Genomic DNA, 72089 nt, shown 5'->3' on the forward strand with positions numbered 1-72089 from the left:
CATAGGGAGTCTCTGAGTGATAAATCTATCCCTCCAGCACGTCCTATTTATATTCGTGCTAAGGTTTAAGTCGCTTGCTCTAGTGGTTTTGGTGGAGTTGGATTTTTTGAGGTGGAGCATGTCCATTAATTCCGGGTTGGACATGGCCTTGTATGTCAGGCACATGTCACCTCTGAGCAGACGGTATGCGACTGAATAGAGCTGGAGTTTCTTCAATCTGGCAGCATATGACAGATTTTGGAGTCCCTTTATCCTTTTGGTGAGGAACTTTTGGGGTCTCTCCAATTGCTGCAGATGCCGGGTGAGATACATCCCGAATGGGGCATTGTACTCGATCATTGGTCTGATAAGTGAAGAGTACAGGGGAACAATGACCTCACTAGATCTGGATGTGAATCCCTTCATGATCAGGTGGGCAATGTAGAAGGTCTTTCTAACCACTTTAGCAACGTGAGTGTCAAAAGAAAGGCCACTGTCAACCTGGGTCCCCAGGTCCCTGATAACCTCTTCTGCGCTTAGTGGATTGCCACCTATATGGTAGCTTGGGGTTACCTTGTTTTTCCCGAAGGGTATGACTATACATTTTTTGGCGTTTAACTTCAGGCCATGGCTCTGGCACCAGCTATCTGTTTCCGTGAGTCCCTTCTGAAGGATATCCGTGTCCGATGCACTTTCCACTATGGCTCCCAGTTTGCAGTCATCTGCAAACTTTGTCAGCCAAAGTCCTCCCATGTTGGCCTGTACTTCTGAGACGTAGATGCCAAACAATAGGGGGCCAAGGACCGAGCCCTGTGGGACACCACTTGTGACCGGCTTGGAGTCTGACATAGCGCCAGCAACTCTAACCCTGTGGGTTCTGTCCTTAAGCCAGTTTGCAACCCATCTTGTGACATATGGGTTTACATTTAAGCTGGTAAGTTTTTCTACAATACCCGAGTGGGGTATTGTGTCGAAAGCCTTTGCAAGGTCAAGGTAGGCTGTGGACTGCCTTTCCCTCATCAATGGCCTTGGTGACTGTTTCGAAGAAGTCAACCAAGTTCAAAAGGCATGATCCTCCCTTGACAAAGCCAAACTGGGTCGGGTCCAATGTCTGCAAGTCCCCTATATCTTTGTTTATGAGCTCCATTATGATCCTCTCCATAGCTTTGCAGACTAGACTTGTTAAGCTTATGGGGCGGTAATTACCAGGGTCTGTAGAGGCGCCGCCTTTGTGGAGTGGGACCACAGTTGCCGTACGCCACTCCTTGGGCACGTATCCTGTGGTAAGGCTGAGATTAAACAGCTGCCTTATGTGCGGGTTTAATTCCTCATTTAGCTCGTGAAGCACACAGCCGGGGACACCATCCGGTCTCATTGATGCTGTGTTTTTAGCTTTAGAGAGAGCAGCTTTCACCTGCGCATTTGAGATGTCCGGGAGGCTACACTCGGCTGGGATAGTTATCTCTCCTTAGGGGGGGGAGAGGGGGGTGAAGTTTGCACTGAACCTGTCTGCCAGTATGTTGGCAATGTCTGTGGGTTCAGTGATTTTTGTATCATTTTGGACTAATTCTGAGCATATCTGGGAGTTTCCACCCAGGTTCCTAACATAGCTGAAAAAGGCCTTATGATTGTCCTTTGAATCCATGGCAATTTTTCTCTCAAAATTGGCCTTAGTTGATTTTATGAGTGCTCGTATTTTTTTACTAATAATGATCAGGGGTGACTTCCTTTATGGATTTTGTTCTATCATGTAATAGCTTTCTCCTCTTATTATAAAGTTTGTTAATGGCTGGGGTCCACCAGACTGGACGTTTGCCCTTTGTGGAAAGAGTCTTGGTTTTATTTGGGATTGCCTGATCCATGCAGTCCTGGAGGTGTTCATAGAAGGCATTTGTAAGGGCTTCCGCAGCTTGGGTTGTGGTTTCCACTGGCTCAGGGGCCTTGAAGGATACCACACCAGTCTTGAGTAGTGTGAAGTTTGCTTTAGAGAAGTTCTTCACTATGGTCTTTTTGTTTGGGGTGGCGGCGGGATGTGGATTTCCAGTGAGATTAGTTTATGCTCAGATCTCACCAATGAGGGATATACTTCCGGTGTGGAGCATTTTGTCCCCATGTTTGTGACAATGAGATCTAGTATATTTTCTCCTCTCGTGGGAACAGTGACTAGCTGTTCCATGGCATTTGAATTTATGAACTCCAGGAACCATTGGGCTAGAAAGTTAGGGCTTGAGTAATGTTCCCAGTCTATATTCGGGTAGTTGAAGTCACCCAATATGATGGTGTTTGGAGATAAATTTATACCCTCCAGTGTCTTCAGCAAGGCTGTGTGGGGTTCCTGAGTTTGAGAGGGTGGCCTGTAGCATGCTACAATTTGTAGAGCAGTTTTGCCTATGGTTAGTTGCACCTGGATGGTTTCGAAGCTTCGCGTTGCCACCAACCTGAAGGTGTGGGTATCCTTTATGAATATGGATACACCCCCTCCTTTTGTGGTGTGGTCCGGGTTTTGGGGCCGGAACGCATGATATGAGGTAAAACCTAATAGTGCCGGGGTGCTCTCAGGAGCCTTGAACCAGGTTTCAGTTACAGCACAGACATCGACGTTCTCCATACTGAGAAGGGCCTCGAGTGCGTGCATTTTGAGATTTAGACTTCTGGCATTGAGCAGCATTACCCTCAGTTTCTTCCCATTTTTGTTTTCTAGGGTGGTAGGTTTAGAATTTGAGCCTTGCCTAAAAAAGGCACTATTTGTCAATAAGTATTCCTATGACAACTTTTCCTATATATCCTTGTGTCTAATTTACCCCCTAGGTCTTTCAGTATTTTAACACCTAAAAAATCTATTTCATAACAGGAGCTACTAATGGTGAATTTTAGAAAAGTGGTTGTATTGTTCATGTAGTCATGAAATTCTGCAAGAGCTGTCCCATCCCCATTCCACAACACAAATAAATTTTCTACTAATCTACAGTAGAATAACAGTTGCACCTGGAACATAGTACTCAAAAGATGTTTTATTTTCCCATTTGGCCATAACAAGGTTGGAGTAGCTGTTGGCACAAGAAGTGCCCTTAGCTACGCTATCCTTCTGCCAATATATAAGATGTTCAAAAATAAATACGTTTTTCTCTAGGACCAGTTCCATCAGGAGGCATACGAGGTCCACAAACTTAGAATCATACTGTCTATCCTCAATAAGGTAGTCCTTTAACATATTTACCCCTATGTTGTTCAGTATCATTGTGAAGAGAGATTGCATATCAAAAGTAACAAGGCCACATCCTCTGAGATCCTCATGTTCCTTACTGAACTGAAAGAGGTCACTCAGAAAATGTTTTGTATCGCTAAGAATAAATTTATTCCTATCTAGGACTGGTCTCAAATGCTTTTCCACAAATACCGATAGTGGCTTGGTACACCATCCTCTTCCTGCAACTGTAGGTCTCATGGGGGAAAAATGGTTCTTATGAATTTTTACAACCCCTGGATTATAGGTATCATAGGCTCATCATATTGTCTGATATCTGGTTATTTTTCTGGTGGACCATTTATCTATGCTGCCTTGCTTATTTGTTGTGATATACTTCTTTCCTACGGGCAGAGTGTAACCATGGCTGAAGGGAATAATGCAGTACTTGAATTGGATTATGTTCCCAAAATTAATGTGGCTTCGAAGAAATGCCATAATAGATTCAGAAATTTTGTTGAACAAGATGAGAACCCCCTTGTACAAACAGAGGTATTTATTAATACACCTGAGATAATGAAATACTGTGATTTAACCATGCTTAGAAAAGAGCTGTTGAAAATGGAGAATGATTTATATAAACTGAAAAGGTTACTGAAAAGGGTTGGGAGGGTGGCCTAATAGTTAAGGTGTTTGCCTTACAAACACAAGGTGCAGTGTTTGAGTCTCACAAGGGATAATTGGCTAGGCTTAAAAAATGGCTACCAAGGGCAGTTAGCCTAGTACTAACCTATGAACCATAACCAGGCAAAATTGTGGAACTGGATGGTTTTTCATTGGGGTGGGGGTTGGCATAATGGTTAAGGTGGTTACCTTACAAACACAAGGTGCAGGGTTTGATTCTCAAATGGGGTAATTGGCTAGGCTTAAAATGGCCCACAAGGGCAATTAGCCTAGTACGAACCTATGAACAAGCACAGAGGTATCAATTTGAAGCTTGCCTGAAGATGCGTGTTATACCTTGTGGGCTTTGTGTATTGAAAATGCCTACACACGGAGATATGTACAAGGAACTTTTAGCTAAATGGCAGCAACTCAATGTATATCTCAGGTTTGACTACATAAAATTACTTATTGATTTTTTTAAACCTGAATAGTATAGGTTAATCTCTGCTATACATAATGCTCAAATGGAACTGTAAAATAAATATCCTAATGATATCTTGGTTGAAAAATTAGATCACATTATTGACTCTATTTCCCTTTATAAGAAAAAAACTACTGAACCAGAAACATAAACTTGAAAGGGACTCCAATGACTTCTCTTTGGGGCACAGTTTTGCCTGGCTGAGGCATAATGAATTGAGTGGCAGTGTTATTGAGTTATACAATTCTACAGTCCCTTTAAGAAAAGGGAATCTCATGCTCCAGCAATTTCAAAAGTTACAAATAGCAGTGGTTGTGTTGCAGAGAGCATGTCCTCTTGTTCCAGCCAAGAAGTAGGCGGAGCATGTAAGAAGCACCTCAATAGTTCCACTGAGGTTAATTTTACTGCTGCGAGCAACTCAGCATCTGTTCCTGTTAATAATTCATCAAAGAATGATATTTCTCTTCCTTTTCCTATCTATATGACTGGGATATGCTGATGCCTGAGCAATCAAGGCAGGACGAAGAGGAAAGTCACACCAGAAGAAGGCCACATCAGGACATTGAAGAAAATGTGGCAACCAATACAAAATCTTTAGTTTGGAACATTTCTTCAAGTGCTTTAACTACCCATGAACAACAATTGCTTTCCAAAGGTATGACGTTTATACCAGCTGAAATGACTAATTTAGCGGGCAGCATCATTGAATTAGAAATGTTTACACGCAATTTAATGTTAAAATTGCAGTATGGTAATACAGTACATAATTCAAGTAAGGTTAGTACCTTTCTTAAAAAAAGTACGTATGTACTGCCCAATAACTCTATAGTCGATATGTTTCAGAAAGTTTGTGAGGTGGAAATAATTGAGCTTTTCGATAAACGTGCTCATGGTAGATGTTTTAAGAATTTAAATCAGGATGAGAGTCTAGCTTTACAAACATTGCAAAATGATACCACCATTTCTATAAGACCTGCTGATAAAGGAGGACCTGTGGTTTTCATGGAACATCAATATTACAATAATACTATGTTAGAAATGCTGAATGATGCTGATGTATATAATATAGCAACCAGGGAATTTGTTGATAATATGATTAGGAAGGTTTATGACACTTTTCATAGGTGTCTTTTATGCCGTACCATTAATATTGAACTTTTTGAATTTTTTTTGTAGTAGATGAGCCTATGATGCCTATAATCCAGGGGCTCCCTAACCAGTTCCCCTCCCCCATGAGACCTATAGTTGCAGGAAGAAGATGGTATACCGAGCCACTATTGGTATTTGTGGAAAAACATTTGAGACCAGTCCCACATAGGAATAAATTTATTCTTAGAGATAAAAAATATTTTCTGAGTGACCTCTTTCAGTTCAGTAAGGAACTGCTAGACAGGGGTCCAGGGACATAAATATTGTGGGAAGAAATAGCCAGGGAATTGTTATGGCTAGGCTTGTATATGCCTTAGGGCCGATGGCCTAGTACCAACCTATGAACCTATGAACATGGGAATCTCAAAAGATGTCACCTTGTTACTTTTGATATGCAATCTCTTTTCACAGTGGTACCAAACAACATAGGGGTAAATATGTTAAGGGACTACCTTATTGAGGATGGACATTATGTGCTAAGTTTGTTGACCTCCTATGCCTCCTGGTGGAACTGGTCCTAGAGAATAATGCATTCATTTTTGAACTTCTTATTTATAGGCAGAAGGATGGTGTAGCTATGGACACTTCTGGTGCCAACAGCTACACCAACCTTGTTATGGCCAAATGGGAAAATAAAACATCTTTTGACTACTAGGTTCCAGGGCCAACTGTTATTCTACCGTATATTAGTAGATGATTTATTTGTGAATGGGGATGGGACATCTCTTGTGGAATTTCATGACTACATGAACAATACAACCACTTTTCTAAAATTCACCATTAGTAACTCCTGTTATGAAATAGATTTTTTAGATGGTAAAATATTGAAAGAGCTAGAGGGTAAATTAGACAATAGGATATATAGGGAAAAGTTGTTATAGGAATACTTTATTTATAAAGGCAGAGCATGCACCCCACCCATATGTTTAAGAATACTACAAAAGGACAATGCCTATGAATCTCTAGACTCAATGCTAGTGAGGAGAGTTTTTTAGAAGAATTGGAGGTTTTGAAAAGCAATTTTAAAGAAAGGGGATATAAACAGAAGGAAGTAGAAAGTATATTGTCGAATATACCATCCTTAAGATATGATAAAGGGAAGCCCTACTTTTCTGATTCTATGCCATCAGGTAATAAGTAATGTTAGTAGAAGTACTATGAAAGTACCTGTAACGTTTTCGAGCAATGTTAAGATGATACAAAATGTTATAAATAAGAATTGGCACATCTTCTGTACAGCTCTATAGATCATGTCTGTGGCTGGATCTATCCTCAGTTTCTCTATTAAAAATTAAAAGTCACTCAAGAGATTATTATAGCAATAACCCACGCCTGGGTGTGGGTAATGCGGGATTTACCCACGGTTGGCGTCGCCCTCGGGACCAAACAAAGACAACCGTGGGTAAATCCCGCATTACCCACACCCAGAAGTGGGTTATTGCTATTATACTATGACATTATTTAAGAAAAGAAATAATTACTTTTCTTAAATAATGGCATTGTATAATGCCTCTTTGTTGCCCTTCCGCAGCTGTCTGGTATCTGCAGCAGTTCTGATATACTGTGCATGCCTACGCAGTACATCAGAGCTGTGGCCAAAAGCAACGAAGAAAGCAAGATCTCCGTTGCTTTTTACTGTTTCGCTATGTTAAATGGGTTTAACATAGCGAGACAGCTTTAAAATAAGCAACGGAGCCGTTGCTTATTTTAAAGCTGTCTCGCTATGTTAAACCCATTTAACATAGCGAACAGTAAACGGAGATCTTGCTTTCTCCGTTGCTTTTTTTTTTTAAACCTGTCTTGCTATGTTAAATGGGTTTAACATAGCGAGACAACTTTAACAAAAAAAACAGCGGAGAAAGCAAGATCTCCGTTGCTTTTTACACACTGTGTCGCTATATTAAAGGAGTTTAACATAGCGAGACAGCTTTAAAAAAAGCAACAGAGATCTCCATTGCTTTTTATAAACCTGTGTCGCTATGTTAAACTTTTTTAATATAGCGAGACAGTGTTTTAAAAGAGACTTATACTAATGGAAAAAGTCCGGGCGACCTGACCTTTTTCCATTAGTATAAGTCGATTTACAATGTGCATGCTGGCCAATCAGCGTGCACGTTTTGGAATATTAATGGGGGGTCATGGTATAATATGTTATCCTAGAACTGGAGATGTGGTTAATGAAGATGCACATATCAGAGGAACCTTCTCTTGTAATCAGTGTAGTTTTTGTATGTTCCTAGATAGTATTAGTAGATTTAAACATCCTGATACTGGTAAGGACTTTGTATTTAAAGTTCATGCTAACTGCAACTCTACTTATATTGTTTATTTTGCCTATTGCAAGATCTGTCTGAAGACTAAGGGACCGTATTAGGGAGCATGTATACCATATCACCAAGGGCAAAGAAAACAATGCGCTTGCTAAATACATATTTCAGAATGGCTCCATACATGAGTTTAAGTTTATGGTAATCGAAACTATTCATTTAAATGAATGTGGTGGAAATATAAGAAATAGAATAGAACCTGCGGAGTTAAAATGGATTATTAGAATGTGAGCTATAAAAGGAAAAGGTCTTAATGATAAAGTTTCTGTTAAACCCATATTACAGGGCAGAAATGTTAGAGGATACTTTTTAAAGTAACATTTCATTATACTTTTCATGTTATGTTTCAGAGCTTTGTTTTTTTATATGTATTATTAATGTGTGGACAGTTATTATTATGTTATAAAGTGTTTTTTGAAATGTTTTTAACAAGTTGTTTTAGTAAGTATGTTAATTAGTTAATTAGGAATGTCCTTCTATTGGTTATGTGCTTTTTGAAATATGCTGGATTTTTTTTGTCAGTTGTCTGATGAAGAGGCTTTATTAGCTGCGAAAGTGCTCACAACCACATTAAATTTATGATTTTATCCTGCTGTGCTGTAGTTTGATCCTTCAGCTTTCTTTTTTGTCTGATATCTGGTTGTTTTTCAGGTGGACCATTTATCTACGCTACCTTGCTTATTTGTTGACTTATCTCTTAGAAGCTGACACTTATCTCTTAGAAACTTGCCTGGAACTGGAAACCATAAAACTGTTAAACACTTTTATATCTGAAACCTGCAATTACCTCTGTTTCCAGACAACAGGAAAGCCTACAACTCCAGACATTGTGTCTGCTTTGAGCTGAAACAGAGATAATAGAGTCATAAACAATTTCAACTTATTTTTTTAGAGTTTGCAAGTTAACTCTGTATATTCCACCCTTTACCATCAACACATACATTTACATAGGCATGCAGTTTATACACATTTCTGCTCTTTTCCAGCAGGGTGCAGTCTGGTTACAATCTTGAAGCTCAGTGCAGAACATATAGTTTTCTTGCATTTCTAAGGCAAGCATACAAATCATATTACTATTCACAAATGACATAGAATTATTTACAAAATTCTATCTGGCTGTGCTGGCAGCCTTCACAATTCTCCTCCCATGAAAACTCAAGCTAGTTTTTGAAGTGACCCTTGAGAAATGTTGCTTGAGAGGATTGACTGGGAATACCTTACCCCATTCCGTGTCTTGACAGCCCATCTGCATTGGCATTGCTAATCCCACTGTGGTGCTGCACTGACATCATATGCTTGCAACCCTAGGCTCCAGCATAGCAGCTTGGCATTTTGCTGGCTGGCTCGATGTAACCATGTTAGGGGACTGTGATCTGTAACTACAATTAATTTTGTTCCATACAGATAAGGCTGAAGTTTCTGCAGTGCCCACACTATGACTAGACATTCCTTTTCTACAGCTGCATAACATTCCTCCCTGGGTTGCCTATGACTGAGATAAATCAATGGGTGGTCTTCTTCTGCAGTCTGGTTACAATCTTGAAACTTAGTGCAGAACATATAGTTTTCTTGCATTTCTAAGGCAAGCATACAAATCATATTACTATTCACAAATGACACAGAATTATTTACAAACTTCTAGCTGGCTGGACTGGCAGCCTTCACACTAGATGTACGGCATCAGGGGGCTATATTACCATAAGAACAAGATATCTGATTAAGGTGAGAGAAAAAAATGCAAGAAATGGAAGATAGGTTGAACTACAGCTTTGTAAACTGAAACAAACAAGCTGGACAAACAGATTAAGCATAGTGTGATCAAGAACATTTTGAAGAAAATTTATATAAAGATATTGAGCATAATAGGAAATATTTTTATAGTCACAGAAGATGTGAAAGGAGTAAAGACACACAAATTGATAAACTGTGTGCAGATTCTAAAATTTACTCTCAAACACAACAGATTATAGATACATTTACAAAATCTTATGCAAAATAGTTTAGCTCCAAAAAAGGGGTGATATGCTATCCTAGTGACATCCAGGTAACCCCAGATACTGGAATCAAATTAGATTATATTGAAAAAGAACTGTGCAAACTGGATCCAAACAAAGCACAGGGAGGAGATGGAATTAGTAACAATAACCTAAGAACACATCAGTAAGAACTTGTGGTACCATTGCATCTATTATTCACTAGGTCATATAAATATGGGGAGATTCCTTAAGATTAGAGAAGTGATTATTAAACCTGCCTTTAAGAGAAAGGGGAGTAGGACAAATCCAGAGTTATACAGACCTTTACACAACCTATAGTTCTATAACTATCATTAACCAATATGCAGACAACCTGAAATTGGGTAAATTGATTACATGTGTTACAGATAAGGCATGTCAGCAAAACAACTTGACTAAATTGACCATTTGGGCACAGGATAATAATATGCTGATAAATACATCAAAAACTAAGCATATGAGATTTGGGAGACATAAACTGAAAGGTGAATATTTAATACAGCACACAGTGATTGAAACTGTAGACTCATTTAAGGACCTGGGTATATGGGTAGATTCAGCTAAGAGTAGGGTTACCACCTGTCCCACTTTGCGAGGGACAGTCCCTCTTTGGGCAGTTGTGTCCTGACAAAAAAATTTAAAAAATGGCAAATGTCCTGAGATTTTAGGACAAAATTATTTCCTATATTTTATGTAATAGTTGTACAAAACAGTTATTCTGTATCTAAAATACCTAAATGTTATAAGAAACAGAATAAACAACTAAAATGCTACAAGAATAAGCTTTTATTTAGGAAAAAAAGTTAAGTTCTAACCTTTGTACTGATCATGGTTATGTGTCGGCCTGTAAAATCTGATGTTTGTACCAACAATGTCCCACTTTGGCCATTTGAAAAGGTGACAACCCTAGCTATGAGTTTTTCTAATAATATCAACCAATTGGTTAATGATAGTTATAGAACTATAGGTTGTGTAAAAAAATTCTAAAGTCTAGGAAATTAAAATTGATGAAGTCATTGTTAGTTATATTAAACCCAAACTTGAGTATGAAATAACAATATAGAAACCCTATAAGAAAACAAGCATGAGTAAACTGGAAAGAGCTCAGCGGAAATATACCAAGAGCATCCATGGAAGTGAAAATGTAAGTTATTATGAAAGACTAAAATATCTAAACTTGTACAGTGTCTCTTACAGATATCTAACAGGAGACCTTATTCAGGTATATAGGGCATTTAGAGACAACAACCTCTGGGAATGGTGTGGGTTATCAAAAAGTACTAGAGAATCATCAGACAACCTATGTAGTAGATTATATAGGAATGAGAAGTGTACTAATTGTTTCTCTGACAGAATAGCTTATGTATATAACAGGCTGCCAAATTACATTAAAACAAGTACTAGTTTAGATATTTTAAAGAACAGCCTGGACACTTATTATGAGAATAAGTGTTTTGGTATATCGGTAAGGTAGAAGGGCATTAATGCCTGTGCTTGAAATATCTGTATATATGTATGTATCTAAGACAGACCCTACACCTGAAACCGGGGCTGGCGAGGTGACTATTGCAGGGAGGTTGCTACCCTGTAGCAGTGAACCTGAAGGTGAGCCACAGCTGCTGGTAGGTACTGATTTTATCTTGGAAAGGGTGACTGCAAGGGCAGAGGTAAGTGGCAATACCCAGGCTGACAGTAAAGCATTACTGTTAGATGATACCAAGCTTCCTGTGGAAGGGGAGCTGGGAAGGGACCAAAAATACAGTTGAGACAGGCTCAGCTCTCAGACACTACACTAAGAGGCTTGAGGGAGGTAAGGAGGCATCTTATTCTCAAGGAAAAGGGGAGTCTGTATACTGGAACAATGGATTACTGTATAGAGAGTGGACCCCAGAGGGAAGGCTAGAGGGTGAGGTAATACAGCAGTTGGTAGTGTCCAGAGCATACCTTCTGTTCTAACCATAGCTCATGACATTGCTATTGCAGGTCATATGGGCATAACGTGTATCAAGAGACGTATTATGCAGAATTTTGATTGGCTTGGGATTACAAGGGATGTAACAGGGTAGTGCAGGATCTGTGAGCAGTGCCAAAAAATAGACAAGGCAGGAGACAGCCTTTACCTGTGATTAAGGAGCCATTTCAGAGGGCAGCTATGGATATTGTGGAGCCCCTGGGTTCCCCCAAGTTCCACAGGGAAGAAGTATATCCTGGTGGTAATAGATTATGCTACTAGATACCCTGAGGTGGTGGCTCTGTCCTCCATTGAGGCAGAGAATGTTGCAAATACTTTGTTTTTCAGCAGGGTAGGTTGCCTGAGAGAAATACTGACTGGCGTAGGTGAAAATTTCATGTCAGACCTGCTGCCTTGTTTGTGGGAGCACTGTGGGGTGAAGTACTTAAAGACAGCCCCCTACCATCCCCAGACTAATGGTCCTGTTGGGAGTTTAAACTCTAGACTAAAGACCACGCTACAGGCATTTGCAGACCAGTTTAAAAGAGAGTGGGACAAATATTTGCCCCATCTATTGTTTGCATACAGAGACGTACTCCAGGAATCCACAGGTTTTTCACCCTTTGAGTTGTTTTAATGGTATAGTGTGAGTGGGGCTTTAGATTTGATTAGGGATGAGTGGGAGGATGAGTGTGAATCCCACAAGGAGTCTGTTGTGGCATATGTCCTAAACCTCAGGACAAGACTTAGGGAACTTTTGGGTGTGGTTCAGGAGAATTCGGCAGGGGTCCAATAGCAGAAAAATGTCTGGTATGACAGGAATGCTCAAGCCTGAGGGTATGATGTAGAACAGCAGGTTATAGTGCTCATTTCTGTCAGACACAATAAGATGCAGGCAGCATGGAGGGACCCTTTAAAGTGGTAAGGAAGGTCAGTGATGTTAACTACGTAGTAAACCTGCTAATAGGAGGCAGGAGAACAAATTGTACCTTGTTAACATGATGAAACCTTACCATGATAGGGAAGCCCTTTTGCTGAGTACTTGCAGTGAATGACAGGAGGAGTCTGAGGGGGATATGTTGACTGATTTCCTCAGTGAGGCTCAGACTGACACCTCAGTGGAAGAGGAAGCAATGTCCCGGCAGCTCTCACCTACCCAGGTTCAAGAAATCCAAGCAGTGTTACAGGAGTTTGGGGACATGTCCACTAGAACACCTGAGTGCACTCACCTGGTGCAGAGGACCATGTGGATACAAGACCCCAAAGGCTTATCAAGTAGGCCCCTTACAACATGCCTGAATGAGTCAGACAGACTCTGAGGGTGGATATACAGGAAATGTTGGAAATTGGGGTAATCCAAGAGTTCTGCAATCCCTGGGCCTTTCCAGTGGTGCTGGTACCAAGGAAAGATGGCAGCACCAAACTCTGTATTTACTACAGAAAACTAAATAGTCACACACAGTGAGATGCTTGCCACATGCCTAAAACAGATGAACCAAGTGCTACTGGCAGGTGTTCTTGACTCCCACCACTAGAGAGAGGTCAGCCTCTGTGACTCCTTTTGGATTATTTGAGTTCATAAAGATGCCCCTTGGGATGAAAAATGTGCCAGCAATCTTCCAAAGGCTGGTAGATTGTATCCTAACAGGAGAAGGAGATCAAAGGCATAATCACCTGGATGATATTGCCATCTACATCCATTCCAGGCATGAGTACCTTCAGCATTTCAGGGAGGTACTGGACAGACTGCAAGGGGCAGAGTTGACCATTAAGCCCAGTAAGTGTTTGGTAGGTATGGCAGAGGTCTCCTACCTGGGAAATAGAGTGGGAGTGGTATGATCATACCAGAAACTGCCAAAGTGGAAGCTATTCAGGTGTGGCCTGCCCCTTTACTAAAAGGCAGGAGAGGGCATTCTTGGGAACAGTGGGGTACTATAGAAAGTTTGTTCACAATTATTGTACAATAGCTGCTCCCCTCACAGGCCTGATGAGGAAAAACAGGCCACATAAGGTAGTGTGGACCCTGCCCTGTGAGCAAGCATTCCAAAAAGTTTAAGAGGCTTTGTGAGGCCCCACTGTGTTAGCCAGTTCAGATTGCAGCAAAGAATTTGTTGTGCAGGTGGATGCTTCAAACCATGGGGTTGGGGCTGTACTCAGCCAAGTTTTCTCAGAAGTAGAACAACAGCCAGTTTTATATCTCAGCCATAGACTCCAACCTAGGGAGGAATGATATGCAGCAGTAGAAAAAGAATGTCTAGCCATAGTATGGGCACTGCAGAATCTTCAACCCTATCTGTATGGAAGGAAATTCACTGTAGTTACAAACCACAATCCCTTAACATGGCTACATTGAGCCAGCCAGCAAAATGCCAGTTATTAAGGTGGAACCTAGGGTTGTAGCCATATGATATTACAGTGCAGCACCATACTGGTGTCAGTGGTGCTAATGCAAATGGGTTATCAAGACAGGATATGGGTTAATGTGTTCCCAGACAGGCTTATGTCCCTCAAACCTGGTCACTTAAAATACTAGCTTGAGTCTTCAAAGGGGGAGAGATGTGATCAAGTGAGTTATTGCTAGCTATGGCAGGAGAAGTAGAGCAGCGAGTGTGTGATATAAGCCAGCATAGCTAGCTGGAGTTTTGTAAAGAATTATATATCCTTTGTATATCAAACTGGTTTGTACAGGGGCTTGTATTGAAAATATATTTGTAAAGCTGGTTGTGTTAAAATGTACCAACAGTTGGTCCTGCTGGACAGAAAATAAATATACTTGTATGTCAGACTATATTGTAACTGTTTAAATGAATATATTGTAAGAGAGGATACTGGAAGAGAAGAAGTTATTCTCAGTCCAGCTAACTTTGAGAAATATTCTGAAATTAAATTACCTGGTTTAGGCCATAAAGATTGTATCTTACAGTTCTGACTGCAGCCAGATATGAAATGTCTGTGAAAACCAGGACTAGGAATCCTATTGTATTGTTCTTAGGGGTGAACTAATTGCTACCCTGGAAGGCTGAAAGTTTTAAAATGGTTTTATAGCTTCCAGATGCTATAACACATCTTAGAAAACCTCTATCTGTGTGTATTATGACACATAGTTGCTAGATTCTGGTTCAGGTTTTAGGAAAGGGGGTAGTATGGGAACCAGGATCAGATGACCAGATGTATGTGATGTCATTCTGTATGCCAGCACTGAAATGATGTTTTAATACTAAACAACAAAATCCAAAAGGAAAAGGTATGCAGAAGCACAAACCAACTAAAACTGATAAAAAGGTACCCAGGAGGAACAACCAACACTCAAGGATGATAAAAATGTATTTATTAATCCAACAACTGCCAAGTCCATAGAAAACAAAAAAAGTACATAAATGCTCAATATTTCACCTCATTTTTGTCTTGAAAAAGACCATCAGATGTACCCCATCAAAAGGAACATATTATTTATATGAATACATACAAATGGCTATGTCCCTGCTCCACACCATACTAACCCCAGTACCACTCCTATACTAATGCAACTCTTGGCTTAAACAATAGTCTCTTGTTTCACCTGCAGAAAATTGTACACCACAACTAAAGAATGATGGTAATTTTGTGTTAGATGGCACACTTTATTGTTGTTTATAAACCTATTGATAACTGTATCTGTCTATGGCTTAAAACATATGTGTTCTCAGCTAGACACCCTTAGTAGACCTAGTTGAAATATGTATCTAATAATTGTCTTTATGTCTTGTAAGTATCTAATAATTGTCATTATGTCTTGTAAATTTGTTTCCTTTGAGCTTTTCTCCCCGGGACTCCACTGAAAATGGAAATGTATCCAGTTGGACTATCCTGGTTAACAAATGTAAAATAAATAAAATAAATAATAAAAATTTAAATGCCATAATTACTTAATAAAATATCCACCAATGGGAAACAGCAACAAATAAACAAATAAACTAATAATAAAATGAGTATCAAGCCAGTCAAAATATTAATATCTATACACCTAAACCACTGGGAAAAATACATAAATAACATAAAAACATAGAAACATAGAATATGTGAATAGATAGAGCATTTATGTAGTTTTTTGTTTTCTACGGATTTGGCAGTTGGACTAATAAATATGTTTTTATCATTCTCAAATGCTGGTCATCCTTCCTGGGTGCCTTTTTATCAGTATTGGATGTTTTAATACTAGATGAGGCAGAAGTCTCAGGGCAGTCTGTTTTTGAAACCTGGCAAAGAAGGAAGACCAATCACCCACTTCATCTTGTCTTGCATTAGTAAATAACCAGGGAATAGTAATTCTTTAAATCAGTCAGGACAATATAATGATTAATTAAGTACTGTTTTTCTGCATCTGTATGAATCTATCCATCTGTGTTATTTTTAATATTCCCTGTGATTCAAACACTGGTGTCTCTTGTAAATAGATTTTAGTACTTCCATGTTCTTTTATTATTTTTCATTAAATATATTTAAAACATTCATTGTGACTGGTCTTTCAGAGAACATTTTCACCCTTGAGAGTACTTATATCTATTTGCTGACAGTGGAGCCACTCCACTGCTGAAAGCCTTGCTGCTTTGGTCAAGCACTGCCACTTGTATTAGTGTTAATTTTACTCAGTATAATTGGGTATCCTTGTAAGAGCCTTAGGCTTTGGAGTGTTCTGGTGGTGGTGGATCTACCTTATAGTCATTGCATAACTAATACATGTGTGCCAGCCTTTCCCAGGTGTGTGTGTGTGTGTGTGTGTGTGTGTGTGTGTGTGTGTGTGTGTGTGTGTGTGTGTAAAATCAAATCTCAAAGAGTGTGTGTGTCCCCTACTTGGGGCAGGGATACACAGCATTGGATTCACAGAGAGGGTGGTGGAGAATTTGGCATGGAACATTTAGCTGAGGACTCAAATCTACAGCTGTGTCAGTGGGGAGACTTACTGGGGGCCTGTACAGAGAGAGAGAGAAATCCAGCCCCCAGACTGAGTGATTTCCCTGTGTGCTCTTATGGAAACTGTGCTTGGTGCAGAGAATTGCATCTGAAAATACTGTGTGTATCTATTTCTCTTCCAAGTGAACATCCCTCACCTGTGTCAGTGTAAGATTGAGGCTCCTTGATTACTGGCCCAGAAGAGGAGTGTCACAAGTGGTATGAAGTAAACATTAATCTAAAGACATTTCATATTCCTCCATCACTATACCTCATTAACTTCTCTGTGTCAGTTGTGAACATAATGAAACAAATTTGCCTAGCTATCTCTTTCTTCCTAAATAGAGGCATCACACAAATCTTGCAGTATTCACAGTGATTTCTGATGTATAATACCCTGTCTTGGATTTTGCCTTGCATTTCATTATTTATTATTTATTATTTAATATTTAATATTTGCATTTTAATACTGACTCTTGCATTTAGACAGAAAAAAATATTTAGCTGAAAGCTAATAACTGCATAGTGGATTTCTGCCACATTGAATAAATCAGGTATTATCTTGAATAATTCAGAAAAAAATAGCCTGAATGGGCATGTTGAGATGAGGTTTTATATATGTTTGCAATGCATTGTTTTGAAGTCTGTATGTTAGTGAATGATTCATCTAAATATGTATGTGCTATTCTGAAGCACAGAGGATCATACCTATTACTTTCTATTATTTTAAAATGCACAACTAACTGGAAAGTGACACAAGTAACTATAGCAATATTATAATTTATTTTGCCTTTATGTATTCATAAATCCAATAACTTAGCCCACTATAACCATCTTGTCATTCAAAACAAACTGATCATCATAGAGATAGGTTTTGATAAGTTTATAGTGTTACCACAAATGCATAAACCCATTAATATCAACAACTTAATGATTAAAGAGAATGATCTTCTTTTGCCAAATCATAAAACCCATGGTTTGGGCTTGCTATTTTTAAATAGTATATGATAGCTAAATACTTGGATACATTATCTCACCACAAGTGCTGCAAAATATAGCCATATCTACCATCATACATTTCAGCTTCTTGAATTATCTATAAAAGAATGTTAAACAACCTTTGCTGGAAAAATTTGGGAGCTTATTTGGTCAGTGACCTAACTTTTGACTAACTTGTCCATTGTGTAAGAAGTGCTTCTATACTGCACAGCTTATGAAGAAAAGGATTGTGTCTAGATCTAGGGATAGCATTGTTCCCTTCTACTCAACCCTCATTAGGCCAAACATTGAAGATAATGCAACCCTTTGACATGTATCTGTCCAGACACGTGCAACAACTAGAACATCCACACTGATACCTTACTAAAAGTATACATAGCCTAAACAGCATGTCATATATAGACCAACTCATAGCCTTGTCAGTATACTCAGTATCCTACAGAACGGTAGCAGGTGACCTACGTCTGGCATACAAGGCATCATCTGACTCATTACTGATGGAATTACTGCACATCAGAAAAGTCAAACTTCATCAGAAATACTCAGTCTTGGGATCTAAACTTCTTCTGCAACATCAACATAATGGTTTGGAGGGACAGGTGTATCTCACAGAGGAAACTGCTGCTCTGGAATAGACTCCCCATCCACATAAAACAAAGTTCATCCCTGTCAAGTGCAAGACAGTCAGTCTAGAAGACCACTGGCAACCTAGCTCCTGCAATTCTCATTACATTTTTCACAAACTATAAGTGACTGGGGGCAAGAACATGGCTGAATTTATGGGTCTATGTCATATAATCAATCCAAATAGTGGATAGCTGCACCAAAAATTAACCAAAATAAACTTGAAGGAGCAAAATGAGAGCACAGGAAGAACTTAGACACAAAGTTTTATTTGACAAAGTTGCAGTTCCAAAAACGTCAAAAATTATAAAACCATTAACGCCTTAAATATATAGCACAGCATTTTCGTCTTATTACATAGACTTCCTCAGATGCCTAACATTTCAAAGGACCACCTGTATATATATCTAAAACAATTAAGTAATTAAATAATTAACTAGAAAATTAAATCAGTGATGTAATATCTTAAAGAACCACAGACATAAAAAACTGGAAAAGGGACGTTGTATTGTGAATATATTGTTCCCATGTTTTAAAAATGTAAATTATTGTATTAAAATTCTTTCTTCTTAAAAAAATATATAAAAGAGAAGAATAAACTTTATTATATCTATGTGAGGACTTATAAATTTCCAAATTTAAAATTCTTGCATTAAAATATTATTTTATATATTATTATATAAAAAAACAGGTTTTTTCCTAATATTTATAAACATATGCCATCTGGTGGCCATTTATATTATTGTTATTATTTTTTCAGTCTTTAAAGTTTGGCTGACCTAAGTTTTAATAATGGTTTGATGGAAATAAAATCATTCAAACCCGGGGGGTGGTCTGCTTGAAGAGTTATCTGCCACCTTAATTCCTTAAACTCAATCAACTCCTCCCAGGGACCCCCCCCTAATGTTAAACTTAATTTGTTCTAAAACCATGAAACCATAAGTGACCCCCTTGCATTCTTTACTATGTTTAAATAGTGCATTTGTTTCTTTCCCTACTGAAATTTCATAATTATGCTCATAAATTCTTCTTTTGAGCATCCTCTCAGACTTACTTACATAAAATGACCCACAAATTTTACAGATGGCCAAATATACTATCCCTTTGGTTTCACAGTTGTAATGCTCTATGTTACAAATCCACCTGTTCCTACTCAACAAAAAATACCTCTCCACATTAAGAATACATGAACATTGACTACATCAGCCACATTTGTAGGTACCTATCCCACCCTTATTAGTTGTATCTCCCATCTTATTTTCTAAAATAGCCTTAATACTGTTAGAATTTTTATAAATTATTTTGTGTGAAATGTCAGCAAGATTCTCTAAGTCAGAAATAGAAACAAATTTTTGCCACTCTTTCAAAAATATCTTTTTGACATGATTGTTCACCCCATTATATTCTAAAATTAATGCTTGTTCAATTTTTTCTCTCTGGTCTTCCTTATTGACTTTATTAAAGTTGTCCCTGCTATTCTTTATAGGTTTAAACTTACTTAACCTTCCTTTGACCACTTCTTCCCTTATTTGGGTTACAAAATTCAGTGGGTACCCCCTCTCCAAGAACATCTTTTGAAGTAACTCACATTCCTTGAAGAAATCATCCTCTGCACTGGTCATTCTACTACCCCTCACAAATTGTCCTTTGACAATATTTTTCTTACAGTGCATGGGGTGTGCACTTTCATAATGTAGGAAGGAGTTACAAAAAGTCGGTTTTCTGTAAATTTTGCTTTCAAAATGTGTACCTCTTTTGTATATTTCAATATCCAAATAAAACAAGTTGTTTTCAGATATATTATGTGTGAACTTTAAAAATTCAGTTGAATTATTAATGTAGGTCATAAATTCATTCAGTTTGTCTTTTCCTGCAGTCCAAAAAATTACTATGTCATCAAGAAACCTGCGATATAAACACCAACAATCTTTAAATTCTGTGTTGAATATAAATTTCTCCTCCCATTTAATAAGAATTAAATTGGCGTAGGTGGGAGCACAAGCTGCTCCCATAGCTACTCCCTGAATTTGTTTATAAAATTCACCGTTAAAATATTTAAAATTATTTTTTAAAATTAAATCCATTAACCATGTACAAACCAATTTAACATTTTGTGTTAAAATTTTATCTTTATATACAATCTCTTGTAACAACTCCGTCCCCTCCTTGTAGGGTATGTATGAAAAAAGGCCAATTATATCAATAGTCACAAATAAGAGATTGTCATGATATAATCCAGCAGAGATTTCCTTAAGTAAATCCCAAGATTCTCTTAGTACTGTATTTTTATTAAGCCACAGGTCCTTTAGTTTTAAATCAACATATTTAGCCAATGCATTAGTTTTGAAACCTTCTGCCGATACAATTGGTCTAAGTGGGGGATCTTGTTCACATTTGTGAGTCTTGGGTATGCCAAATATAGTGGGCGTTTTGGGTTTGTCCACCTTCAAATACAAGATGGTGTTGTAATCTAACAGTAGTAATCTTGTAGTAATTCATTTAAATTAAGGTCTATTTTATTATATGCAATATTGACCTCATTTAATGAGACGTTCATATATCTTGTGTTGTCCCATAATAAACTATGCATTTGCTTTCATAAAATATATTTTCCATGAATACTACCCCACCCCCTTTATCCGGTTTCATAACCCTGGGATTTCTATCTCCTTTCAATTCGTACAATAATTATTTTTCTACTTTTGTCAAATTCCCCTAAAACTAATTGTGTTCTGCTCTTTCCTTATTTCTAGTTCCAAAACCCTTTCCAAATTTTTCAGTTGAGGGTGCAGAGGGGAATTGAATGTACTTTTGCACCTTAATACCCCTGTCCCAAAATCCTGTTTCCTTGGTAACATTATATTTAAGTTTACCTTTCTCAAAAACATCTTAATGTCAAGTAGGCTCTTAGCTGTATCACCTTTTTTATAAGGGATAAATTTAAACCCTTTTGAAAATAATAAAAAATGCTCCTTTCTTATTAATGTATTGCTAAAATTGTATATTGTAAAATTATTATATGTATATTTGTTACCTTCAACCAGAATTTCATTTGTGTTAACGGAGGGGTGGACTGGGTGTTGGTACCTTAGTACTTCCCCCTCCCCTTTCTCCCTCCCCTCATTTGAAAATTTATATCCTGTTGACCCTTTTTATTATTCAATCTCTCTGATCTACGCAAAGGAGGGTAATCCCTATCATATTCCTGACAATCATCGTAACACATACTACCATTCCCATCATTTTCCTCGGGGGATGTTACATTATTGTATCCATTTGACCTATTATAAATATACAGAGGTTTAGGATAACTTGTTTTATTATTATAATCTGTTATGTCCCTTTCCAGTTTGTTCATTTTCCTGTTTACCAGTTCATCACATTTCTTATCAAATTCTTTTCTTAAGCCAAAATATTTAGCTTTTTCCTCTTCAATACTAAACATTAGGTCAGTCTTAATTAGCTGATCAATTTCCTCTATTTCCTTTTGCAATAATTCCTGACATCTTACATTTTCTCTAATCATTCATTTCAACATGTCCAGACCACATTTGTTAAACAATTCAATAAGCTCAAAATAAAAATCAGAATCACATTGTACATTGTTAGGCATTTTATATATTCTAAGACCTTTGGGAACAATTTCCCTTAAAATACATTCATTCAGATACTCGTTTTCTATGGCAAGTGTTCTATATTTATACATCTTTTTGTGCAAATCGTCCAGTTTAAAATGATTGGAAACACCAGTCCCATTGACAAAATTAGTCTTGGTTTTAAAAGAATATTTGACTTGAAGCCAGTCTTTTGTTTCTTTAAAAATATTAGAAAACACAGTACCTGTAGAATTGGCTCTAGCATCTGTTTTTTTGGTTCCCTTTTCAGGGCGAGCGTCTTTAGGTTGATTAAATCCATTAATGCCAGTCTGAAGAACTTTAGGGGTGTTAACAGGGTCAAAAGTAGGACTATAAAACTCCTTAGGATCGCCGATGTCCTGTATAATGCCTATAAGCTCCCTTGGTTGTTCGTCCTGTCTTGCTTGACCTCCAGTTCCTGGAACATGATGCTGAGCCGGTTTACCATGCATCAAAAGCAAAGATTGGCTGAGGGGAGTCAACAAGTCAATCAGTTCAGTAAGTTGCCCTATGAGCTTGCGAGTTTGACCTGTTTCGTCCACCCCCCTAACTTCAGGTGCTGGAAGCGTATCCATCTCTCAACCAAAAAGACACTTCCAAACAATCCAAATAGTGGATAGTTGCACCAAAAATTAACCAAAATAAACTCGAAGGTGCAAAATGAGAGCACAGGAAGAACTTCCACACAAAGTTTTATTTGACTTGTTTTATTTGGATATTGAAATATACAAAAGATGTACACATTTTGAAAGCAGAATTTACAGAAAACCAACTTTTTGTAACTCCTTCCTACATTATGAAAGTGCACACCCCATGAACTGTAAAAAAATATTGTCAAAGGACAATTTGTGAGGGGTAGTAGAATGACCAGTGCAGAAGATGATTTCTTCAAGGAATGTGAGTTATTTCAAAAGATGTTCTTGGAGAGGGGGTACCCACTGAATTTTGTAACCCAAATAAGGGAAGAAGTGGTCAAAGGAAGGTTAAGTAAGTTTAAACCTATAAAGAATAGCAGGGACAACTTTAATAAAGTCAATAAGGAAGACCAGAGAGAAAAAAATGAACAAGCATTAATTTTGGAATATAATGGGGTGAACAATCATGTCAAAAAAATATTTTTGAAAGAGTGGCAAAAATTTGTTTCTATTTCTGACTTAGAGAATCTTGCTGACATTTCACACAAAATAATTTATAAAAATTCTGACAGTATTAAGGCTATTTTAGAAAATAAGATGGGAGATACAACTAACAAGGGTAGGATAGGTACCTACAAATGTGGCCGATGTAGCCAATGTTCATGTATTCTTAATGTGGAGAGGTATTTTTTGTTGAGTAGGAACAGGTGGATTTGTAACACAGAGCATTACAACTGTGAAACCAAAGGGATAGTATATTTGGCCATCTGTAAAATTTGTGGGTCATTTTATGTAGGTAAGTCTGAGAGGATGCTCAAAAGAAGAATTTATGAGCATAATTATGAAATTTCAGTAGGGAAAGAAACAAATGCACTATTTAAACATAGTAAAGAATGCAAGGGGGCCACTTCTAGTTTCATGGTTTTAGAACAAATTAAGTTTAACATTGGGGGGGGTCCCTGGGAGGAGTTGATTGAGTTTAAGGAATTATGGTGGTAGATAACTCTTCAAGCAGACCACCCCCCGGGTTTGAATGATTTTATTTCCATCAAACCATTATTAAAACTTAGGTCAGCCAAACTTTAAAGGCTGAAAAAATAATAACAATAATAGAAATGGCCACCAGATGGCATATATTTATAAATATTAGGAAAAAAACTGTTTGTTTTTTTATAATAATATATAAAATAATATTTTTAACGCAAGAATTTTAAATTTGGAAATTTATAAGTCCTCACATGGATATAATAAAGTTTCTTCTTCTCTTTTATACATTTTTTAAGAAGAAAGAATTTTAATACAATAATTTACATTTTTAAAACATGGGAACAATATATTCACAATACAACGTCCCTTTTCCAGTTTTTTATGTCTGTGGTTCTTTAAGATATTACATCACTGATTTCATTTACTATTTAATTATTTAATTACTTAATTGTTTTAGGTATATATACAGGTGGTCTTTTGAAATGTTAGGCATCTGAGGAAGTCTATGTAATAAGACGAAAACGGTGTGCTATATATTTAAGGCGTTAATGGTTTTATAATTTTTTATGTTTTTGGAACTGCAACTTTGTCAAATAAAACTTTGTGTGGAAGTTCTTCCTGTGCTCTCATTTTGCACCTTTGAGTTTATTTATGTCATATAATCAAACTTCCAAAATTTCGAACACCATATGTTCAAATTTGGAAGTTCGAAATATGACAACAACGAAACCTCAGAACAGCAACTTTTTTCCCAGGGAAAAAATTTGCTGTTCCGAAAAACATACACACAACACAAGCACACCAAAAACCTAAAAAACCTGCACTACACCTTACATACACAACTATCTATGTACTAACCTTAACCCAAGCCCTAACACTAAGGTCCATCACTATCGCACACTTACCTTACCAGCACCCTAACCCTAAAGTCTGTCACTATCGCACACATACCTTACCCGCGCCCTAACCCTAAAGTCCATCACTATCGCACATTTACCTTACCCGCACCCTAGCCCTAATGTCCGTCACTATCGCACACTTACCTTACCCGCACCCTAACCCTAAAGTCTGTCACTATCGCACACTTACCTTACCCGCACCCTAACCCTAATGTCCGTCCTTTCGCACACTTACCTTACCCGCACCCTAACCCCAACGTCCATCACACTCACACACTTACCTTAATCCAATCCGTAACTTTTGCACCACAGTACAGAAAATGTCGAATGCACGGAAACAACCAACCAAATTCTTTCCCTGGGAAAGAATTTGAATTTCCACAGCTTGGATATTTCTATTTTTTTAACTTCCCAGTTCGAGCTTCCAATACTCAACATTTAGGACGGTTGATTAAATAATAGGTACCCGAATTTACAGATCCCCATGCACTTGTTGATGTTACCTTTGAAAAGAGTTTGGGAGCTGCTTTGTTTTACATGATGAGGACATCTAGTCCATAGATAAGTGATTTTCTGAAAGAGATGTCACTCATGCCAATGAAGTCTTTTCATGCTCTAATGTGGCTTCATATAGAGATCAAGCAGAACAGGGCCATTTGCTCCCTTTGATCCAGACAAAGATCACCACGCCAAAGTCTGTAAGAGACAGAGTAGATGGATAGGGCCTTTAATATGTTTGAGTAGTTTAGTGAGCTTACGGTTGACATTTTCTGTGTAAGGAAACATTGTGTATTTTTTAATTCAGTGATATGCCCAGATAGGTACCTGCAAAAAGGAATATTATATTTGCATACATACCTAAGGAGCGAAAAGCAAAAAGGGACAATGACTGTTTTTGGTCTGGAGAAAGTCTCTTTAATAATTAGTTGGGTTGAATAGAAAATATTTTCTAATGATAACCAGGCTGCAGTGATCAAAGGAGAATTTGTTTTCTACAGAAATGTAGCCGTCACAAGTGTTGTGTGCCAGTACCACAAACTAGCACCCTATCCCCTCAACAATTCAAGTGATGAACAGCAACAATTTGCTTGCTACAATTGTAACAAGCAGTTGCTTCAGTTTATACCCTGCACTGAGTACTACAGGGCTCGGGTTTTAGATGAAAAAAAAAAATTTCTCTTTTAAACTGTAGCAAACTGCTTGCCACGGATGTAGCAAGCAGTTGTTGCAGTTTATACTCTGCACAGAGTGCTACAGTGTTCAGGTTTCAGTAAAAAAAAAGTTTTACTTATAAATAGTCGCAAACTTCTTGCTACAATTTATCAATCAGATGCTACAGATTAGACAACACAAGGAACGTTTCAGTAGTTAGGTTTTACTGCAATGAAATATTGGCTTTTAAAAGCCAATATGCATTAAAAAGTGATTGGGATTGGCCAATTGCACCCCACAACATTTTTGCTCCTGGGACAGTAGCTCCCTTTGCCCCACCTTAGCTACTCTTCTGATTGTCTACATTTATACACAGATCACTAATGATGACATATTTTTTGTTATCTAACAGATGAAGAAGTGAACCTGCTTCCTGAGATGTTTGAAGTAACAACATTGCATTATTTGTATTTAGTTTTATCTTATGAAACTGTCAATATGATTTAAAGAGGGCCATATTATTTTGGACAATGTTACATGCTTAATTTGCAAAGCCATGGAATATATTGTAACTGATCTCATAAACTACAATATCAAGATTTTGATTAAACCATACCTTCAACAATTTTGCTATATGAAGAGTTGATCCTGTTTAATGAATTTGGTAAACTTCTTTGAAAGTGTTACTGAGGATGTAACCAGTGCCATGTAGTATATACTGTGTATCATGATATGGCCAAGTATTTTACACCATTCCCCATGATGGCATGATATGGAAGCTAAATGTTATCAAAATTGATCTTTATGTGGTACATTTAATAGAAAACTGTCTGAATAACCTAATCCACACAGTGTGAGTTGCAGGCGCCTCATCATTAAAAAAGAAAATGACAAGAGGTACTCCTCAGTGCTCATGTTAGAACTTATTTTTAACATTTACTTCTCTGATTTCTACACAGATAGCCAAGGCTACTGGCTAAGAAAATTTGCAGATGACAGCAACTCTAGCTAATAAAATGTGCAGATGATTGTGAAATGGGTGTTGTTTGCTCATCCTCTGACGCCCAAACATTCCTGAATGAATTCTCTGTAGTAAACTTTTGGTGTACTAAAAACATGTTCTGAGTAAGTGTTAAAATGTATAGCACCATCGCTCTTGGTAGAGCACCCTCTTCCCTTATAATATTGTATAGACAACATACTATTAATAATGAAAATATATTCAGGGATCTAAGAACTTGAGTCAAATACTCCTTTTCCTTTCACCATCATGTGAGAATGGTTTTCTGGATATTATCAAGATCTAAAGAGGTAATCACTACCACTTACTTAGTGCAATGCCCCCTTTGGGGTTTGTCTCCCTAAAAATACCAAACAATTAGAAAGACCCAAAGGTTTCTAACTAAAGAAGATCACAGGCTTAAAGTCCCTAAGCTACCAGTGGAAGCTGGAAGGGCTTTTCCTTTTTTATGTCTTAAGGACTTTTGAAGAGAGATCTCTGCTTCACTCACCATGCAATTAGAGTCAATAGTCCTGGACCTGCTGTATCTCCAAAAGATCAATATCTCCACCAATACTAGAATTAAGGATCTAACTTTTCACCCACATATAAATAAAACATGGACATCCAGTTTTATAACCCAACGTCTCCCAAACTTCTGGAACAACTATACATATCCTCAATGTATTTAAGTCCTTTCTCAAAGGATTTTTCGGTGACTCATGTCTATGCTTATGTACCTCACCTGTATGATCTACATCAACAAATACTTTGCATTCATACTAGATGCCCATCATATTAGCTATCTGTACCTTTCAACACCTACCCTCTTCCCATTCTTAGGGGGTAACTGCATCTTTTTTTTTATTTAATAGCATATCAGACTGTACATCTAATACTTTTGAACATACTGTTTGTCATATTTGTTATTTTTTTCCTTTTATTATTATATTACTGGAGTCTCTCCATGCTTTATTGTATTCTATGTATTCCACTGTCAAATTGTATGTATATATGTTTTTAATTACATCTATAGTACTGTTTTATTTGATGTTATTTAACTCTCTAGAGCTTTTCTCCCAGGGCCTCCACTGAAAATGGATATTTAGCACCCATTTGGACTATACTGGTAAACAAATGTCAGTAAATAAATAAATAAATGTTCTCTGCATATTAAATAGCATGACTTACTATCTTCCTTTAAACACTTCCTAGATGACTGGATGTGTCAACACAAGTGTACTCCAGGATTGACTGCAATGACCTTCTTGGAGAAAGGAAGTACACCATGAGGAGGAGGGTATTTTCTAGCTTTGTTTATATGCTTGTTGTTTGTTTGCTTGTTATTTCCCTGGAAGCTAATTCCACCTAATACGCAACTTCTCAGCGCTTCTGTGGATCACTAGTGATATCTGCATTGCTTACTGTACTTACTTCCTTGTTTCACTTGAAAGAAAGTTACTGTTTGTCGTTTTTGCATTTAGTTACTTGTAACACATTGCACTCAAGTTACCTGGCACTTGCTCACTAAAGCAATTATATAAGTCAGCACTAAAAATTAAAAGCACTACACCCTCACTCCCCACTGGCCCTTGTTTTCAATTAAGGATTTCCCAATATTATTCTAGCATGTCCAAAGGTCAGTTGTCAATCTCCTCTTCGGTCCAGCTGGTGAATCTGGGAATCTTGAGGCAATGTTATAACTGCCTCATGTACACAGACAACCCTCTCCTCCTCCCACATAACACAAATACTTGCGAGAGATGCAGCTATTTAGCCAAACTGGAGGCTGAGCTCTCTCAACTCAGGACTGGCAAGACCAGACAGGAGGAGAAAGCAACTACACACACCACAAAACCAGCCTCACATAATGCTACCACTCCACTGAATCAAACACATAAACACACAAAGACATACTCGGAGGCTCTGAGTAAAAATTTACCTAAACAGCAGAAGCCTCCAAAGCAGACACCCAAACAACTGCTACCTCAAGACACCCCACAAGCAACACATAAACCACAAAAGCAGTGTGCAAAGCAGTCACAGCCCTTAAGGCCAAATACAACACCAAACATACTTGTCATAGGTGACTCCATAGTCAGACACACTGATGTCCCACTCACCAGGCTGAACAAGGAGAGGGTCACAGTAAGCTGCCTATCGGGCGGTAGAATCCGCCACATAACACAAGCACTCAGGTCACTCCACGGCAAGTACAAATATGACACAGTCATTGTCCATGCTGGTGTGAACGACCTGAGATGTACCTCCCTGGACTACATGAAAAGAGACATAGAGGAGCTCTCTGTTTATGTAGCCCAGGCAGGTATGACCCTAACCCTGAGCAGTATCCTTCCTTCACCAAGAATGATGCCACAATATAGAGACAAGATGATCAGCTTTAACAATTGGCTTAATGTCTGGTGTCATTCAAAGGGGATCCAGCGTCTGTCTGCCTGGGATGACATGCTTGACAAGCCACACTGCTTCGCAAGGGATGGCTTGCACCTGTCACCCCTGGGATTCCGGATATTGGCTAAGGCTCTTGCCACCCCCATAGTGCCTTTTTTAGGCAAGGCTCAAATTCTAAACCTATCACCCTAGAAAACAAAAATGGGAAGAAACTGAGGGTAATGCTGCTCAATGCCAGAAGTTTAAATCTCAAAATGCACGCACTCGAGGCCCTTCTCAGTATGGAGAACATCGATGTCTGTGCTGTAACTGAAACCTGGTTCAAAGCTCCTAAGAGCACCCCGGCACTATTAGGTTTTACCTCATATCATGTGTTCCGGCCCCAAAACCCGGACCACACCACAAAAGGAGGGTGTATCCATATTCATAAAGGATACCCACACCTCCAGGTTGGTGGCAACGCACAAAGCTTCGAAACCATCCAGGTGCAACTAACCATAGGCAAAACTGCTCTACAAATTGTAGCATGCTACAGGCCACCCTCTCAAACTCAGGAACCCCACACAGCCTTCCTGAAGACACTGGAGGGTATAAATGTATCTCCAAACACCATCATATTGGGTGACTTCAACTACCCGAATATAGACTGGGAACATTACTCAAGCCCTAACTTTCTAGCCCAACGGTTCCTGGAGTTCATAAATTCAAATGCCATGGAACAGCTAGTCACTGTTCCCACGAGAGGAGAAAATATACTAGATCTCATTGTCACAAACATGGGGACAAAATGCTCCACACCGGAAGTATATCCCTCATTGGTGAGATCTGATCATAAACTAATCTCACTGGAAATCCACATCCCCACCCCAAACAAAAAAGACCATAGTGAAGAACTTCTCTAAAGCAAACTTCACACTACTCAAGACTTTTGTAGTATCCTTCAAGGCCCCTGAGCCAGAGGAAACCACAACCCAAGCTGCGGAAGCCCTTACAAATGCCTTCTATGAACACCTCCAGGACTGCATGGATCAGGCAATCCCAAATAAAACCAAGACTCTTTCCACAAAGGGCAAATGTCCAGTCTGGTGGACCCCAGCCATTAACAAACTTTACAATAAGAGGAGAAAGCTATTACATGATAGAACAAAATCCATAAAAGGGAAGTCACCCCTGATCATTATTAGTAAAAAAATACGAGCACTCATAAAATCAACTAAGGCCAATTTTGAGAGAAAAATTGCCATGGATTCAAAGGACAATCATAAGGCCTTTTTCAGCTATGTTAGGAACCTGGGTGGAAACTCCCAGATATGCTCAGAATTAGTCCAAAATGATACAAAAATCACTGAACCCACAGACATTGCCAACATACTGGCAGACAGGTTCAGTGCAAACTTCACCCCTCTCCCCTAAAGGAGAGATAACTATCCCAGCCGAGTGTAGCCTCCCGGACATCTCAAATGCGCAGGTGAAAGCTGCTCTCTCTAAAGCTAAAAACACAGCATCAATGGGACCGGATGGTGTCCCCGGCTGTGTGCTACACGAGCTAAATGAGGAATTAACCCCACACATAAGGCAGCTGTTTAATCTCGGCCTTACCACAGGATACGTGCCCAAGGAGTGGCGTACGGCAACTGTGGTCCCACTCCACAAAGGCGGCCTCTACGGACCCTGGTAATTACCACCCCATAAGCTTAACAAGTCTAGTCTGCAAAGCTATGGAGAGGATCATAATGGAGCTCATAAACAAAGATATAGGGGACTTGCAGACATTGGACCCGACCCAGTTTGGCTTTGTCAAGGGAAGATCATGCCTTTTGAACTTGGTCGACTTCTTCGAAACAGTCACCAAGGCCATTGATGAGGAAAGGCAGTCCATACAGCCTACCTTGACCTTGCAAAGGCTTTCGACACAATACCCCACTCGGGTATTGTAGAAAAACTTACCAGCTTAAATGTAAACCCATATGTCACAAGATGGGTTGCAAACTGACTTAAGGACAGAACCCACAGGGTTAGAGTTGCTGGCGCTGTGTCAGACTCCAAGCCGGTCACAAGTGGTGTCTCACAGGGCTCGGTCCTTGGCCCCCTATTGTTTGACATCTACTTCTCAGAAGTACATGCCAGCATGGGAGGACTTTGGCTGACAAAGTTTGCAGACGACTGCAAACTGGGCGCCATAGTGGAAAGTGCATTGGACACGGATATCCTTCAGAAGGGACTCACGGAAACAGATAGCTGGTGCCAGAGCCATGGCCTGAAGTTAAACGCCAAAAAATGTATAGTCATACCCTTCGGGAAAAACAAGGTAACCCCAAGCTACCATATAGGTGGCAATCCACTAAGCACAGAAGAGGTTATCAGGGACCTGGGGACCCAGGTTGACAGTGGCCTTTCTTTTGACACTCACATTGCTAAAGTGGTTAGAAAGACCTTCTACATTGCCCACCTGATCAGGAAGGATTCACATCCAGATCTAGTGAGGTCATTGTTCCCCTGTACTCTTCACTTATCAGACCAATGATCGAGTACAATGCCCCATTCGGGATGTATCTCACCCGACATCTGCAGCAATTGGAGAGACCCCAAAAGTTCCTCACCAAAAGGATAAAGGGACTCCAAAATCTGTCATATGCTGCCAGATTGAAGAAACTCCAGCTCTATTCAGTCGCATACCGTCTGCTCAGAGGTGACATGTGCCTGACATACAAGGCCATGTCCAACCCGGAATTAATGGACATGCTCCACCTCAAAAATCCAAATCCACCAAAACCACTAGAGCAAGCAACTTAAACCTTAGCACGGATATAAATAGGACGTGCTGGAGGGATAGATTTATCACTCAGAGACTCCCTATGCTGTGGAATAAAATCCCGGTCCATGTGAGGCAGAGTACCTCGCTGACTCTGTTCAAGAGAAATCTAGACCTGTGGATGGGAGATCGTAGGTTTACCCCGGGAATCATCTCTGTGTCACTGCTGGACAGAGGCACAACAAACTAATGGGCACAGTATTTTTCATATAAGGGGTGGCGTAAGCCACAAAAATTTGGGCTAGGCTTATAAATGCCTTAGGGCAGATAGCCTAGTATAAACCTATGAACCTATGAACCTAAGGCATGAATGGTCTTAAGACTTAGTGGCCTTGGAATATCTCTGAGGTCTATGAAATCTATTTGATGGACATCAGCTTGCTGTACCTGTTACTCACAAAGCTACAGCTGAAAATTCCATGCTTTTTGAATTTACTTGTCATCTTAAATGTCTTCATTTTATCAACAGTAACTGTGCCTGTTCTAGGTAGCTTAATTCCTCATCATCTCTGTGCAAACATCTTGTATACCTTCTAATAGTTGTAGGTTACAATTTGTCTGCAGTGTGGCTTTGCATCCCTCTCTCCTTTGTAATCACTGATGCCGTCCCCTTCTCACCTACACTGGTGATGCATGTACTATATGGTACATTATGTTTAAATTATGTGTTTATTGTGATGTACGCAGTACTTGTGGAGTATGGATTGTGTTATATATATAGTTTTTGATGCTACAGACCATTGCAGCTTTCCCTGCAATTGCAAATACTGTTAACAATTGAAGTATATATATATATATATATATATATATATATATATATATATATATATATATATATTGTTTACTGCTGTCTTACTATTGCTTGTGGTTTTTGGCTAAAATCAGATAAACCACATCTAGTGTCTACTGTAAAATGCAGCTAGATAAGAAGACTATATGGAAAGCAAATAGAATGAACAAATGTATATTTTCATGACCTCTGTATTGAACTTCATGTCTCCAATATACCTGAAAGAAAACTAAAGGAAATACATTTAAGGCAGCAGAATTATACCTAATACTAAGGAATGACCCACATACGAATGCATGGTTTAATATTGATGTAAATATGAATGTACCATTATTCTGCATCAATCCAAATATGTGGAGCTGCATTCACTGAGAACCTATTACTTCCTGTAATTTAGACTCGTCTCCTTTCTGCTCGGACCACCAAACTACACTGTAGGGAATGGGAAATTGCCCATTAACGCACTGTAGTTCACTGAAGTGCAATCTCAGAGTTAGTATATTTAAGTAGTTGGGGGTGTGGGGGTGCAGGGGGGCTTGCCCCCCTGCTATAACCCTTTCCTTTTATTTGTTTTTATTTTTAATTTATTTTTTTACAACTTTGAACGTTTAACTGTTTGATCTGTAAAGGTCAACTTTTAGAGATTCGAACATTTAAGCATTCGTCATTGTAATATAGACTCTGTATATGTATCTGTATATATATATATATATATATATATATATATATATATATATATATATATATATATATATATATATATGTATATATATATATATATATATATATATATATATATATATATATATATATATATATATATATATATATATATATATATATATATATATATATATATATATATATATATATATATATATATATATATATATATATATATATATATATATATATATATATATATATATATATATATATATATATATATATATATATATATATATATATATATATATATATATATATATATATATATATATATATATATCTATGATAGAACTGCAAGGCAGGAGGCAGGAGCACAAATTGTACAATGTTAACAAGATGAAACCTTTCCAAGATAAGGAGGCCCTTGTGCTGATCATTTGCAGTGGATTGCAGGAGGAGTCTGTGGGAGATCTGGTGACTGATCTCCTCAGTGAGGCTCGGACTGACACCTCAGTGGAAGGGATAGCAATGTCCCAGCAACTATCTCCTACCCAGGTTCAAGAAATCTGAGCAGTGTTACAGGAGTTTGGGGACATGTTCACTGGGAAACCAGGGTGCACCCACCTGGTGCAGCACCAGGTGGATACAGGAACCCAACGACCTATTAGGCAGGCCACTTATAGGGTACCTGAGAGATTCAAACAGACTCTGAGGGAGGAGATACAGGAAATGTTGGAACTAGGGGTAATTCAAGAGTCCAACAGTCCTTGGAACTCCCCAGTGGTGCTGTTGCCAAAGAAGGATGGCAGTACCAGGTTCTGTGTGGACTACAGGAAATTAAATAACCACACAGAGTCAGATGCTTACCCCATGCCTAGGACAGATGAGGTCCTAAAGAAGCTAGGTGGGGCTAAGTATCTTACATCATTGATCTTACCAAGGGTTAATGGCAGGTGCCTTGACCTCCAGTGCTAGAGAGAGGTCAGCGTTTGTGACTCATTGTGGCTTGTATGACTTCACAAAGATGACCTTTGTGATGAAAAAATGCACCAGCTACTTTCCAGAGGCTGGTAGATAATATCCTAGCAGGTGCAGGAGGGTTTGCCATTGTGTACCTAGATGATATTGTCATCTACTGCCATTCCTGGCAAGAGCACCTTCAACAAGTTAGGGAGGTGCTGAGCAGACTACAGAGGGCAGGGTTGACCATTAAGCCCAGCAAATGTCAGGTGGGTATGGCAGAGGTATCCTACCTGGGACATAGAGTAGGGAGTGGTAAGATCAGACCGGAACCTGCCAAAGTAGAAGCCATTCAGGCATGGCCTGCACCTGTTACCAAAAAGCAGGTGATGGCATTCTTAGGGACAGCAGGGTACTACAGAATTTTTCATCCCCAGTTATAGTATCATAGCTGCTCACCTCACAGACCTGACAAGGAAGAACAGGCCAGATAAGGTTATGTGGAGGCATTCCAGGAGCTTAAGGAAGCTTTGGGAGGATCCCCTGTGTTAGCCAGTCCAGATTAAAGCAAAGAATTTGTTGTGCCGGTGGATGCTTCAAACCGGGGCTGGGGGCTGTACTTAGCCAGATTTCATTAGAGTAAGAAGAGCACCCAGTGGTTTATCTCAGTCGTAGGCTCCAACCCAGGGAGGAATGCTATGCAGTTGTAGAAAAGGAATATCTAGCCATAGTGTGGCACTGCAGAAGCTTCAACCTTATCTGTATGGAAAAAAAAAATCACTGTAGTGACAGATCACAGTCCCCTAACATGGTTAAACAGAGCCAGCTAGCAAAATGCCAAGTTGCTAAGATGGAGCTTAGGGTTGCAAGCCTATGATATGTCAGTGCAGCACTGCAGTGGGAGTAGAAATGCTAATGCAGATGGGCTCTCAAGACAGGGAATGCGGTAAGGTATACTCAGATAGACCTAACACTCTCAAGCAATGTTTCTCAATAGTCACTTGTAAAACTAGCTTGAGTTCTCCAGGGGGGAAATATGTGAAGATATGTTAAGGCTGCCAGCCTAGCTAGATAGAATTTTGTAGATATTCCGTCATTTGTAAATATTAATATAAGCCACAGGCTTGTTCTCTTAAATGGAGGAAAATACTGTTAGATGTGGAACTGCAAAAATGTAACAACAGTGCACTCTGCTGTAGGAAAGCTGATAAGGCAAGCATTGTGTAATTGTTTGATGTCAAATCTCAGAGCCGAGATGTCTAAATGAAGGAATTCTTCCTATTGTTTTGAGGCCAGAGTTAATGGCTAGAATTTACATGTATAATTTCTTTTATTGCTCAGGTTCCTGACCAGCTGCAAGATCAAAAGGGATATTAACCTCTGAGTTTCTGTTAGCCTGGGAAAAACAGATATTTTTTAAGAATGATGTAATGTGAAGCAGCACTGTGTTATCAATTTAAAGAAATAGAATCAGAGAGCATTTTAGCATTTGCCTTGAACACATCCAACTGACCAGCACTCTGCCTGTGTTCTGTATGTAAATAGGAACTTAGACTTCAGCATTTCTCTTAGAAATAGCTCGGAAATATTAAGATTAGACAGTTGTTTTCTGTACTGATGTCAGAACTATTTTACTGTATTATTTTAAGCATTTTCCTTTGTCTGAACTCTTGACTAGCACTGTGTAGTAAGAAGTATTGTCTTGTGTTTTTATTATTTATTATTAAATATTTTTAAATCTTTTAACTGTGGCTATTTTGTATAGATATAATTTAAGCTCTAGAGTTAGACATGCTCCTTTTAAAGAAATCCCAATCCCTCCGAGCTACACACTCTAGGTACCTAAACCTTGTCACCACAATAAACAGAACATGCTGGTGGGATAGATTCCTGTCCCAGAGACTTCCCATACTCTGGAACAAACTACCTATTTATATCAAACAAAGCTCCTCATTAGCACTCTTCAAGAAAAATCTTGATGACTGGATGGGAAATAGGAAATTAACCCCAGGGATCACCTCTGTGACTCTGCTCGACAGGGGCACAGCACAGGAAAATAATTTTCTTGGGTGGCGAAAGCCAGGGTACCTTTTTGGCTAGGCTTATATAGGCCCTAGGGACAATAGACTAGTACCTACCTATGAACCTATGAGTGCATTGCATGTATATAGTGATACTGTTCAAGTCACTCCAATAAGCTTTGATGTTCAGTTACACTTATTTGGATAATAGTATTGCACAGTAATAATTGGACACCCTTTGTTAAGGGTCTGTTTAGTAGCTGATAAATATTAGCGGGTGGTGGCAGCTGGTACTACCTTTTAGACTGGGCAGAAAGGGGGCACAGCTGGAGGATCTATGCCAGCCTTCCCCAGGAGTGTTTGTGTGTTTCTATATAACTCATATCTCAAAGTGTGTGTGTCAGCTACTTGGGCAAGGACACAAAGCACTGGTTGGACAAAGAGGGTGCTGGAGATTTTAGCTTGCCCACTAGGCTGAGATCTGGACCCTATAGCTGTGCCAGTGGGGAGTCTTATTGGGGATCTGGAGAGAAAGATAGAAACCAGCCCCAGACTGACTGTGATCTCGGTGTGCTCTTAAGGGAAATTGTACTTTACTGTGTGTCTATTTGTTATCCTCCCCTATGTGGATACTCCTCACTGGTGTTAGCAGTGAGGATTGAGGCTCCTTTATTGCTGAACCAGTGCACGGGCATCATATATATATATATATATATATATATATATATATATATATATATATATATGTATGTATAGAGAGAGAGAGAGAGAGAAGAGTTTGTCTATTTAAAAACAACTGCAGTGCTGTTTGTGTTCTTTTTCTCCCCTTTTTCACCTTGGAGTCTGTTTTTTTTCTTCTTCCTTGTAATGCTGTCTTGATGAGAATGGTCAGTTGAGGTGGTCTGAGCAGCTTGTGGGGACACCCCTTGAGAATCTCCCATGGGAAGTATACCACACATGGCCCATTGGGAGCAAACTTAGACGCAGACCCAGGACAAGTGGTAAGGTTTATATCTCTTGGCCTGGCTAGGGAAATTTGGGGTTTCCACAAGAAGACTAGGTAACTTTTGCTGAGGCTTGGAAAGTCTGGTCTATCGTGGTCAGTTTGTTATGAACACTACCGACACCAGGACAAAGAGCTTCAAAAGTGAAAGATATTACTGAATAATGGATGTTCAGTGATCCTGCATGTTACTGTGTAGGCAATGAGTACTGGCCAGCTTTATTGTCAGCCTCTGTCATGCCTCGTATATTAGCTTTGGTTTTGTTACTCCGCTCATTACCCCCCACCAGAAAACAACATTAATCCATGCATGAAACCATGAAGATGTTAAAGAAATACATAGAAGAAATGCAGAATGTTTCTCTCTATAGCTGATGGAAACAATACTCATTAAGACGGGTGGGGTGTCTTTAGTTGTGTACTTTTATAGCAAGATTGTGTAGTGCTGCTTCTGAATGAATGAACTAAGGTGGTAGAATAAAATAATTTATAATGAATGATGTCATGTACTTTCTGAATTGCCCTAATTCACTCAAGGCATATTTTGGTTTTCTAATAAGCAAAGGCAGTTTATTGTTTAATCTGAATGAAGCTGTTATTTTAAGTAATACTATTCTAAGTAAAATTAATATGAATTGTTTTTAAATTCCATAGAGAAGCTGCGATTGTGTTCCTTACCTCATTAGAATGTATGACTTGCACTCAGAAAAGGCATCAGCTCATGAAGAAGACATTGAAATATTCTAATCTTGAAGTAAATGCTTCTGCCGAGCAAACGTATTAAATCATGAGCAGTCAAGGTTACTGTGTTTTACACACCTAATAATTCTGGGAATCACATTCCATTTTTAAAGGTTTTCTCTGTAGCATAACACAACCAGCTAAGCAGTGTATAGCAAAATAGAAAACATATGATTAATATGTTGGAGAGACCGGTATTATTTACTAAAATTTAACATCTGCCTTATTTATATGAGATGCATAATATCTGTCAAGCTAAAAAGGTGTTTTTTTCAGAGTGTTTTCCCAAAACAACATTTCTACTGTGGAGTACTCCACTATGGAATATAATGGGAAAGAATGGTTTAGAATCTATGATTTCAGGATTATAAATTAATAACAATGTATTAAATACAGGCTTGTGAACTTGAAATGTAGATTATTTTACAGTGCGTGTAAAATCAGTGTTGCTGTGTTCTTCATTTGCATTTCTGACTGCTTAATTTTAGAAGCTATATTACTGCAACATTTGAAAGAATAAATGCTGACAGATGTATTTGCAGCTATGTTTCAGGTGACTGCCACAACATTGTCTGAATGGCATAATGGTGAGAATTTAATTTTGTGGTGAGTTTAGTCACACTGTATTCTATTGTGTGAGCCAACAGTGCACTTTGTCAGGAGTTTTCTCCTTTTTTCTCTGTAGTGTGACCATGGAGTTGGGATATATTATTTCAGTGGGGGGTGGTGTTGCTCCTTACATCTGGAATCATTGGGCTTGGCCCTATGAAGAAAATTGGAGCTACTAGTATGTTTGCTCTATCATCATTTCTTCACCTGTTTCACAATATGTATCCTTCCACCAATCTCAGGCACTTCTATCACCTCTAGCTTCCTCAACTGCTCTGCCTTTACTGCCCAGGTTTCTGTTACAATACGGCAGTACTGGTTGCATCACTGTTTTGTACAGCTTACCTTTCAGCTTCTTTGGCATGCTTCTGTAGCATACTACCTCTGACATTCTGGTCTTGTTGGCTGCAGACCTTTGATTTGTGTTGACATCCTCATTCAGACTTCTCTTCTCCTCAACTACCCCTCCCCCAGATTTCTGCAGCAGCTTTATTGTTCCGTTATTTTCCCTTCCATGTAAAGTTCATCTTTTTCTGCTTTACTCCATATGCTGCTATCACAGTTGTCTTCACTACACTGAGTTTCATCCTGTGTGCCTTTAGTTTTACATTCCATTCCCCTTTATTTTGATGAAGTTCTTCTTCAGAGTCTGTCTATAATGCCACATCATCTACATACAGCAGCTTTGCTGATCTGTCACCTCTGACCTATTTGTTAATGTAGTTCATCACCAGTATGAACGGCAATGGACAAAGAGCTGAATCCTGATGCAATCCCAGTGGGAACTCCTCTGTTTGTCCAAACACTGCTCATACTTGTGTCATTGGGTCCTTCTACCTAGCCTGCTCTAATTCACACAGTATTTCTGGGACTTCTAACCACAGCAGTACTGACCAAATCAGCTTTCTTGGGACTTTGTCATATGATTTTTTTCCAAGTCTAGGGAAACGCCCAGTTACACTCTCCACATCTCTAGCTTCTTCACAACTACTTTTCTCACTGCAATCATGAGGTTAGTTGGACTGCACCCTTATTTAAATCCGAACTGCTTGTCTCCCATCTTACTTTCTGCTACTCTGTGTATTTGTTGTTCAATCACCCTCTCCAGTGCTTTCATGCTATGTAACAGGAGTCTGATGCCTCTGTACTGCTCATAGTTGTCAGTCTCCTTTTTTCTTGTACAATAGCAATAGAATGCTTATTTCCCAGTCATTCAGGATGTACCATTCTCTACATATTACCGTGAGTAATCTGAGGATTCACTTCTTCTCTGTCTTACCCAACATCTTGATCATATCTGCTGTGACCTCATCTGAGTCTGCTGCTTTCCCTGACTTCATTTTCCTGAGTGGTATTCTTACTTCTTCTAAGGTGAACTCTTCTCTTTCTCTTTTTTGTAGGCTGTGTATGGGGCAGTACAAACGTATAAATTCTGTTTTATTTTTATTATTCAGAAGCTGCTGGAAGCATTCCTTTCATCTGCCTTTGATGTCCTGTGAACTGAGCTTTCTAGAAGCTGACAGAGTGCCACTGATGCCTTGTTCCTTATTATTGCAACTGTTCTATTAGTATCTTTTTAGCCAGCCAGTATTCCTTCTTAGCTGGACCATCTTTTCTATCTTCCACTTTTGTCAGCAGTCCTTCTTTGTTTTGATGGATTCATGGACTTCTGCATTCTACCACCAGCTTTCCTAATGTACATCATTTCCATACCTTACTCAATCACATAACTAATCTATAGTCCTCAAACATGCTGTTTTGAGGTGCTGCCATTCTTCTTCAACTCTGGCTATTTGATTTTCTTCCTGAGGTGCTAGCATCTTGAATAATTCCTTGAACTCCTATGCTTTCTATTAGGTCAACTATCAGGTCTTTGGCCTAGTTCCTGTGGACTTTACAGCCTTCTCTGACCACTGCTTGCAGCTGATTGCTGCAAACAGTTGTTTATGTTGTATGTTGACTGTTTCAATGGACATGACTTTGCCATCAGTGATTCCACCCCAATGTCCTTTCCTTAAGGAAATTTGCATATACAAAATCATCTACTAAAGAGCAGTTACATTCTCATCTATTTGTGTGCGTATCCATCACTAGTGGATATATCTAATATAAATAACTTGACTTCTTAGCATAATAGCAAACTTTATTTAAAGCCATAGTTGCATAAAATGAATATGATAGCAAATCTCAGGGAGACAATCCAGTTAACAGCTTTACAAAAGTATACCTACAGTATTATATTTTACCCATACATTAAAGAATTAGTGAAGCTTGATGAAGCTTTTATTTTATTACGTCTCTCTCTCTCTCTCTCTCTCTATATATATATATATATATATATATATATATATATATATATATATATATATATATATATATGTGTGTGTGTGTGTGTGTGTGTGTGTGTGTGTGTGTGTGTGTGTGTGTGTGACAGGAATGTACTGCATTCAACATCTTGGGGATAAGTTTTTGTCAATTATGTACTAAGAAACCCTGTTTATGATAAAGATTTGTCAACAGAATGTAATTTCATCTAACACATTAATGCTTTTCTTAAGAAAACTCCTTATGAAATGTAATATTTAAACCTTGAAACAGGTAATCTGAAGCCAGCTGGGGAAATGGGACAGGGAGATCTTTGCATATTAGTGGTCACCTAGTTGAGTCATGCAGATCTAGACCTAAAATATAGAAGAAACCTCTGCATCCCAGTCCACTTAGATAGTAACATGCCTGTCTAGTTTGTATTGATTTAAAATTGTGGCAAGTTTCAGATTATCCTTCCTGGTTTGTTTGTCAAGCTAGTTTGATTTTACCAAGCTTGGTAGACCCATCATAGCTCACTTGGTTGATCTGGTAACATCATCTTTGTTAATTCAGAGACTTGAAAACAATAACTTGTTCTCAAAATGTTAATGCCATATTCTTAATTCTTAAACGTTTTCTTAGATCATTGTATTCTTGTGGCAGATTTTTTGTTATCTTGCTTGGATGGGCTTTGAGATTTTCCTATTTCCCTGACCAATTTTTCCTTTGAGCAATTGTGACAGCAATGACTTAATAATCAGTTTTTCATATCATACTTTGAGGTCCTTTGAACATTTGCAGCACTTTTAGATCTCTTAAAGATAGAAGGCACTTTTATGTGTTAGTCAATTCCAATCTCTTGCACATTTGACAAGTTTACCACTATTTGGCCTGGCTGTATGGTGTAGAGTGGTAAAACCCTGACTATGACCCAGACAACCCAGGCTTAAATAGTGGCTTAGGTGATTCAAGAGCCTGGCAGGGGATAGCAGTTAATGGCTAATGCCAGCTCACCCATTCAGGAGAAGGGTAAGGTGGTTCCTGATGGGTCGAGTCTACGATGCAACTGGAAGCATGCATAAAGGCCATTGACTGGGAGGACGTAGCCTTAATATTCCAAGCTACTAACACTACCTCTTGTTTCAAGGCCCTTGAATTCTCTATGGTGATTCAATGTCTACATTAGTCAGCATGGGGATGAGTTAGTGTTCCATGTAAAAACACCTCTGTTGCCTGCTCTCAGAAGAATGGTTAGATGGGTGACTGTTGGGTGGGGCAGACAAGTAAGAATATCAACTAGTCACATCCTGGGAGTCACTTCCCTGTCCAATGGGATGAGTGTGTTCTTGATGCCATTAGGGTCAGGCATTGTATGGTCACCTAAAAGCCCTGGTTTGTTGAGAAAGTTAGACTAGCCTGGTTGTGGCAAAGGGTGCCTACCACTATAGCACACATTTGGATAGCAGGGTTCTGGGGAAGTTAAACATAGCACTCATGAGTGTCTGTATGATAGCCCTTTCTGGATGTTTACTTCTATGCTATGGACATCTGGTGTTCGGTAATAAATATGCTTAAGTTCCATTGGAGCAGGCTTGACAACCAAAAGTCTTGGGAGATAAAAATCATCTAGAAAAAAATTCTCCACCTTTTGAAGACTAGGATTAAGTCACTTCTATCCACTTAGACCCGACTTCTTTCATAAGGGACAGTGAATCTTGTGAGTTTTCTTTAAAAAGATACATGTTTTTGATTTTATTGATTTCCCAAGTGAATTATGATGCAGACCATCAGTTAATTTCTGATAATCAAGCTGAGAATGCTACCTGAAAAAGCAGAAGCCTTGCAACCTGTTCTGCAGACTCCACATAGTATTTCTTTTGCTTCTGGTTGGGTTGCTTTTCCCTAAGAAATGCCTCTATTGGCATATTTTAACACTAGAGAAAATAATTACACTTTCATGATGGTTTTGGCATGATGTTGGAGATGTCATGATAATGCAATTGGAACCTAGTTGTATATATTTAAGGCATGCACCTTATTGTTACATTTTTTGAAGTCAGACAGAAGATGATTGTCAACAAATGTTGTAGAAGTCAGTTAACTCTGAAGCAGATATGTGTCTTTCTATGCACCTGATAGATCCTATACCAGTTAGACTAATTTCTATTCCTCATAATTGCTAAAACTGCCAATAAAGCTATTAGTTGATGAAAAACTTCTGTTTCTGTTATTGAGATAGATGTTGGTGTATAGTCGATATTGATGAGATGATAGTTGCACAGAAGTGGTACACAGAATACAAAGTTGTCCATGCCCATTATTGAGTTTGACTATGAATGTATTTTAGTGATTACTGTGAATTACTTTTCATTGTTTATTTTATTAATCCAGTTTTTATTTGATTTTCATGGCTTGTATAGTCAAATATTGTCTCTTAACACATTGAGCCATGTCTATCTCACTCAATTTCTGTCTCACTTTGGCTGATTATAAACTATCTTTTTTGCATGTAAAAATCACAAGTGTTTCCATCAAAGCTGTTTTGTGGTTTTATATCAGTATGACTGTACAGTTATTAACTGGACAAAATAATACAGATAAACATTTTATGGCTTCCCTACAATGTTGCCATTTTACTTATCAGACTGTTAGATTAAACTTCCATTGGAGATCATATTGATGCTGTTTGATCTTTGTTATATATTATTATTATTGTTATTGTCTTTAAAATTAATACATTTGACATACAGATGATAATCTTTACTGAATACAGTTTAAAACAACTGTTAGAATATTACATAAGCAATTCTGATCTCTAAAATTTGACACTTTGTGTCTAAATGTAGAGACCTTTGTTACAAAACATTCTTCAAAATGAAATATTTATCAAGTACACAGCTAACTTAATAAAATGTTTATATATACTCTTACTAGCTTGTTGAATTCCAGGCTCAAAAATTAATATCAAATATTAAAGGTGCTTATAGTTCTTTTAAATGAACTTCTCTTCCTGTTGCTCTCATAAATAAAATCAGTTTCAGACACACTCTTTCTGCAAATGTTGGACTGAATTCGTAAACAGGACTACACTTAGTAGACAATATTAAGGAGGTCAAGATGTTCTGTAGAAGACTGAATTTGGCCGTACAATTTGATAAGAGGAAGTATAATGAGAAGAGACCGATAGGAATAGCAGGAACTGACCTAACAAAGAAAAGCACTTTCATACCAGATAACAACCCACAGGTGGTGAATTATGAAAAACTAGTTTGCAATGATCTATATTGGTTATGTAAGAATGCAAACAAAAACCCCCATTATGATAATTTACCAGTATCAGAGAGAGAAGTATTATCTAAACTCATGTCAAACAAGGATATAAGAATCATGAAGCCCGATAAGGGGGGTGGGGCAGTGATTTTTTATACCAATGAATATAATGAGGCCTTACACAACCTTTTCCATGAATCCGGTAATTATGAGAACATTTCTATTAACCAAATTAACATCGGACATAAGAGAATAGACTTAGCCATAGAAGAATATCTGATCGACAATAGGATTTGTAATGACACATACTCATTTTTGAAGGTAGATTACCCAGTTCTGGCAAAGATGGTTGGTATCCCCAAGATACACAAGTCCTTGGAGAACCCTCCCTTCCGTCCCATAATCTCTGGGTCTCGTTCCAAAACCTTCAATATTGGGAAACTAATAGACGGATGGTTAAAAAATATTTATAAATCTATCCCTCATATCATGAAAGATTCCTGGAAATTCTTAGGGGACTTAACTCAAGACAAATGGCAGTCAAATATGATATATCTCACCATAGACGTCCAGGATCTATTTTCCAGTATTCCCAAAGGTATGGGCCTGGAATTTTTTGCAAATAGTCTCAGGAAATATTCTGGCTTCACATGGGATAAGATCAATTTAATTTGTGATATGATGGGATTGGTGTTGGAACACAACTACATAGTATTCCAGGGAGAATACTTCAAGCAAACCAGAGGGGTGGCAATGGGAGCAGCTTGTGCTCCCATTTTCGCCAACATGGTAATGCTTGAATGGGAGTCAGAATATGTGTTCAACAGTATGTTTTCCACCAATATTTCCTATTACGCTAGATACCTGGATGACATTTTTATTTTGTGGAAGGGTCCAGTAGAAAGAATTGAGGAATTCATGGAATATATTAATAACACAACTGGCTTTCTAAAATTCACATATAGTCATAGTTGTACTGAAATTGCATTTTTGGATACATTAATTAGTCACAACGATGCAGGCTTTACTTCTAGGTTATATAGAAAACCGACTTTTTCAAATGATTACATACATTACAGCAGTAGTCATCCCCCACACGTCTTTAAAAATATTATCAAAGGACAATGTATCCGGGCTGCAAGGATGTCTTCCAAAAAGGATATCATGGAAGTAGAACTCAGGTATATTAGGAAGTTATTTTTGGAACGTGCGTACCCAAAGAAAATGGTTAACGAAGTTATAAGATATGTGAAAAATGAATGGGGGAATAAATATAAACCCTTATTAGGATGTTATAAAATGGACAAGAGCACAGAGGGACAAAAAGAACCTTACGATAGAGTATGTGTACTCATGTATACACCTTACACTCATTTGGTTAAGGAAATTCTTGAGAAACATTGGACAATTTTAACTTCTATGGACAATGATCATAGATGGGATAAAACACCTAAATGTGTGTATAAAACGGCACCCAACATCAAAAGACTATTAGAAAGGGCCAGTTATAACAAGGGTAGATTAAACGTATCTAACGGAACTACAAAATGTGGGAGGTGCAAGCAATGCAAATTTATTAACACAGATAAGACCATCAGGTTAGATGACATCAACCACACGTCCATTAGATGTAAGACTGGTAATTGTTGTACGAAAGGGATAGTGTATATAGCCAATTGTAGACAGTGCAACGCACATTATATAGGTAAAACAGAAAGACAATTGAAGAAACGGGTTTACGAACATCTTTACCGGATACAAAAATGTGATACTAAAAACGCTTTATATAGACATATTTTTGAACAAGGGAATGGACACAGTTTTACATTTGCCATCATTGATCAGATTCCTATTACACCACTAGGGGGGAATTGGAAAATGGAGTTAGCAGCAAGTGAGAGTAGATGGCAGATTTTGACAGATTCTACAAGAAAACCAGGACTTAACGATTTTATCAGTATTAAACCTTTCTTATCCTTATTATAATGATTCCTTACATCAGTTATATGAATTTCTGTAGTGGATATTTTTGAACTACTGTAATAACAGGTATGTAGTTCCTTACGTGCTTTTTCTTCCTCTCTTGATGATGTATATAAGGTTGTACTAACATATACCATTAAATAATGCCGTTCAAGACATATAGAGTTACAGTACCATAGTGGTATATATTAGCTACAGTAGATATTAGTTTTATTAGTTTGACTAATTATGTTTTTATATGTTCCTATATGTTTGTATATTTTCATATATTAGTATATGAACATCAATAATATAGTTCATTGTGCATTCAATTTATCTATTTTTTACAAAGTTATTAGGGTTATGTAAATATGAAAGAAGAATATATATCAGGACTTGGTTAGGATATTATTAATGTACACATGATTTATGTATGTAGTTTCGTACGTTCTAATGTATATACATTTTTTGATGCATTATTAATGTGTATAATAAATACACAATGTATATACATATACACATTAAGTATAGGGTACAAATTTTAGTGTTAGTAGGGTATTAATGTATAATTTTATATAGCAATGAGTGAACAGTGTTAACACACATTTTACAAGTAGGTAGTATGTTTTTAAAAAATTTTTTGGCGGCAACTGGAGTAATTAAGCAATTAAGAACAATATGGAGGAGTATATAACCTTCACATTTTGTTTAGAAAGTTGTTCTGAAGAAGACTGTTTGTATACAGTTGAAAGCGCTTAACCCATGTACGTGTTATCTGTGAAGTTAATATATTAAATAATTTTACATCCTTTGAACGAGCAGTGATTCTTCCGTGTCAACATTCTGGTCTTTGAATTCGTAAAAATGACTGCAATAGTAACTTTTCCAAATTCATCTACAGTTCCACCAGAGTGCTTTTAAATGAAGACATGCAGCACTGTGGTGGGCTGTCTCCGTGGCCATACTAAATACTAATGAAAGGTAATGAGGCAGTCCTGGGGTGGGGCATGTATTGATTACTCATGTGCTCTCTCCTTAACTGCCTGCTGTAAGCCAATTATGTAACAGACTAAGTCAGAGAATCGATCAGCTGTATTGTGTAGTATGGTTACTCCTGGCCACTTGTGGTAACCATGTTCATCCATGGAGGTAGTGGCAAGACCAGGAGAATTTAGTGGTTTCTTAATTTTAGGCAGTGATGTGCATGAGTGTATGTGATAAACTGCATGGATGAGTGATTGTGTGTGTGTGTGTGTGTGTGTGTGTGTGTGTGTGTGTGTGTGTGTGTTTATGTATGTGTGTGTGCGACTGTCTGGAAGGTAGCAGTACAGCAGTATTGGTAGGGGGCAGGTGAAGTAGGTGTGTATGTTTATGGGTGAATGGAGGAATATGTCTGTGAGTATGATCAGGTGAGAAGTGCCTGTTTGTGTGTTTGTGTGTGTGTGTGTGTGTGTGTGTGTGTGTGTGTGTGTGTGTGTGTGTGTGTGTGTGTGTGTGTGTGTGTGTGCGTGTGCCTGTGTGATTCTGTGCATTTATGTGGTTTGTAGTAGCTGCCATATCTCTCCTCACACCTAGTCTAGTGAGCAAGACCTGCAACATTGGACATTTGGTCATGGAGAGCAGTAGCCACAGAGGATTGCACTTAATTTTGTGTTTTAATGGCACTGACACATAATGAGAATTGAGGGAATCTCTAGCCACCAGGGATAACTTCTCATTTTGTGCCTTAACAGCACTGACATGTAATGAGCATGGGAGAAACATTATCCTCCAGGCATTACTCTTCATTTTGTGCTTTAACAGCTCTGACAAATAACGGGAATTGGGCAGAAACACTAGATGCGAGGGATACTCTACATAAGACACATACAAAAAAAAAAAAAAAAAGGAAGACATGGGTTGGCGGTAGGGAATACTAGACACCAAGAATGCTTGCAATAGCATACCTTAAGGGCACTAAAACAGATTCAGCCACTGTACCCTCCCACCTTCTAGAGAGGATAGTAGTTCTCTGCACAAGCACTAGACACCTGGGATACCATAAATATTAGTATAAAAGAAAAAAGAAAATATAGTAATAAGAGGGTAGGCTTTAATCCCTGCCTCCTTGTTATAGTTACCACCAGCAATGCCTCACTGTAATTTAATGTGGCAAGGGTCTCTTTGTTCCTTTGGTGGGAGGAGGCTACAGGACAAATATAGGAGAAATACTAGACAACACTAGTGTGAATTTTAAGATGTGTGACTCTCAGTCACTTGAAATATTAAAATAGCAATAGGTCTAGCATCCCGGACATGAATCTTCCATGAAGTATGAGGGTAGGAAAAGGAGACATTGTGAACATTTTAACCACACATGGACAGATATGGGGTATGTGGTATGTGTGTGTATTTGTAGGTGTTTGAATGTGTGCTTTGTGTATGGGAGAGTAAATGAAGGGGGGTAGCTTGTGCTTGCATGATTCATTTGCAGCCACTGTTACCTACTGCATGAAGTGTTGATCTGCACTTTTGGTCATTAATGACAATTAAGAGACCATGCAAGTTAGCTGATAATGAGGTCTATCATTTTTGCTGCTAATGTGTCTCTTAATCAGAAGTCTCCACATATAAGATGCTAGGCCTTTTTACTATGGCCCTTAAAACAAGTAGTGAAGTTATTTATGAATCCCTGGGATTATGTACTAACTAGGTTGAGAATTCTATTACATTTTTTGAAATGAGTCAATATTTTGTTTCATATAAGTTTCTGCATTTGAAAATGCAGATATCCTTGATTCATTAACTTAAAAGAATCTTCAAATGTATTCATGATAGAGTCTGAGCTAATGTGAGGAATGAATCTATGAAAAATACCACCACCATTAATAAGGCTCTTGAAATAGATCTGATTGATCTTTGTATGAATAAAAGGCTGTTATCTTAACTAGATGAATCTCCAAAAGCATATTTCAGAAGTGGTTACAACAATATAAGCAAAAACTGTTATCTTAACTAGATGAACTTCTGATAGCATGTTTCAGACTTGGGTTACAACATAAGTATTCTTATAAGACAAATATTAACATCTTCAGACAGCTGTTTTGTTTTCTGAAGTCATCAAAGAAATGAAAAAAAAGTTAAAACATTTTGATTTTGTCAAAAAAAAAAGAAAAAAATATTTGTTTTTACTCTGAGTATGCATGACATCAGAGGTGACTATAATAAATATCATGAAAGGGTGTCATGACCTATTTGTTTATGTTTTGTTTGTGTCTTAAAGCAAAGAAAAAATACTGTCACATTTCTGTATTTTAATAAATAAATAAACAAAAGAATTCAGATGCGGCAGACTGCCTTAAATTATACATATATTTAAAATTGCATTTTTTAACAGTGTTCTGGATACCCTTTCACTGATCGGATGTATGCTGTACTGTATATAGCATATACTTACCGATGTCCCTGTATGAAGGGCATAAGAGATATAATGACATCTCCATTCCAATTTTGAGACTACCAATTTCTATGCTCACTTTAAAATGTCTTCTGTTTATGACCAGACCCTTCTGAAGCATATTATTTCAAAGGATTACTCTATGTGAAGACGCTTCTCAGGATAGTGAACTGAAAGGAATAAACTGCGCTGTTGCTAAAACATAACAATAAAACAATACATTTAAATATACATTCTGGATGCCAAAGGTTGTAATTATGGACTGCATTCAAAAAACTTTGCCACATCATGGTAAGCAAATGTGCTATGTGCAGGGTATATGAAATTCAGAAAAACAAACTCTGTGACATGGCCAGGCCAAGCAGCACAGTCAGGCACACTATCCCCCAGATTCTGCAATCCCTGCACGGCATGCAGGACTAGTGCAGGAGCTCCAGCAGGCGATATGTCTGCCATGTGATCCAGGAATAAACTGCAGGAATGTGCATGAGTGCTCCTGCACTAGTCCTGCACGGACTCAGCCCCTGTATGCATATTACCCCATTTGCAGGAGAAATCCATGCAAATGAGTTGAATCTGTGATCCAGGAAGCTGGAAACCGGCTGTGCAGGACTAGTGTAATCTGCAGAAATGTATTCTGTCAGTAATGGAGTGCATTTCTGCAAATTACAAAATGGACCCATGACAGCTCCAAATAAAGGGTGGATATCATGCAGAAAGCATGCCAATGGCAAACGATAAAGCCATTGGCATGGAAAACATTTGCAAAAATAAAAAACTCAACTTTTATTTTTTTTTAGCCGATCTCGGCTGTTTAAGCGTAGGGCAGCAGCGCAAATGGGATCGGCTGGAAAATAAGAAAAAAGACATAAAATGAGCATTCTAACCAAAATCATTATTTTGCCATTATACCCAATGGCAGGCAGAAAACAACATGGCCAGTGAATAGTGGTTGCTAAGCAGGGAGGCTAAGTGTGGGACATGTAACTATGCATCAGCAGGCAATCCTATGCAAATGAGGGGAATGATACAGATTCCCAGATTTCCCCTGCATGCTAGTCAGCACCTAACAGTGTAAGAGCAGGAATAGCTTAGTGCAAGCCTAGGAGTTAGCTGACATCATGGGGGGGGGGGGGTAAGTCAGGCATACTGTAAGTGGATTGGGGCCCTGTGACTTGGGTTTGCTCCTAGCTTAGCAGAGCTAAGCAAGGTGGTGTGTCTGAGGCTGCCTAGCACTCTGTACATTGCCTAATCAGGTGTGCGTGCCGCTCACCAGGTTTTAAAGATAAAATAAAAAAGTAAACAGGAAATAGCAGCTCTGTGCAGATTTGCGCACTGTGTTTGTGCGGCGTGCCCCCAGGCTTAAACAGGAAGGCAATGGGAAGGGAAAACAGCAGTAGGAAGGTAATCTAGGAGAACTAGCACAGTTGGCAGGTGAAATGTATCAGAATCTGCCAATTGCACAGACGGCAGAACAGCACAGCCCAGAACACTACTATAAACTATGCAAACACCTTTCCCTCTGGTTTCTCCCACATACTCTACACCACTGGTGTATACAAGCAGGGAAATTTTAACAAACAAAAACAACAGAATGATAGGGGCTGCAGCATCTATCAGACATCAACATGTGGAAGAGACTGAGGGTGGTGAGGATAAGAATGCTGTTGACCAACCCACAGTGAGGAGACAGAGAAGGGTTTACAGACCCAGGGTAACCTACCAGGGGTTACATGAGCTGGAGATAGTGGCATGCTATAGAGTGGACAGGGACCTCCTACAGCAAATTGTTGAACTGTGCCGGCCATGCCTGACACACAGAACTAAAAGAGGGGGACCCATGCCAGTGGATACCAAGGTATGTGTAGGCCTATGAATACTAGCCACAGGTACCTACCAAAGCCCAACTGGGGATATCATGGGGATCCCACAGGCATCAGCATCCAGAGTATTCCACCAGTTCCTGGATGCCATGTTAGCACATGCCGGTGAGCATGTATATTTTCTCAACACCCTTGAGGTGTTGGTCAGCAATATGCGTCTCTTCCACCAAATAGTAGAATACCCTGAGGTGGTGGGTGCTATAGACTGCACGCACATATGCATCAAAGCACCACACGGTAAGCGGGGTAGGGTCTACATCAACCACAAGGGCTTCCCCTCCATCAACTGCCAGGTCATGTGCGATGCCCAGGGCATTATAATGAATGTGTGTGCAGGCTGCCCTAGAAGCTATCATGATTCCCACATCTGGCATCTGACGCAACTGTACCAGAGATTTGCAAATGGGGACATTCCTTCCTGTCACCTAGTGGGGGATGCTGGTTATGCACTGGAGCCATGGCTGATGACACCCATCAGAAATGCACACACACCCGAACAAGAATGCCATAATAAGGCACATGCACACACCAGAATCATAACAGAGCTTGTGTTTGGGATGCTCAAGTCATGGTTCTGGTGCCTGGACACATCCAGTGGAGCCTTGCAGTACTCACCAGCTACATGTACCCAAATTATTATCATATGAGCCATGCTATACAATATGATCCTGCAGAAACAGCTGCAGCAGGAACAGCACGGGGCAGGGCCAAACAGCCCCCCACCAATGCCAAGGTCTGCACAGGCACAGAGTGAATCAGAGGAGGAACAACCTGAGCCTGCCCCAGTAGGCAGATGGAGGCATGCCCAGTATGCCATGGCCTTGTCAAAGAGGCATTGCATAACCCATACATTGACACAGTAGGGACCCAGGGAATGAAACATCTCTCTCTGACTTGAACATACAGTAAAAGGGATGTCAAACATGACACTACCTGTGCTCAACCATGTATAGGGAGTGTACTATGTGCATCTAACATATGCAGCCCACAGTACCATCCTCAATACTGGCACAGCCACAAGGTAAGTCACTCCCTTTACCAATTGCTGATTGGAGTAGTATGTGTAGTTACTTGTATCTATGGTATGGATGTGAGCATGCAAGTGAATTGGGTGGTTGAATAGGATGCCAGCAGATAGGAGACACCTACAGTGGCAGCATGAGTTCTGTAACAAATGTGGGTGTCACCATAGTAGCCAGTACTACACATGTTGACAAAACCCACTGCAGGAAATGTGCTGGGCCAAATGTGTGTCCATATGACACACACATGCCAGTCAGGGAGGGTCACATACCCAAAAACAGTCACAACCAGCAGGACAGGTGTAGACAAACACAAACAAAGGCTGTGCTAAGGCCACTGAATGATGCCTATGGGTAGCCCCCCCCCAAGCCTACACAGACAGACCACATCAGGTCAGGCAGTGGGATGTTAGTTCTGAAGGATAGAAAGTCAGAAACTATTATGTAGGTCAACCAAATGTAGAACCTGTAGTACACTGACATGCCTCTAGTCAGCATGATAGGTTAGAAGACAGAATGAAATGGAGTACATGACATACCAGTGCAGTCATAGCAAATGTGTACAAGTGTCAGGTTTGCACACCCCACAATCCTGTGTAGCAATGTAGAAACATTCAGGTGTGCCCCCCCATAGCCTATGTAGACATGTAGTAACAGTCATGTCCCCCCCAATTCTATGTAGAAATGTAGCAACAGTCAGGTGTGCCCCCCAATCCTATGTAGACATGTAGTAATAGTAAGGTGCGCCCTGCCATCCTGTGTAGAAATGTAGAAACAGTCAGGTGTGCCACGCAACCCTACTTAGACATGTAGTAACAGTCAGGTATAACCCCCAATCCTATTTAGAAATGTAGTAATGGTGTGGTGTGCCCCCCAATCCGATGTACATATGTTATAACAGTCAGGTGTCCCCCCCAAATCCAATGTAGAAATGTAGTAACAGTCAGGGGTGCCCCCCCCCAATCCTGTGTAGCAATGTAGAAAGAGTCAGGTGTACCCTTCATATCTTATATAGACATGTATTAACAAACAGGCGTGCCCCCCCCCAAATCCTATGTAGAAATGTAGTAACATGTATGTGTAGGTATAATATCAGTGGAACATGGATGCCCAGAGGTGGCCAATGTAGCAGGATAGATTGTAGCATTTGTACAATATGCAGGTATGTGTGTGTCAGGTTGGTGTGTGTTTCATATTGTGTGAGAGTGGTCAGTATGTATGCATGTTGAGGTATGACCTGGCCATTGCCCACTACTGCCGATGACAAGGCCAAGTCCTCACAACTGCAGTGTCAAAGACAATTCCCACCAGTATAACACATGCTAGCAGTAAGCCATTGTAAATGTATGGTGGTAATATATATCACCATCTGAAAGATTGACATGGCATGGCTGTTGGGCTAGATATACAAGCAGTACACAGGGGAAAGTACCCCACACATACAGTATATAATGTGTAACTGTGAAATGGGCACACCCTTGAAATTGTACATACAGGTATGCATCACATTATCTGGGCCTGTAGTAGGGAATACCAGTGTAGTCTACCCAAACACTTGCAGATCACAAAGGTGGTAGGACTGATGTATTGGGAAACAGCTTATGTACATGCACATGCCACCATAACTGGAATGCCCCATGCATATCTGTGCATCAGATGCAAGTAGTGTCCATCGCACACATGCACCCACCTCACCCAAACACAACCCACAGGTACCTCTCTGGTTGTATCCCTGCTGTTGGGAATGGGTACAATATGACCCCCACCTGTATATGGCAATAGCGATAGAATGCAGCATGCAGTGCAGGTGTCCCATGCAGGTGTGTCCCTAGCTGTAGGTAGCACCCTGCCAGCATCCACAACACCTGATCAGTACTGATAGAAAGTATTGGCATGAACACCTAGCACACCTACCCTGTCACCCCAGGGGAATATACTGTATGGTGGTCTGGGACTGTACGACTGACAGAATGCAACGGCCAGCCACAGCTAGCTCGCATCACCACCAAATGGCCTACAGGCCTCTGCCAAAGGCCTGTGTCTCACATGTACTGCCAATGCATGTTGTGTCATGGAAACCAACATAACAACATAACACATTCCACATAAGCCATATGCAAGGCCTTGTGGATAAACCACAGTAACATGTCCACCATGTCCCACTGCATGAACTGTGGACCAACACTGAAACACACTTGTGATGCGGTGATAACCTTAGGGAAAGTATCAGTGATTGTATGCATAATGTATGGCAGAGGATAGAATAACAGAGGGGGAGTGGGAGAATGGGCAGCATGGAATGTGCAGGTCCAACACACAGCTGTGTGCACACACTATCCCTGGCTGCAAACACATAAATCGGTGGCTACAAACCTGCCCGTACACCACAATAGGGGTAATGTCCCGACTCATGGCCCCTGCCTCTGGGTAACCTGTGTGAATCTGTACAGCTGTGAGGTATTGCCACAGCAAGTTAAGGCCATACTGTCATGTCAATGGATGTACAAGTATGGAATCTTCTGCCAGCACTGTACCAAGGTGGTGAACTGGATACACAGACCCAGCCACAAGTGTCTGCAGCTCCCCCTCCAGAATGGCATAACTTACCATGAATATGTAGGTGTCTGCCCACAATATCAGACACAGCTGCATTCACCCTTATTCCCCAGGACATCACTGTGAGGAAGAATGTCCACCTGGCAGTACCTGAGGACATAAAACATCACAGTGTATAACAGTACACATGTCTGAATATCTCTGCTAACACCAGTACCATGTAGCAAAAGCAGCACAGACACAATCACCTACAGTACACACTATCCCTTGCACAGTTTGTCCCTATATTGCCAAATGATCTACGGATACCCTGCAGAAACAGTTTGCTACCTGTAGTTGTACAAAACAAAGGTCTGCACTGGACTACAAACAACCTGGAATGGATCCACACATTCAGTACAAAAGGGCATACTGGGCATGCTCACACACTTAGAGAACTGAAGGCAATGTCAGACAACAACATACCGAAAGGTCATACTGGGCATGCTCACAAACTTATACAAATGAAGCCCATGTCTGCAAACAACAGTGGACCATACATATCTGACTGTTGCAGATGTTAAGTGCATACACTCCTCAGTATGCACCAGTCATGATTTGCACACACATTGGATAGGAATACTGACACATATCCAAGGACAATACATTATAATAAGCCAAAAGTAGACATACATACATGTGTGGAAGAGAGTGACTGTGACAAAGAGCCATCCATCATGAGGCCTGTCCCATCCAGCACACAGCCAAATGGCTACAACCACATGATGTGTAAATGTCACTCACTGTAGAAATTAGCCACTGGTATCCATCAATATTACACACTATGTGGTGCAAGTGCTAGCTGTGCAACCTGACTGTACAAGGCAGTAGTCATCTAGCAGCTGTATACACATACCTGCATAATATAACCCTGTGTGTGCCTGCATGTGGTGTGTCAACATCTAGATGAATGGGTTATGGCCCATGCACGCACACTGCCCTCCCCATAACCCTACTATGACAAGCCTGCTGATGCCATCCACTTTGAAATACACCTTTGGGGATGGAGTAGCCCAGTAATCTCTGTGGTGTGTCCTAATACTGTGCAATGCTGTAGTGTGATAAACTAGTTAGGTAGGAGTTCTAATTCCAGACATGGCAACTCTGTGTGTGTGTGTGTGTGTGTGTGTGTGTGTGTGTGTGTGTGTGTGTGTGTGTGTGTGTGTGTGTGTGTGTGTGTGTGTGTGTGTGTGTGTGTAGGGAGCAATGCTTGTCATGCTCACTACAATTCAAATGTCCTACTTTGGCAAGGCTGATGCTGTCATTCACTGTGAAATACACCTTTGGGAAAGGTGTAGCTCAGTAACATCTGTGGCTCATCCTGTAACTGTGTAGTTCTAAAGTGTGATATCCTTGTTAGGTAGGTGTTTTACTCCCAGACATGGCAACTGGTGTGTGTTTGTGTGTGTGTGTGTGTGTGTGTGTGTGTGTGTGTGTGTGTGTGTGTGTGTGTGTGTCTGTCTGTGTAGAGAGCAATGCATCTTAGGCTAGTCACACTCACTACAGATCAAATGCCCTACTTTGGCAAGGCTGCTGATTTCATTCACTGTGAAATACACCTTTGGGAAAAGTGTAGCCTAGTAATCTCTGTGGTATGTCCTAATGCTGTAATGTGATAAACTAGTTATATAGGAGTTCTAATCCCAGGTATGACAACTGTGTTTGTATGTGCTGGTCTCTGTCTGTGTAGGGAGAAATGTTTTTTGGGCTCATCACACTCACTACAGATCAAATGCCTTACTTTGGTAAGGCTGCTGATGTCATTCACTGTGAAATATACCTTTGGGAAAGGTGTAGCCTAGTAATCTCTGTGGTGTGTCCTAATACTGTGTAATGCTGTAGTGTGTAAACTAGTTAGGTAGGAGTTCTAATCCCAGACATGGCAACTGCGTGTTTGTGTGTGTGGGTCTTTGTGTAGGGAGCAATGCTTTTTAGGCTAGTCACACTCATTATAATTCAAATGTCCTACTTTGGCAAGGCTACTGATGTCATTCACTGTGAAAAACACCTTTGGGAAAAATTTAGCCCAGCAATCTCCATGGTGTGTCCTATAACTGCGTAATGCTGTACTGTGATAACCAAGTTTGGTAGGAGTTCTAATCCTACACATGACAACTGTGTGTGTGTGTGTGTGTGTGTGTGTGTGTGTGTGTGTGTGTGTGTGTGTGTGTGTGTGTGTGTGTCTATATAGGGAGCAATGCTATTTACATTAGTCACACTCACTGCAATTCAAATGTCCTACTTTGGCAAGGCTGCTGATGTAATTCACTGTGAAATTCACCTTTGAGAAAGGTGCAGCCCAGTAATCTTTGTGGCGTGTCGTATAACTGTGTACTACTGTAGTGTGATAAACTATTTAGGTAAGAGTGCTAATCCCAGACATGGCAACTGTGTGTGTATGTGTGTGTCTCTGTGTAGGGAGCAATGCTTTTTTGGCTAGTCACACTCACTATAATTCAAATGTCCTACTTTGACAAGGCTGCTGATGTCATTCACTGTGAAATACACTTTTGGGAAAAATGTAGACCAATAATTTCCATGGTGCATCCTATAACTGCGTAATGCTGTAGTGTGATAACCAAGTTAGGTAGGAGTTCTAATCCCACACATGGCAACTGTGTGTTTGTGTCTCTGTCTATGTAGGGAGCAATACTTTTTACATTAGTCACACTCACTACAATTGAAATGTCCTACTTTGACAAGGCTGCTGATGTCATTCGGTGTGAAATACACCTTTGGGAAAGGTGCAGTCCAGTAATCTCCGTGGCATGTTCTATAACTGCATACTGCTGTAGTGTGATAAACTAGTTAGATAGGAGTTCAAATCCCAGACATGGCAAGTGTGTGTGTGTGTGTGTGTGTGTGTGTGTGTGTGTGTGTGTGTGTGTGTGTGTGTGTCTGTCTGTGTAGAGAGCAATGCTTTTTAGGTTAGTCACACTCACTACAATTCAAATGTCCTACTTTGGCAAGGCTGCTGATGTCATTCACTGTGAATTATACCTTTGGGAAAGGTGTAGCCTTGTAATCTCGTGGCACTTCCTATAACAGCATAATGTTGTAGTGTGGTATAGTACTCTGATGGGAGTTCTATTTCCACACATGGCAAGTGTGGATGTGTGTGTGTCTGTGTAGGGCACAATGCCTTTTAGGCTAGTCACACTCACTACAGATCAAATGCCCTACTTTGGCAAGGCTGCTGATGTCATTCACTGTGAAATACACCTTTGAGAAAGATGTAGCCCAGTAATCTTTGTGGTGCTTCCTATAACCGAGTTATGCTGCAGTGTGATATAGTACTCTGGTGGGGGCTCTATTCTCACACATAGCAAGTCTGGTTGTCTGTGTGTATTTCTATGTTTGTGTAGGGAGCAATGCCTTTTTACACTAGTCAAACTCACTACAGATCAAATGCCCTACTTTGGCAAGGCTGCTGATGTCATTCACTGTGAAATACACCTTTGGGAAAGGTATAGCCCAGTAATCTCCATGGCATGCCCTATAGCAGCATAATGCTGAAGTGTGATATAGTACTATGGTAGGGGTTCTATTCCCACACATGGCAAGTGTGGATGTTTGTGTGCGTGTTTTTATGTCTGTGTAGGGAGCAATGTTTTTTAGGCTAGTCACACTCACTACAGATCAAATGTTTTACTTTGGCAAGGCTGCTTATGTCATTCACTGTGAAATACACCTTTGAGAAAGATGTAGCTCCCTAAACTCTGCGGCACGTCCTATAACAGCGTAATGCTGTAGTGTGATATAGGACTCTTGTAGGGGTTCTATTCCCACACAAGGTAAGTGTTGATGTTTGTGTGTGTGCTTCTATGTATGTGTAGGGAGCAATGCTATTTAGGCTAGTCACACTCACTACAGATCAAATGACCTACTTTGGCAAGGCTGCTGATGTAATTCACTATGAAATACACCTTTGAGAAAAATGTAGTCCAGTAATCCCTGTGGTGTGTCCTATACCAGTGAAATGCTGTTGTGTGAAATAGTACTCTGGTATGGGTTCTATTCCCACACATGGCAAGTGAGGATGTTTCTGTGTGTGTTTCAATGTCTGTGTAGGGAGCAATGCTTTTTAGGCTAGTCACACTCACTACTGTCATTCACTGTAAATTACAACTTTGGGAAAGGTGTAGCCCAGTAATCTCTGTGGTGTGTCCTATAACAGAGCAATGCTGTAGTGTGATATAGTAGTCTGGTAGGGACTCTTTTCCCACACATAGCAAGTCTGGATGTTTGTGTGTGTGTGTTTCTATGTCTATGTAGGGAGCAATGCTTTTTAGGCTAGTCACACTCAGTACAGAGCAAATTCCCTACTTTGGCAAGGCTGCTGATGTCATTCACTGTGAAATACACCTTTGAGAAAGATGTTGACTAGTAATCTCTTTGGAGTGCCCTATAACAGAGTAATGCTGTAGTGTGATATAGTACTCTGGTAGGGGTTCTATTCCCACACATGGCAAGTCTGGATGTTTGTGTGTGTGTGTGTGTGTGTGTGTGTGTGTGTGTGTGTGTGTGTGTGGTTCTATGTCTATGTAAGGAGCAATGCTTTTTAGGCTAGTCAGACTCACTACAGATCAAATGCCCTACTTTGGCAAGGCTGCTGATATCATTCACTGTGAAATACACCTTTGAGAAAAATGTAGTCCAGTAATCTCTGTGGTGTGTCCTATAACAGCATAATGCTGTAGTGTTGTATAGTGCTCTGTTATGGGTTCTATTCCCACACATCACAAGTGTGGATATTTGTGTGTGTGTTTCTATGTCTGTGTAGGATGCAATGCATTTTAGGCTAGTCACTCGCATTACAGATCAAATGCCTACTTTGGCAAGGCTGCTGATGTCATTCACTGTGAAATACACCTGAGAAATATGCAGCCCAGTAATATCCATGGTGCATCCTATAACAGTGTAATACTATAGTGTGATATAGCGCTTTGGTAGGGGTTCTATTCCTCCACATGGCAAGTGTGGATGTTTGTGTGGTTCTATGTATGTGTAGGAAGCAATGCCTTTTAGACTAGTTACACTCACTACAGATCAAATTCCCTACTTTGGCAAGGCTGCTGATGTCATTCACTGTGAAATACACCTTTGAGAAAGATGTAGCCCAGTAATCTCCATGCTGTGTCCTATAACAGCGTAATGCTGTAGTGTTATACAGTACTCTGGTAGGGATTCTATCCCCACTCGTGGCAAGTATGTATGTTTGTATGTGTGTTTCTGTGTAGAGAGCAATGCTTTTTAGGCTAGTCATACTCACTACAGATCAAATGCCCTACTTTGGCAAGGCTGCTGATTTCATTCACTGTGAAATACACCTTTGGGAAAAGTGTAGCCTAGTAATCTCTGTGGTGTGTCCTAATGCTGTAATGTGGTAAACTAGTTATATAGGAGTTCTAATCCCAGGTATGACAACTGTGTTTGTATGTGCTGGTCTCTGTCTGTGTAGGGAGAAATGTTTTTTGGGCTCATCACACTCACTAAAGATCAAATGCCTTTCTTTGGTAAGGCTGCTGATGTCATTCACTGTGAAATATACCTTTGGGAAAGGTGTAGCCTAGTAATCTCTGTGGTGTGTCCTAATACTGTGTAATGCTGTAGTGTGTAAACTAGTTAGGTAGGAGTTCTAATCCCAGACATGGCAACTGTGTGTTTGTGTGTGTGGGTCTTTGTGTAGGGAGCAATACTTTTTAGGCTAGTCACACTCATTATAATTCAAATGTCCTACTTTGGCAAGGCTGATGATGTCATTCACTGTGAAAAACACCTTTGGGAAAAATTTAGCCCAGCAATCTCCATGGTGTGTCCTATAACTGCGTAATGCTGTACTGTGATAACCAAGTTAGGTAGGAGTTCTAATCCTACACATGACAACTGTGTGTGTGTGTGTGTGTGTGTGTGTGTGTGTGTGTGTGTGTGTGTGTGTGTGTGTGTGTGTGTGTGTGTGTGTGTGTGTGTGTGTCTATATAGGGAGCAATGCTATTTACATTAGTCACACTCACTGCAATTCAAATGTCCTACTTTGGCAAGGCTGCTGATGTAATTCACTGTGAAATTCACCTTTGAGAAAGGTGCTGCCCAGTAATCTTTGTGGCATGTCGTATAACTGTGTACTACTGTAGTGTGATAAACTATTTAGGTAAGAGTGCTAATCCCAGACATGGCAACTGTGTGTGTATGTGTGTCTCTGTGTAGGGAGCAATGCTTTTTTGGCTAGTCACACTCACTATAATTCAAATGTCCTACTTTGACAAGGCTGCTGATGTCATTCACTGTGAAATACACTTTTGGGAAAAATGTAGACCAATAATTTCCATGGTGCGTCCTATAACTGCGTAATGCTGTAGTGTGATAACCAAGTTAGGTAGGAGTTCTAATCCCACACATGGCAACTGTGTGTTTGTGTCTCTGTCTATGTAGGGAGCAATACTTTTTACGCTAGTCACACTCACTACAATTGAAATGTCCTACTTTGACAAGGCTGCTGATGTCATTCGGTGTGAAATACACCTTTGGGAAAGGTGCAGTCCAGTAATCTCCATGGCATGTTCTATAACTGCATACTGCTGTAGTGTGATAAACTAGTTAGATAGGAGTTCAAATCCCAGACATGGCAAGTGTGTGTGTGTGTGTGTGTGTGTGTGTGTGTGTGTGTGTGTGTGTGTGTGTGTGTCTGTCTGTGTAGAGAGCAATGCTTTTTAGGTTAGTCGCACTCACTACAATTCAAATGTCCTACTTTGGCAAGGCTGCTGATGTCATTCACTGTGAATTATACCTTTTTAGAAAGGTGTAGCCTTGTAATCTCGTGGCACTTCCTATAACAGCATAATGTTGTAGTGTGGTATAGTACTCTGATGGGGGTTCTATTTCCATACATGGCAAGTGTGGATGTGTGTGTGTCTGTGTAGGGCACAATGCCTTTTAGGCTAGTCACACTCACTACAGATCAAATGCCCTACTTTGGCAAGGCTGCTGATGTCATTCACTGTGAAATACACCTTTGAGAAAGATGTAGCCCAGTAATCTTTGTGGTGCTTCCTATAACCAAGTTATGCTGCAGTGTGATATAGTACTCTGGTGGGGGCTCTATTCTCACACATAGCAAGTCTGGTTGTCTGTGTGTATTTCTATGTTTGTGTAGGGAGCAATGCCTTTTTACGCTAGTCAAACTCACTACAGATCAAATGCCCTACTTTGGCAAGGCTGCTGATGTCATTCACTGTGAAATACACCTTTGGGAAAGGTATAGCCCAGTAATCTCCATGGCATGCCCTATAGCAGCATAATGCTGAAGTGTGATATAGTACTATGGTAGGGGTTCTATTCCCACACATGGCAAGTGTGGATGTTTGTGTGCGTGTTTTTATGTCTGTGTAGGGAGCAATGTTTTTTAGGCTAGTCACACTCACTACAGATCAAATGTTTTACTTTGGCAAGGCTGCTTATGTCATTCACTGTGAAATACACCTTTGAGAAAGATGTAGCTCCCTAAACTCTGCGGCACGTCCTATAACAGCGTAATGCTGTAGTGTGATATAGGACTCTTGTAGGGGTTCTATTCCCACACAAGGTAAGTGTTGATGTTTGTGTGTGTGCTTCTATGTATGTGTAGGGAGCAATGCTATTTAGGCTAGTCACACTCACTACAGATCAAATGACCTACTTTGGCAAGGCTGCTGATGTAATTCACTATGAAATACACCTTTGAGAAAAATGTAGTCCAGTAATCCCTGTGGTGTGTCCTATACCAGTGAAATGCTGTTGTGTGAAATAGTACTCTGGTATGGGTTCTATTCCCACACATGGCAAGTGAGGATGTTTCTGTGTGTGTTTCAATGTCTGTGTAGGGAGCAATGCTTTTTAGGCTAGTCACACTCACTACTGTCATTCACTGTAAATTACACCTTTGGGAAAGGTGTAGCCCAGTAATCTCTGTGGTGTGTCCTATAACAGAGCAATGCTGTAGTGTGATATAGTAGTCTGGTAGGGACTCTTTTCCCACACATAGCAAGTCTGGATGTTTGTGTGTGTGTGTTTCTATGTCTATGTAGGGAGCAATTCTTTTTAGGCTAGTCACACTCAGTACAGAGCAAATTCCCTACTTTGGCAAGGCTGCTGATGTCATTCACTGTGAAATACACCTTTGAGAAAGATGTTGACCAGTAATCTCTTTGGAGTGCCCTATAACAGAGTAATGCTGTAGTGTGATATAGTACTCTGGTAGGGGTTCTATTCCCACACATGGCAAGTCTGGATGTTTGTGTGTGTGTGTGTGTGTGTGTGTGTGTGTGTGTGTGTGTGTGTGTGTGTGTGTGTGTGTGTGTGTGTGTGTGTGTGTGGTTCTATGTCTATGTAAGGAGCAATGCTTTTAGGCTAGTCAGACTCACTACAGATCAAATGCCCTACTTTGGCAAGGCTGCTGATATCATTCACTGTGAAATACACCTTTGAGAAAAATGTAGTCCAGTAATCTCTATGGTGTGTTCTATAACAGCATAATGCTGTAGTGTTGTATAGTGCTCTGTTATGGGTTCTATTCCCACACATCACAAGTGTGGATATTTGTGTGTGTGTTTCTATGTCTGTGTAGGATGCAATGCCTTTTAGGCTAGTCACTCGCATTACAGATCAAATGCCTACTTTGGCAAGGCTGCTGATGTCATTCACTGTGAAATACACCTGAGAAATATGCAGCCCAGTAATATCCATGGTGCATCCTATAACAGTGTAATACTATAGTGTGATATAGCGCTTTGGTAGGGGTTCTATTCCTCCACATGGCAAGTGTGGATGTTTGTGTGGTTCTATGTATGTGTAGGAAGCAATGCCTTTTAGACTAGTTACACTCACTACAGATCAAATTCCCTACTTTGGCAAGGCTGCTGATGTCATTCACTGTGAAATACACCTTTGAGAAAGATGTAGCCCAGTAATCTCCATGCTGTGTCCTATAACAGCGTAATGCTGTAGTGTTATACAGTACTCTGGTAGGGATTCTATCCCCACTCGTGGCAAGTATGTATGTTTGTATGTGTGTTTCTGTGTAGAGAGCAATGCTTTTAGGCTAGTCATACTCACTACAGATCAAATGCCCTACTTTGGCAAGGCTGCTGATGTCATTCACTGTGAAATACACCTTTGGGGAAAGAGTACACCAGTAATCTCCATGGCATGTCCTGTAACTGTGTAGTGTTGTAGAGTGATAAACTAGTTATGTAGGAGTTCTAATCCCAGACATGGCAGGTGTGTGTGTCTCTGTGTTTGTCATTCGTATCCTGTGTGGAGGAGGCCATCAGTGTGTAATAACTGGACTCATTGTGGAGTGTGTTTTGCAAATTTCTGATATGTTGGCCCTATTATATGTCACAATGTCCAGCATACAAGGATAACAGATGTGAAATAGCTGAGAGGCTGGGGAGCCAATCCATACCCCTACATGTGACATCAAGGCCTGGTGAACAAAGTTAGCAACCCTTGTATTACCCAGAGAACACTCTCAATCCATGTCTCATACACAAACACACTTGCCTTGGCAACAGCTGCTATGGTGGTAGTACCCTGCATATTTCCCACAGATAGTAACCATGGTGTGACTGCAGCAGACTACATAGGGCATGGCACCCTGTCCATCAGTACAATAGCCACATACATGCAGACAGTGCACCTTCACTATGTTCTCCACTGGACACTTGCAACACCTGTGCTGCCATCAAATGTCACCCACAAAGGACATACCATGCCTTAAACACATGCCCTGTATGCACAGATGCCACTGACATCTGAGAATACCTGTATCTTGCTATTATTGAAGGTGCAGGGTCTACCTGTTGTCCATTACCTGTTCCCGTCACATGAGACCAGGACTGGCACATCTGATAACAATCTGTGTACACAACATGGGCCAGACACCTCAGGTACAGTTCCACATGTCACTGTACATGCATGTGGGATGTGTGCACATCCCAGACACCGTCCATGACATGGAATAAAGAACACATACATGGAAACAATGCACAGCAATGGCCACACACAATAGTTACCAAGGTGACTGGATACTGAATACAATACCCACCTGTGTGGGCCAAACCTGACACTACACCCCTGAGCCACACTGCAGACCATTGTCATGTGGCCTGATGCCAAGGTATACCCATCACCTAGCCTTGTATTACCTTTTGGAAAAGTCAGCGACTACACACCCGTGAAGCAATCCACCCATGCATATCAGTACTGGCACCCAGTGTCTGTGTGTGTGTGTGGTGTATGATGCTTCTGGCCACATTCACACTCACTACAACCCCCATTGGCATACTGAAGCATGCTGTCTGATGTCAGACACTTCCACATAACCTTTGCCTATATAACCTCTGGATAACCCCTGTGATGCATGTGATACCTGCACAGTACTGTATTGTGGCAAACTAGTGAGGAGGTGTATTCCTGACCCTGCCAGTGTGTCAGTATGTGTGGGTCCCTGAAAGAGTGTGGCTGTGCTGAAGTGGACAGCTGTTCATGCAGACAAGCTCGTGTACTACACCTACCGTATCGCTACCATATCACTGTTGCAGATGTCACTTACCATCACATATACACTTGGAGAGCTCCTCAACATGTAAGCTATGTGGCGCATCCAATAACTGCATAGACATGTGATAGCAATACACAGTCACTCAGGGGTTTCATACCCTGTACTGGTAGGTGTGTGACACAAACATGCTTAGCTTTTACTCTCCGACCCCCTCCCTGACCTATCTTTGCCTCTGTCTGCCTCTCTCACTCCCTTTGTGGTGGATGTGGAGACATTCACCTGCTTTGCTTAAGCAGCAGCATGTGTTTTGTAAGTGATGCTCATGGTTAGCTGATGGCCTCTGCACTCCTCTAGCTGATTGCATGTGGAACAGCTGTGGTAACATTCCCATAGCCAACTGCATGGAAACACACTCCAATATCTAGGAACATCATGTTGGTGTTGGGCCTTTTCATTCACTGTGAGCAGGACCTAGATCAGTTGTTTGGCAAACAGCATCACAAATGGATTGGGGATTTACCTCTAACAACATACACTGTGGAAACAGGCCAACACACATGAGGGGGGGGTGTGCCTGACTTGACTACAGAATGCAAGTGTCACTATTCTGCATTTGGAGTAATGTTGTTTTAACAGGGTGTGTGTGGATATGGCTGGTCTACATGTTTTAATACCTGTCATGACAGTCCTATGTTTCTGAGGAAACCCGCATCTGTAGGGTCATCTGCAGACTGGCCAGTGTGTGGTGCCTTTTGTTTCTTGTGTTACTCACAGAGCACCTATCTGTGAACTGCAGAAGCATAGTGTGAGTATTGCAGACAGTACATGGTGACAGACATGAGAGTTGCTGACTTCATATCCCTCATAAGACATATGTCACAACAAACCCTGTTACAACAGTAAATGTATGAGGTTATCACAGCAACATGTCAATATTGGCCCTGTGTTTGTGCCTCCAGCCACAACTCTGTCAACCTGTGTACATATGTCATGTGGTAAGAGGTGCATATGTTCTGTACACCATAATTTAGTGACATCATATCTGATAAGCTAGTGGGATATCAGACTGCGACACATGTTATGTATAGTAGGGGTTATCTTTGAGAACATAGATTGGGCATTCTGTGGTTGTGTGTACAATACTGAGGTCTGTGTACTTATGGTGATCATCGACAGTGTGTGTATTGTGAATATTTACCTTGGCTTGAGTACAAACTGTGGTAGATGTCATTGTTCTTGGCCCTGTTCTATCTGATGTTACATGCTGCTCCACTGTATGTTACTCTATCGGCTTACATGTTTGTAGGGCCAAACACACACATGTCCCATACCACAGACAGCAATCGGACCACACTGTGTAGTGGCCCAGTATATGTAGGGTTACTGTGTGAGTGGCACATATGAGGATGGTGTTGATCAGATAGTCCATATACTGTAATATTATGTTAGCTATGTGGCTGTGGTTGTGTTCACATTGGTTGTGGTTATGCACTTTCACACAGGTGTCTGTTACTCTGAGCTGTGACATGCCTGTAGGGCCTGCTATATATGCGGGTATGGGTTCAGTACATAATCTCAAAATTTTAAATATCGAATTTCAAAATCTTGAGACCATGTAGCCAAAACCCCTAAATACCGAAAGACCAGAAGCGTGTAATTCAAAATCCCGATGTTCGGAGATATTGAAGTAGTGGTTCTGGGGTTGCGGTTTGTTGATGGATACGTGGAAGTTTAGGTAAGTATCTATGTGTAAGTGTGTTGGTTAGGGGCTTCAGTGTGTGCCAGTGTGTGTTGTGACTGTGATGTGTGTGTGTGTGTGGGTGTGTGAAGGACTGTAAACTGTGTGGGTGTGAGTTTACCTTGTGTGCTTGTTTGCACGATCTCGGAGTTAGTATATTTAAGTAGGGAGGTTGTGGGGGGGTGCAGGGGGGCTTGCTCTCCTGCTTATCTGTAGTGTAGGATGATATGTTTGATTTTGGAGGGAAGTTTTGTGCATGTGCATGTGTGTGCTGTGTGTGTGTTGTATGTTCAGTATTTTGAATTTTGCGCTTCTGGTCTTTCAGTATTTAGGGGTTTCGGCTGCACGGTCTTGAGATTTTGAAATTCTATATCTCAAAATTTTAAGATTATGTAGTGAACCCGCAGGTACATATGCATTCCCCATTAGAAATGTAGGCCAGTGTTGTGGCAGTCTGCCTGTAGCCTGCACAGTGCTTTGTTACATGCCTAGCAGCTAACTGTACTTACATAGTATGATGTTATGTCCAGATACTTGCCAGATGTACTGATGCCAGGCCACCATAACAGTCATGTATGTCTGACAAAGCAGTTTGATGCTGTACAGATGTATGACACTAACTAGTGGGTAGTATATGGCCATAGCACCAATGGTTAGTATGTGTCAGGATAGACAGGAGTGTGTGAATGCATAACCTATGGGGGAAAATGTATACCAGTGTTTATCTGATATACTAATCTACATGGCTGTTAACATCCACATTTTCAGGCTCAGTCCACATGTCTTGCACTAAGGGGTTCTGTGTATACCTCTGGACTGACCAGAGTGTGTCAGACTGTTCACATTTATTGGCCATATCTCTGCTGTAGTCCACAGGATCATTACTGTGCTAGCAGTGGTGCTGTACTATGATGTCCTTAGGATGACTGTCTGTGGCCAATGGCACACATGTTAAAAGCAGATGTGACTTCCCACACACAACATGTCTGCGAAGACAACCCCTATCACAGTAGCAATAGTCTACATATTTACCTGCAATACATACCTGACATCCCCTTTCACTAAGAGGTTGGAAGTATTGGGGCTGAGGTAGGGCTCCGCTCCATGTTCAGGACATATGGTGAACATATATGTATATATACTTATCCGTATATCTGTATAGATATATACACATATACATATCGACAAACATAAATGGATATGTATATGTACACATATATATATATATATATATATATTTATGTATATGTACACATATATATATATATATATATATATTTATATATATATATATATATATATATATATATATATATATATATCCATATAAACAGTACAGATATATGCGTATAAACACTCAGATATATACATATACACAGCAATATATGTCTACACATATACAGATAGAGACACATATGCACATATACTTATGGATATCTACAAATATATTGACAGTAATAGGTATATCAGAATAGATCTGTATGCACATATAGTTATAGATATCTACATATATATCTACATAAATAGGCATATCTGTACACATAGGATGTGCATACATATATAGCTCTATATATATATATATATATATATATATATATATATATATATGTATATATATATATATATATATATATATATATATATATATATATATATATATATATATATATATATATATATATATATATATATATATATATATATATATATATATATATGTATATATATATATATATATATATGTATATATATATATATATATGTGTGTGTGTGTGTGTGTGTGTACACATAAAGAGATGTACACATGGCCATATATATATGTTGCACTATACAGATGTGTATACAGACATATGTATGAATATACATGTGTATGTACATGTAGACATATATCAACCGATTATATGTATATATCCATATTCCTGTCATGTGTAGGCCTCACGGCTGTGTATACACTCCCAGATGTAGCTCACTGTATGTATCTGCTATGTATACATTATGATAAAACAACATATGTGATGCAACAGTCATATTTATAACAAGTACTACACAATTGTGGATGTAAAGTCAATTGTGCAATACTAATCAATATGTGTATTGACAGATATATTTGTAAAGCAACAGCTGTCTTCACAGTGGTCATAGCGCAGTGGTTAAGTGTTGTGACTTTAGTGTACAGGGTCGTGTTCAAGACCTGAAAGGGCTGTTTATTTTGCTGCTGGGCAGAACAAGGGTTGTCAGATACGGAGTGGTTAAGGCAGTTTTGAGCAGCTTTAAGCATGTTTGTGTGGGTTTGCACAAAGCTAAGCAGTGCTAAGCTATAGGTAAATGTATGGGTACTTACACAGTGTAGGCATTTCTTACCAGTGCGCAAATCAGCTCAGCTGTTATATTGCAGCAATGTTGATACCTGCTAAACATGTCTTAGCCCTGGTAACCAGTTTACACCACCCAGTCTGATAACATAGCAGGGTAATGACATCTGTAATAAGTGTATGTAATGCCATGTACAATGCATGTGCCTATGTGATGTCATTGCAGTAGCAAGGGGTGTGAGTGTCATGTGTGGGACACAGATGTATATTTGCCCTATGCAGCAGTGTCATCTATGTGACTGTGTTACATACAGGGGTAGTAGCCCAGGGTACGTGCTGTAACACTGATATGTAGTGTATCATGGTGGTACTACTGTTGCCAGTGTCTACCCAGGCAAGAGAAGAGTGCTAAATGTAGTATTGACAACAGGCACACCTGCAGGCATAGCTGGACTCTGAGGCCTCTGTGTAGTATCCCTGGTGTGTGAGCTATGTCACAGTATATAACCCCTACTGGGTAATGATCCGACATGTGGAATGTAACTGTAGCCTACCGTTTCTACAGCACATGATAGCGAGGGCTCCTGACATGTAGGTATGTCATACATATTGTTGTCAAACATATATCTGTCAACACATTCATCCTACTGCATAGCTACTTGCCAAGCTAATGATTGTCAGTCCCTGTACAGATGTGCAGATGGCAGGTATCCAGCTGGGATATGTGCAGGCATAATAAGCTTGATTGACACTGACATGTCTGCCCAGCTGTATCAGAACTGGCACATATTGGAGATAACACCCTGTACGCACCACATGCCACGGGTAACTCCACTACACTACCACAGTCAGCAGAACATGCTTGGGTACAGGTCTCCATCACAGACACTAACCATGTGCTGTAATGCATGTTGCATGCATGTCAGCATGATCACCTCAGTGGCCATGTGCAGGAGGCACCTGGAGGAATGGCTGATACATCTCACTCTCACCCTGAGGGTCACCACAGTAGTGTCTGTCGATAGATTGCCTGCTGACACATGGCAGGTGGCAGGATACCACTGTACACACAACCCCTACACAACCCACCTCTCTTTGGACAATAGCTAGATACACAGCTATGACCACCTGCAGCGATGAACCCCAGTACTGACACATGTGCACGAGTGCATGACTGAGTATATCATTGTCTGTGTGTTAGCACACCTGTACATGGGAATTCCATGAGGGCCTTCACAACCACCACAGCACCCATTGCCATAGCCAGTCATGGCTGCTGCTGTATGGGATATTACATGTAACCTGTTAAGCTCTTCCCCATACCGGCTGCATGAGCCTTGCAGTACCATCACAACAGTGTTGCACAAATGGGATGATAGGCATGGAACACCTATTTTGTTCTGGGAAGTGTGGGTATGTGTGCATGTCCATTTATCTGTAGGGTACAGCATTTTGAGGCCACATACACCTATTACAATACCCACTGACACATGGTAGCACAGATAGTGTTGTTGCTGCCCATCAATGAGGCATGACAGTGCAACACCCTGCTATGTGTGTGGCATGCACATCAGATGCATATCCCTGTAGTACCACTGTTGGGATCTACAATGGGTTGTAACACGGCTGTGGCCAATGTGTGATGGTGGGTATATCAGAGTGTCATCATAGGTGTTAGGCAGTACAATATCCACTGGGGGATATGGGTGCTGTGTACACTGTCATTACACCAAGGTACACCTGGTATATGTCCCATGTACCAGGGTATGGTTACCACTGTCACCATCAACCATAAAGGTAACTGATACTACATTCCAGGCCAGTTATGCATGTGCTGTGTGCAGCCTACCTGTAACACATTGGGCACACGGTCAAGTTAGTTAGCAGTGATAGGCCCTTGTCTCTTGGATGTGTGTCTGCCTGTTATGTGTCTGTTAATGTGTATATGAAGGTATGTCACACTATGTATTGTCCATATACACCCATTACATCCCCCATTAGCATACTGTACATGTCTGGGGATGTTCTGCATGTAACATGTAACCTGGGACACACCTCACCCTAAGGGCTGTGTGGTGTGTGCAATGTAAGCCACACACTTCAGTATCGCTACATACCTTGGTGGGGGTCTAGCCCTAGTGTTGCCAAATAACAGTGTGTGTGTATGTGGATGAGTCTACATAAGGTTTTAGGGTACACACGCCTCAGCGGTTCACCTGTCCATGTGGCACAGGCAATAACTGTTATACTAAACTGTGACATGTGTTCAACTGTACCCCAGATATGTCACAGCCATGGTGTCACCACCGTGCCATACCCCATTGTGGAATATGAATGCAGACCATCCTCGTGCTGACACATGTACACCTACAACACAAATGGATAACATAGAGAC

The sequence above is a fragment of the Protopterus annectens genome, chromosome 3.part1, assembly GCF_019279795.1.
Source record: "Protopterus annectens isolate FY-2018-M chromosome 3.part1, PAN1.0, whole genome shotgun sequence".
Classification (NCBI taxonomy): domain Eukaryota; kingdom Metazoa; phylum Chordata; order Ceratodontiformes; family Protopteridae; genus Protopterus; species Protopterus annectens.